We start from the raw sequence: 65,677 nt of genomic DNA, 5'->3' as shown, positions 1-65,677 counted from the left end.
GATACCATCGATCACCACATTCTTTTGGAGAGATTGGAAACCCAAATTGGTCTAAACCGACAAGTTCTGGCCTGGTTTAGGTCTTATCTGTCGAAAGATATCAGTTTGTCTCTGTGGATGGTTTGTCCTCTGACAAATCCACTGTAAATTTCGGTGTTCCTCAAGGTTCTGTTTTAGGACCACTATTGTTTTCACTATATATTTTACCTCTTGGTGATGTCATTCGGAAACATAATGTTAACTTTCACTGCTATGTGGATGACACACAGCTGTACATTTCAATGAAACATGGTGAAGCCCCAAAATTGCCCTCCCTGGAAGCCTGTGTTTCAGACATAAGGAAGTGGATGGCGGCAAATGTTCTACTTTTAAACTTGGACAAACAGAGATGCTTGTTCTAGGTCCCAAGAAACAAAGAGATCTTCTGTTGAATCTGACAATTAATCTTGATGGTTGTATAGTCATCCCAAATAATACTGTGAAGGACCTCGAAGTTACTCTGGACCCTGATCTCTCTTTTGACGAACATATCAAGACTGTTTCAAGGACAGCTTTTTTCCATCTACGTAACATTGCAAAAACCAGACACTTTCTGTCCAAAAATTATGCAGAAAAATTAATCCATGCTTTTGTCACTTCTATGTTAGACTATTGCAATGCTCTACTTTCCGGTTACCCGGATAAAGCACTAAATACACTTCAGCTAGTGCTAAACACGACTGCTAGAATCTTGACTAGAATCAAAAGATTTGATCATATTACTTCAGTGCTAGCCTCTCTACACTGGCTTTCTGTTAAGGCAAGGGCTGCTTTCAAGGTTTTACTGCTAACCTACAAAGCATTATATGGGCTTGCTCCTACTTGTCTTTCCGATTTGGTTCTGCCGTACATACCTACACGTCACAAGACGCAGGCCTCCTTATTGTCCCTAGAAATTCTAAGCAAACAGCTGGAGGCAAGGCTTTCTGCTATAGAACTCTGTTTTTATGGAATGGTCTGCCTATCCATGTGAGAGACACAGACTCGGTCTCGACCTTTAAGTCTTTATTGATGACTCATCTCTTCAGTAGGTCCTATGATTGAGTGTAGTCTGGCCCAGGGATGTGAAGGTGAACAGGAAGGCATTGGAGCAACAAACCGCCCTTGCCGTCTCCGCCTGGCCGGTTCTCCTCTCTCCACTGGGATTCTCTGCCTCTAACCCTATTATGGGGGCTGAGTCACTGGCGCTCTTCCATGCCGTCTCTAGGAGGGGTGCGTCACTTGAGTGGATTGGGGGGGGGGGGGGGGGGGCTATACTCAGCCTTGTCTCAGGGGAGTAGGTTGGTGGTTGAAGATTTCCCTCTAGTGGTGTGGGGGCTGTGCTTTGGCAAAGTGGGTGGGGTTATATCCTGCTATTTGGCCCTGTCTGTAGTAATCTGTCGGACAGGGCCACAGTGTCTCCCGACTAGAGGTCGACCGATTAATCGGAATGGCAGATTAATTAGGGCAGATTTCAAGTTTTCATAACAATCGGTAACAATCAGTAATGGACACCGATCATGGCCTATTACATTGCACTCCATGAGGAGACTGCGTGGCAGACTGACTACCTGTTATGCGAGTGCAGCAAGTAGCCGAGGTAAGGTGCTAGCTAGAATTAAACGTATCTTATAAAAAACAATGAATCTTAACATAATATCTAGTTAACTACACATGGTTGATGATATTACTAGTTTATCTAGCTTGTCCTGTGTTGCATATAATCGATGCGGTACCTGTTAATTTATCATAGAATCATAGCCTACTTCGCCAAACAGGTGACTTAACAAGCGCATTCGCAAAAAAAGCACAGTCGTTGCACCAATGCACCTAACCATCAACATCAATGCCTTTCTTAAAATCAATACACAAGTATATACACTGCTCAAAAAAATAAAGGGAACACTTAAACAACACAATGTAACTCCAAGTCAATCACACTTCTGTGAAATCAAACTGTCCACTTAGGAAGCAACACTGATTGACAATAAATGTCACATGCTGTTGTGCAAATGGAATAGACAACAGGTGGAAATTATAGGCAATTAGCAAGACACCCCCAAAAAAGGAGTGGTTCTGCAGATGGTGACCACAGACCACTTCTCAGTTCCTATGCTTCCTGGCTGATGTTTTGGTCACTTTTGAATGCTGGCGGTGCTTTCACTCTAGTGGTAGCATGAGACGAAGTCTACAACCCACACAAGTGGCTCAGGTAGTGCAGCTCATCCAGGATGGCACACCAATGCGAGCTGTGGCAAGAAGGTTTGCTGTGTCTGTCAGCGTAGTGTCCAGAGCATGGAGGCGCTACCAGGATACAGGCCAGTACATCAGGAGACATGGAGGAGGCCGTAGGAGGGCAACAACCCAGCAGCAGGACCGCTAACCTCCGCCTTTGTGCAAGGAGGAGCAAGAGGAGCACTGCCAGAGCCCTGCAAAATGACCTCCAGCGGGCCACAAATGTGCATGTGTCTGCTCAAACGGTCAGAAACAGACTCCATGAGGGTGGTATGAGGGCCCGATGTCCACAGGTGGGGGTTGTGCTTACAGCCCAACACCGTGCAGGACGTATGGCATTTGCCAGAGAACACCAAGATTGGCAAATTCGCCACTGGCGCCCTGGGCTCTTCACAGATGAAAGCAGGTTCACACTGAGCACATGTGACAGACTGGAGACGCCGTGGAGAACGTTCTGCTGCCTGCAACATCCTCCATCATGACTGGTTTGGCGGTGGGTCAGTCATGGTGTGGGGTGGCATTTCTTTGGGGGGCCGCACAGCCCTCCATGTGCTCGCCAGAGGTAGCCTGACTGCCATTAGGTACCGAGATGAGATCCTCAGACCCCTTGTGAGACCACATGCTGGTGCGGTTGACCCTGGGTTCCTCCTAATGCAAGACAATGCTAGACCTCATGTGGCTGGAGTGTGTCAGTAGTTGCTTCAAGAGGAAGGCGTTGATGCTATGGACTGGCCCGCCCGTTCCCCAGACCTGAATCCAATTGAGCACATCTGGGACATCATGTCTCGCTCTATCCACCAACAGTTGCACCATAAACTGTCCTGGAGTTGGCGGATGCTTTAGTCCAGGTGTGGGAGGAGATCCCTCTGGAGACCATCCGCCACCTCATCAGGAGCATGCCCAGGCATTGTAGGGAGGTCATACAGGCACGTGGAGGCCACACACACTACTTAGCCTCATTTGGACTTGTTTTAAGGACATTACATCAAAGCTGGATCAGCCTGTAGTGTGGTTTTCCACTTTAATTTTGAGTGTGACTCCAAATCCAGACCTCCATGGGTTGATATATTTGATTTCCATTGATAATTTTTGTGTGGTTTTGTTGTCAGCACATTCAACTATGTAAAGATAAAAGTATTTAATAAGAATATTTCATTCATTCAGATCTAGGATGTGTTATTTTAGTGGTCCTTTTATTTTTTTGAGCAGTGTATTTTTAAACCTGCATATTTAGTTAATATTGCCTGCTAACATTAATTTATTTTAACTAGGGAAATTGTGTCACTTCTCTTGCGTTCTGTGCAACAGAGTCAGGGTATATGCATCAGTTTGGGCCACCTGGCTCGTTGCGAACTGTGAAGACTATTTCTTCCTAACAAAGACAGCCAACTTCGCCAAACGGGGGATGATTTAATAAAAGCGCATTTGAGAAAAAAGCACAATCGTTGCACGAATGTACCTAACCATAAACATCAATGCCTTTCTTAAAATCAATACACAGAAGTATATATTTTTAAACCTGCATATTTAGTTAAAACAAATCCAGGTTAGCAGGCAATATTAAACTAGGGAAATTGTGTCACTTATGGATGCCACCCGTTAGATAAAATACGGAACGGTTCCGTATTCCACTGAAAGAATAAACGTTTTGTTTTCAAAATGATAGTTTCCAGATTTGACCATATTAATGACCTAAGGCTCATATTTCTGATTATATTATAATTAAGTCTATGATTTGATAGAGCAGTCTGACTAAGCGGTGGTAGGCAGCAGCAGGCTCGTAAGCATTCATTCAAACAGCACTTTCGTGCATTTGCCAGCAGCTCTTCGCTGTGCTTCAAGCATTGCGCTGTTTATGACTTCAAGCCTATCAACTCCCGAGATTAGGCTGGCAATACTAAAGTACCTATTAGAACATCCAATAGTCAAAGGTATATGAAATACAAATGGTATAGAGAGAAATAGTCCTATAACAACTACAACCTAAAACTTCTTACCTAGGAATATTGAAGACTCATGTTAAAAGGAACCACCAGCAATTCATATGTTCTCAAGTTCTAGGCAAGGAATTTACATTGGCTGATGTAAAAAGGGCTTTATAAATAAATTTGATTGATTTATGGGTGGTCCGGGGTGTGCATAGGACCGCCCACTCGAAAGCCATGCCTACCCATTGTGGGGCCAGGCCCAGCCAATCAGTATGAGTTTTTCCCTACAAAAGGACTTTATTACAGACAGAAATGTTGTTCCCAAGCACAAGGTGCATCTGTGTAATGACCATGCTGTTTAATTATCTTATTGATATACCACACCTGTCAGGTGTATGGGTTATCTTGACAAAGGATAAAATGCTCACTAACAGGGATGTAAACAAATTTCTGCCAAAATATTGAGAGAAATAAGCTTCTTGTGTCAATGGAACATTTCCGGGATCTTTTATTTCAGCTCATGAAACATGGGACCAACACTTTACATGTTGCGTTTATGACTTCAAAAATGAGACGGTTAATTTTCTTTATTTGAAGATGAGCTCTTTGGACATAAAGACAACTGAGCTGCTTCTTCTCTTTCCACATCAGACACTCAGCATAACATTCATAAATTAAGAAAATGAACTGCCATTGCCTGAGGTGACTTTGCCAGCTATTTAAATCTACAAATTCACAACATCTTCCCCATACTTAATCTAATTGAACTAACTGCAGGGTTGCTTTAATAAGAAAAAAATATAGTAATTTGTCCCAAATGGCACCCTATTCCTATAGTGCACCACTTTTGACTACGACCCTATAGGCACTGGTCAAAAGTAGTCCACTATCTAGGGAATAGGGTGCCATTTGGAACAGAGGCAGAATCAAGTCCTTGTGTTGGTTTTCACTACAGCAGAGGAAACCACATGCACAGCATCACCCTGGGGCAAAAACAAATGGAAGAGGAGGATTTAACACTGGAGTCTTAGTGTCAAACAGACATTGTGTGTATTGCTCTACAACCGATGAAAATAATGACTTTCATGTAAAAATTAACAAGGAAATGATCAAAGCAACGTCTTTTATGTCCATCCCATCCTCCTCACCCATACTGTAGCTTCATACGAGAGGGAAAGCATTGGGTAACGCTTGAAATGGTCCATAGTTAGGCTAGCCTATGTATATCTTTAAGGTACATTTTTGTAACAAACAGTATTTTGCTGTGTGTTCTCAATATAGTCTGTCTTGGATCCTTTGAGTACGACTAGTTGACAATCAATCTAAACATTGGGGCAATTGACAGAGTTGTGTAGGTAACTTTCTAAATGAAATCCATTACAGTTACTAGTTACCTGTTCAAAATTGTAATCAGTCATTTAACTTTTGGATTACCAAAACTCAGTAAAGTTATATTTTTACTATGTTACTGTTGGATTACTTTCCCCTTAAGAGGTATTAGAAGACAAAAAGGATCCATTAAAACACATCTGGTGTGTCATCATAGTGGTCTCTGACTTGTGGTCAGACTTGCTCAAGAGAAAAACTAAAACGTGCACCTTTTTTCAATTCTGAATTGAATGTCATTGAGAAAACAGAAAGGTGTCAATGTATTTTTTACCCAAAAATCTGAATTTAAAAGTAATCCAAGAAGTTATCTAGTTTTTCAAAAAGTATCTGTAATCTGATTACAACAGTGTTGCTGGTAAAGTAACAGATGACCGTTTGTAATCAGATTACATGTAACGGATGTAATCAGTTACTCCCCAACCCTGGCAATTAATGTCTAGAGCACTGGTGCAAAAATGGACATAACAGTTTTTTAAATCTTTCTGAGCAATGGAACGCAAATTGGTGACCATACGGATAGATCATGCACTGCAGTGACCAATTTTGATGGATTGCAACAGGCATATATTTTGATACCAATAGACTACCAAACTGAGCTAGTGTTTGAGGAGTAAAACGTATCTGCCTGCAAGCGCTCGGGGCAAGCATCTCCATCTACTAGAGCGCAATAACTGAAATGGCACATTTTGCCTAAGGCGGTTTTTGCAATGGCATAATGCATGACGATAGACGTAATTTGGCTTTAATGCCAGGGAGATGTTTAAATATAAAACTATTGGGGAGAAAGACGAGAACACTACAGAACTGAGAGGATCTGCGGGCGCCCTGAATATGCGACAGTTTTATTTAAGAGCCTATCATTTAATAGTTTTATGGACATTCACAGTATCCCTTTTATTAGACATTTTATCAAAACGTTTACATGTAAGTTTTTTTTTAGGACGAACGTAGCCAATTTTCACACTCCTACATCCGATGAGTGAGTTATGACAATTGGGAGCAAGATTAAACCGAACACTGCTACCCATGCAGCAGACCAGACTGCTCTCCGTTGGAATAAAACTGCGATGTTTTTTGGTCAAATCAAATTTACGTGTGAAATAAGAAACAGTGGATCTCATTTTCATCTTGAACTGAGATGTGGCGAGATAGAAAAGGCTGCTCTATTATAACATAATCCTTGCCCTGCAGGCGTTTGAATAGCCCAGAGCAAGAATTCTTCTAGCCCGCTTCTTATTTAGGGACCGACTGGCTTTCTTCTCATAAAACTCGACGGTTTCATCATATCAGAAAAGGAAAGACCCGGACAAAGACAGATATACAGCAAACGACGACCAAACTGGCATAAAACAGCGATACAATTGGAAGGGAGAAGAGATTACTATGTCTTCTCTATCCGTGTCCTCCCAGGTAAGGACGCAATTTGTTTTATTTGTAGTTTTTGGGGGGTAGGCTAGTCTGTCTGACAAATTGAATCTTAAAGACCGGGACGCTCTAAAATCCTTGCGTTGGTGTAGATTTCCAGGGACTACCCCCAAAGTTTTCAAACATTTGGACTCCAAACGCCAAGAAAAACTAGCCGCCAGTATTCGGATACTATTGGATTGTGTCAAATGTATTTGTAATATTCTAGTGGAACGGAAGCTTCAGTGACCTGATAGAATCATCACCGGAACGCATCTGATCTAAAAAAAAATGCTTGAAACGGTGGATTCAATTTATTGAGATACAGTAGTTTCTATTCGATTCTAGATGCGGTAAAGAGGTCGATGGGAACTCAAAACGTTCCATTGACCAGATTGGTGCACATTCAACAGATCGGATCTAGCAAAGTGGATAATTGTCATCCGTCATGATTTATGTATTGTAACAGACCCACAATGGGGTTACTTCAATCCAATTTGGATATATTTGGCTGTTTTCGCTGCATAACATTTAGAAGTAACTTAGTCCCTTTTCAGGTTTAGATGCTAAATGCTAACTCCCGTTCATATAATCTGGTTAGCATAGCTAGCATTCGTGGATGTAGTCTTCGTTTTTAAAGGTGCTACACATATAATTAAAATGTGCATTGTAATTTCAGAAAATGTCCATAATATATCTGCCTCTAATAGTGGAATAATACTGTTTTATAGTATTACTTACCCGCCAGTGTTGTGATTGGCTGTGATATTCGCCTATTGATTTCTCCAGCTGGAGCGGCACCTAGTTGTCAAACTGGGAAAACTGTTCTGATTTATTTCCTGGTTGCTAAAATTCTACACTGACATTTTCTGAAATTACAATGCAAAAAAAAATAAAAATTCTATAAATCCTACGTGTAGCACCTTTAACTGTAATGCAGTTGTGTTGGGGTTGACATGTGTTGGGGTTGACATCCATATTACAAACATTATATTCCGATTTTCACTTCAACATATTATGAAATACACATATGAACATTTGGCAATTTTTGCTAGGGGGCAATGAGGAGATTCACCCCCCTCATGGCAATTCCATTGTTTGGTCATTGACCTCTATACTGCATCTTGTTTGAATTAATGTCTGAAATAATATGCTGAAGAATGTTAAATTTCAAAATATGGGGGGAAAATATGCAAGTGTTAAGTAGAATCTCTGCAATATTTTATTTCTCCCACTTGGTTTTATGGCCAGAAATGTGTTTATTGGATTTAATAAAATACTGGTTTCTGACTATGCAGAGGAGACAACGCCCAGGAAATATAGTGAGAACTCTGTGTACTCTGCTCAGCAGCCCCGGGCATCTTGCCCCTGGCAAAACATTGAATGAAGTTCACCTCCTGTTCACCTTTTTATGGTTCAAAGAACCTCTTTACAATGGAGAGACTTGGTGGGGGATGGATGGTTTAATTAATCCAGAAGCTGCACTTGCCCAGTGCCCTGGGGTCATGAACACCCTCTGTTCACCCACTGTGGGCAACTTCAACAACTGTCTGCAGCTTATGAATATTGTATTCATGTTAATTGGGGAACGCTGAGGTTTATGTATCTCTCAAATAATTTGATTGGCTGCGAGCCAGAGTCTAAACCACTGTACAGTCATACACCTCATTTGCTATTGCTTCACGTCATTACACAATCAGTAGCCTAACTTGAATAAAAAGTAGACTTCTCTACTTCACTACTTTTCACTTTACTCAGCTCAGGGCAGATGCAGTACACACTTCTATAACAAATACTATCTACACTGCTCAAAAAATAAAGGGAACACTAAAATAACACATCCTAGATCTGAATGAATAAAATATTCTTATTAAATACTTTTTTCTTTACATAGTTGAATGTGCTGACAACAAAATCACACAAAAATTATCAATGGAAATCAAATGTATCAACCCATGGAGGTCTGGATTTGGAGTCACACTCAAAATTAAAGTGGAAAACCACACTACAGGCTGATCCAACTTTGATGTAATGTCCTGAAAACAAGTCAAAATGAGGCTCAGTAGTGTGTGTGGCCTCCACGTGCCTGTATGACCTCCCTACAATGCCTGGGCATGCTCCTGATGAGGTGGCGGATGGTCTCCAGAGGGATCTCCTCCCAGACCTGGACTAAAGCATCCGCCAACTCCTGGACAGTCTGTGGTGCAACGTGGCGTTGGTGGATGGAGCGAGACATGATGTCCCAGATGTGCTCAATTGGATTCAGGTCTGGGGAACGGGCGGGCCAGTCCATATCATCAATGCCTTCCTCTTGCAGGAACTGCTGACACACTCCAGCCACATGAGGTCTAGCATTGTCTTGCATTAGGAGGAACCCAGGGCCAACCGCACCAGCATATGGTCTAACAAGGGGTCTGAGGATTTCATCTCGGTACCTAATGGCAGTCAGGCTACCTCTGGCGAACACATGGAGGGCTGTGCGGCCCCCCAAAGAAATGCTACCCCACACCATGACTGACCCACTGCCAAACTGGTCATGCTGGAGGATGTTGCAGGAAGCAGAACGTTCTCCACGGCGTCTCCAGACTGTCACGTCTGTCACATGTGCTCAGTGTGAACCTGCTTTCATCTGTGAAGAGCCCAGGGCACCAGTGGCGAATTTGCCAATCTTGGTGTTCTCTGGCAAATGAAAAACGTCCTGCACGGTGTTGGGCTGTAAGCACAACCCCCACCTGTGGACGTCGGCCCTCATACCACCCTCATGGAGTCTGTTTCTGACCGTTTGACCAGACACATGCACATTTGTGGCCTGCTGGAGGTAATTTTGCAGGGCTCTGGCAGTGCTCCTCCTTGCACAAAGGTGGAGGTAGCGGTCCTGCTGCTGGGTTGTTGCCCTCCTACGGCCTCCTCCACGTATCCTGATGTACTGGCCTGTCTCCTGGTAGCGCCTCCATGCTCTGGACACTACGCTGACAGACACAGCAAACCTTCTTGCCACAGCTCGCATTGGTGTGCCATCCTGGATGAGCTGCACTACCTGAGCCACTTGTGTGGGTTGTAGACTCCGTCTCATGCTACCACTAGAGTGAAAGCACCGCCAGCATTCAAAAGTGACCAAAACATCAGCCAGGAAGCATAGGAACTGAGAAGTGGTCTGTGGGTCCCCACCTGCAGAACCACTCCTTTATTGGGGGTGTCTTGCTAATTGCCTATAATTTCCACCTGTTGTCTATTCCATTTGCACAACAGGATGTGAAATTTATTGTCAATCAGTGTTGCTTCCTAAGTGGACAGTTTGATTTCACAGAAGTGTGATTGACTTGGAGTTACATTGTGTTGTTTAAGTGTTCCCTTTATTTTTTTGAGCAGTGTATTTCCATGTGTTCCTGTAGGAGGGAAGAAGCATGTCCAGAATGTCTATGAGTCGTTCTCCAGTTTCTCCAATGAATGCCCAGGGCATCCCATCACCGGCCCAGCTGACTAAAGCCAACGCCCCGGTCCACATCGACGTGGGAGGACACATGTACACCAGCAGCCTGGGTACTCTCACCAAATACCCAGAGTCTAGGTAAGAGTATAAGGCCATGAAGCATAGCACCACCACCATGGCAATGTGAATAATTTCCTTGTGGAAAATAATGTATTATTGATTCAATACTAACTTTTTCCCCCCTATGGAATAAAATGTCAGGTTCATGAATAGGTCTATTGACTGTGCATTATGACTGATACGTTATTCAATTACTTCTAGAAATCCACATAGCATCGTGTTGAAACGCAAGCAGCTTGGTATCCATGATAATTGGTCTGAGAGTAAGCAAATACAGAGAGAGGGCAGAGAGAGAAAGGAAAAGAGTAGATTTTAATTGCTTTTTGGAAGACAAAGAGAGAGTGGAGAAGGCTGAGCTGTCTGGGGCTGTGAGGTGAGACTCCTGCTGGAAGAGGAGAGGACCACCTCAGGCATAGGGGAGAAGAAAGATGAGTACTGTGCAGTTGGCATCGATTTAGAGGGGGAGAGAGAGAAAGTGTTGTATTCAACCCAGTATGTGATTCCGAAGTCATAGTAGACCCAATTCATTTTCTGTACTAAAATAAACTTTGTAGCCCACTTCCTGCCTAAAATGTAGGCCTACATGACTTACATCACTCTCAAGGAATGATCAACTACACTAGAAACAAGTTTTACGCTTCACTAAACATACTTAAAGTACTACTTGATTCATAGTATTCATCTAGAGCTCTTAACCATTGTCTTTCTCTCCAGAATCAGTCGTCTGTTTAATGGAACAGAGCCCATTGTACTGGACAGCTTGAAGCAGCACTACTTCATCGACAGGGATGGAGATATATTCAGATACATCCTCAGCTTCCTCAGGACCTGCAAACTACTGCTCCCAGAGGACTTCAAGGTACAGTTCACAATGCAGGGGGACAACACTTGTCCAAAATAGCTCACATCTCACCAAAAGAGTAAAATGGGCCTAATACATTACTTTATTATCACCCGAGCATAGTTAAACCAAACCAACTTTGTTACTTATGCATAAACTTGCCTGAGGCGTGAATACTTGTTTTATTTCTGAGCTAATGCCTAGGCTAACACAGTCTATTAACCAGGTATTACTTAATTTCCCAACTTTTCTGTACACATACAAACACACATATAAACTTATACCAATTTCAGACCGCAAATGTGGTATGTTACCTGTAAAAATATAAGGCAATATTTATATGACCCCCCTTCAAACAGCTTGCTATTTACCACTTATTGGCAGCTATACCCCTTTTAATAATACAGTGTACATTCGGAAAGTATTCAGACCCCTTGCCTTGTTGCACAATTTGATACGTTACAGCCTTATCCTAAAATTGATTGATTTTTTTTTTTTATCTACACACAATACCCCATAATGACGAAGAAAAAAAATTTGTTGACATTTTTGCAAATGTATATTAAAAAAAAACCTGACAGTTAAATAAGTATTCAGACCCTTTACTCAGTACTTTGGTGAAGCATCTTTGGCAGCGATTAACAGCATTGAGTCTTCTTGGGTATGACGCTACAAGCTTGGCACACCTATGTATGAGGAATTTCTTCTATGCAGATCCTCTCAAGCTCTGTCAGGTTGGATGGGGAGCTTCGCTGCACAGCTATTTTCAAGTCTCTCCAGAGATGTTAGATCGACTTCAAGTCCGGGCTCTGGCTGGGCCACTGAAGGACATTCAGAGACTTGTCCCGAAGCCTCTTGTGTTGTCTTTGCTGTGTACTTAGGGTCGTTGTCCTGTTGGAGGGTGAACCTTCACCCCAGTTTGAGGTCCTGAGCGCTCTGGAGCAGGTTTTCATCAAGGATCCCTCTACTTTGCTCCATTCATCTTGCCCTAGATTCGGACTAGTCTCCCAGTACCTGCCCCTGAAAAACATTCCCACAGTTTGATGCTGTCACCATGCTTCACCGTAGGGATGGTGCCAGGTTTCCTCCAGACATGACGCTTGGCAGTTCAGTCTTAGTTTCATCAGACCAGAGAATCTTGTTTCTCATGGTCTGAGAGCCCTTTAGGTGCCTTTTGGTAAACTCCAGGTGGGATGTCATGTGCCTTTCACTGAGGAGTGGCTTCCGTCTGGCCACTCAACCATAAAGGCCTGATTGGTGGAGTGCTGCAGAGATTGTTGTGCTTCCGGAAGGTCAATTCCTTTGACCTCGTGGCTTTGGTTTTTGCTCTGACATGCACTGTCAACTGTAGGACCTTATTTATATAGGTATGTGCCTTTCCAAATGATATCCAATCAATTTAATTTACCACAGGTCGACATCTCAAGGACGATAAATGGAAACAGGATGCACCTGAACTCAATTTTGAGTCTCATAGCAAAAGTGTCTGAATACTTATGTAAATATTTTTCATAAATTAGCAAACATTTGTAGAAAAAAAATATATATTTTTTTAACTTTGATGACTTTGTCATTATCACACAGACCCAATACCTGTATTTTGGTTACAGGGTCTGGGAAAATGCAGGAATCATGACTAGGTCTTTAGGTGGCTTTTCATCCCCCCCCCCCCCCATGTTTTTTCTCTCTACCCATTCCAGATATACAAAAAAGCTGGTATGGAAAAGCAGGCTTGGTAAAAATTTGTGGGATTTTGTTCTGTGTATGAAATAGTGTCTCTCACAGTGATTTCAGGATGGTTATGCAAACATGACCGTAAAGTCATACAAATTATCCCGCAGTACCCAGAAACACATCGTTAGCTTAATTCTCAGTGTGCCACTATAGGCACTCTGTGTGTGTAAACTGCAGGTATTCGAACACTTTAATCAGTTATCCATTATGCCTTGGGCTTCTACAGGGGCCAGTTCTGCATGACTGGAAGTAGGGGCATTGTGTGTTCTGCTAAATTGATGTGTGAGGAGGGTGTGTGTGTGCATGTGACTGTGTGTGTGTGTGTGTGTGTGTGTCCTTCTCTGTAGTTAGTGTGGCTGTGTTATTCTGTCCTTTGCACAGGATGACTAAAGTGCCCTGCAGATAGAGCCCTCTTTTTTTTTATAAAACACATCTATCCCTCGCTTCAAGCCTATGAAGGGAGGGGGAGCTAAGGAGGCAGGCTTTGATACAGAGAGGAGCCTGCGGGGTTAGCAGCTCTGTGTACGCCTGTTGTCAGAAGCAGTATGGCGCAAAGGCAGATAGAGGCAGCTCCCTCTGTTTCACATGCAGTAATTCTCAGCAGAAGTTTCTGTGTTTGTGTGCATGTCCATGTGCCGCAGTGCTGTCATAATATAGGGCATGCAAGGGGACGATACAGGGGAGAGTCTTCCCTTTGTCTTCCCTTTCAAAAGGAGATTGCAGTTAGAGTGCAGTATGTTACACATACTGCTGCACCCCAAATAATATATATATAATATATATATATATATTTTTTACTGCAGTAATCTTGCAGTGTAACTGCAGTTCAACTGCTGTACACTGCGGTTATTCTGCTATCACTGAGCCCAAAATACCAGTCGGCTGCACTTTTACAGCCGTTTTAAAACCGCAATCTTTCATAAACATTTGGTATTAATAAATCCATCACATTCATTCAACAGAGGTAAATACTTACAGTTGATGTCGGAGGTTTACATACACTTAGATTGGAGTCAACCACCACAAATTTCTTGTTAACAAACTATCGTTTTGGCAAGTCGGTTAGGACATCTACGTTGTGCATGACACAAGTAATTTTTCTAACAATTGTTTACAGACAGATTATTTAATTTATAATTCACTGTATCACAATTCCAGTGGGTCAGAAGTTTACATACACTAAGTTGACTGTGCCTTTAAACAGCTTGGAAAATTCCAGAAAATTATGTCATGGCTTCAGAAGCTTTTGATAGGCTAATTGACATCATTTGTAGACCTCCACAAGTCTGGTTCATTCTTGGGAGCAATTTCCAAATGCCTGAAGGTACCACGTTCATCTGTACAAACAATAGTATGCAAGGATAAACACCATGGGACCATGCAGCCGTCATACCGCTCAGGAAGGAGATGCGTTCTATATCCTAGAGATGAACGTACTTTGGTGCGAAAAGTTCAAATCAATCCCAGAACAACTGCAAAGGACCTTGTGAAGATGCTGGAGGAAACGGGTACAAAAGGCCGCTCAGCAAGGAAGAAGCCACTGCTCCAAAACCGCCATAAAAAAGCCAGACTACGGTTTGCAACTGCACATGGGGGGGGACAAAGATCATACTTTTTGGAGAAATGTCCTCTGGTCTGATGAAACAAAAATAGAACTGTTTGGCCATAATGACCATTGTTATGTTTGGAGGAAAAAGGGGGAGGCTTGCAAGCTGAAGAATACCATCCCAACCGTGAAGCACCGCGGTGGCAGCATCATGTTGTGGGGGTTCTTTGCTGCAGGAGGGACTGGTGCACTTCACAAAATAGATGAGGGTGAAAAATGATGTGGCTATATTGAAGCAACATCTCAAGACATGGTCGCAAATGGGTTTTCCAAATGGACAATGACCCCAAGCATACTTCCAAAGTTGTGGCAAAATGGCTTAAGAACAACAAAGTCAAGGTATTGGAGTGGCCATTACAAAGCCCCGACCTCAATCAAATAGAAGATTTGTGGGCAGAACTGAAAAAGCGTGTGAGAGCAAGGAGGCCTACAAACCTGACTCAGTTGCACCAGCTCTGTCAGGAGGAAGGGGCCAAAATTCACCTAACTTATTGTGGGAAGCTTGTGGAAGGCTACCTGAGACGTTTGACCCAAGTTAAACAATTTAAAGGCAATGCTTTCAAATACTAATTGAGTGTATTCTGACCCACTGGGAATGTGATGAAAGAAATAAAAGCTAAAATAAATCACTCTACTATTATTCTGACATTTCACATTCTTAAAATAAAGTGGTGATCCTAACTGACCTAAAACGGACATTTTACTAGGATTATGTGTGTGTGTGTGTGTGTGTGTGTGTGTTCAAAGGACAATTGGGCTAGGGGGTACAATATCACATTACACAAGGACCTTAAGGGACATACACACACTTTAGAATTCTAACAGCTTTTTTTGTTGGTAGAGTATTTAATTGTATTCCCAAAAAATTGTAAGGTAAGAAAATGTCGTGTTTTGTTTGTAAATGTATTTGTTTAACTCGTAGGTAAATAATCCAAGCAGTACATCTCTCCCATAATGGTCTACAATCTGAAATGTGTTCAATTATAAGTCTGCTGATGTCTTGCCAGAGATTCCTTACATGAATACAATGCCAAAAAAAGATGCAACACCATTTCTGGGTTGTCATTACAAAATGTACAATTTGAACGCATGTTTTTTTTAAATGATTTTTTATATTTTTTATATCGTTGTTGGCAGGATAATATTTATTAATAATTTGAATAGAAACTTCCTTAATTTTGTTAAGTATGTATGTGGCAACATCCAACTTTTCCATCAACAGATAATAGATTTATTTCTAGAGCTCCAACTTCCCGATCTGAAGATCACTAATCTCATGAGTTCCCAGTTGTCTTGAAAGCAGCACAAGATGCTGTAGCAGCAATGCTTGCGCTGTCTGACAGATTTTCCGCTCACAGGCTCTGTATCTGTACACTGAACGCGTGTGATAAGATACTGTACATAACGAATATATTGTACACATGCAATTCCACTAAATGATGCTAATTAACCTATGGACCGATAAACATGACCAGTCAACTGTATTTCCATGAATAGATATTTCTTATTCTCCTGGACAATTGGTGGCACCAATTGTATTTATCAGACAAAAGCCAGCTATTACCAGCTAATGGAAACCCTGGTGTGTTCATGTGTTTTGTGTATGTTTTCTTGTGGGTGTGTATCCTTGCTTATGTGTTTCTACTATGACAGGACTTCCCCCAGCTATACGAGGAGGCTCGCTACTACCAACTGACACCCATGGTCCGCGAGCTGGAGCGCTGGCAGACGGAGCAGGAGGGCCAGAAGAGACCGCCCTGCGAGTGCCTGGTGGTCCGAGTGACCCCTGACCTGGGGGAGAGGATTGCCCTCAGCGGAGGGAAGGTGCTCATCGAAGAGATCTTCCCCGAGACTGGAGACGTCATGTGTAACTCTGTGAATGCCGGCTGGAACCACGACCCCACGCATGTAATCCGATTCCCTCTCAACGGCTACTGCAGGCTCAACTCAGTTCAGGTACGGACGGTGATCTAGTTGTAGTTCTATAGGTCAATTCTGTTCTGATGTGGATTGAGGTAAATGCCGCTGAGTGTACCAAACATTAGGATCAACTTCCTAATATTGAGTTGCACCCTCCCCTTTTGACTTAAGAACAGCCTCAATTCTCCGGGGCATGGACTCGTTCCACAGGGTCCAAGAATGGTCCACTGGCCCACGCTTCCCACAGTTGTGTCAAGTTGGCTGGATGTCCTTTGGGTGGTGGACCATTCTTGATACACACGGGAAAGTGTTGAGCGTGAAAAACCCAGCAATATTGAAGTTCTGGACACAAAACCGGTGTGTCTGGCACCTACTACAGGACCCCGTTTCACTTAGTGCCTTCGGAAAGTATTCAGCCCCCTTTGACCTTTCTCCACATCTTGTTACGTTACAGCCTTATTCTAAAATGGATTAGGTCTCCAAGAACAGTGGCCATTCATTCTTAAATGGAAGAGAAAAACAACAGCTATTTAATAGATTTTAGAATAAGGCTGTAACCATAACAATGTGGAAAAAGTCCAGTGGTTTAAATACTTCCCGAAGGCACTGTACATCTTTTTGTCTTGCCTATTCACCCTTGGAATGGCACACGTACACAATCCATGTCTCAATTGTCTCGAGGCTTACAAGTCCTTTTAACTGGTCTCCTCCAATTGGTCTACACTGATTTTTTAAGTGGATTTTACAAGGGACATCAATAAAGGATCATAGCTTTCCCCTGCATTCACCTGGTCAGTCTTAATGTTTTGTGTACACCGCGGATCGGGTCAGCAATGCCGAAGACTAAAAGTCAACTCTGTAACATGGCCGACTGACTTACTTCAGTTACTTTGCAAACCCAGTTTAAAATGTTTAAGTTCTTAATAGGCTCAACTCAGTTCGGGTGCAGTGATGTAGTTATAGGTCAACTCTGTTCTTATATGGCTCCTGGTCAACTCTATTATACATACTTTTGGTCACCTGCTCGTCGAACATCTCATTCCAAAATCATGGGAATTAATATGGACTTCGTCCCCCTTTTGCTGCTATAATAGCCTCCACTCTCCTGGGAAAGCTTTCCACTAGATGTTGGAACATTGCTGCGGGGACTTGCTTCCATTCAGCCACAAGAGCATTACTGTGGTCTGGCACGGATGTTGGGCGATAAGGCCTGGCTCGCAGTCAGCATTCCCAAAAAGTTTTCAATGGGGTTGAGGTCAGTTTTCAAAGGGGTTGAGGTCAGGTCTCTGTGCAGACCAGTCAAGTTCTTCCACACAGATCTCGACAAACCATTTCTGTATGGACCTCGCTATGTGCATGGGGGCATTGTCATTCTGAAGCAGGAAAGGGCCTTCCCCAAACTGTTGCCACGAAGTTGGAAGCACAGAGTCGTCTAGAATGTCATTGTATGCTTAATGCTGTAGCATTAAGATTTCCCTTCACTGGAACTAAGGCGCCTAACCTGACCATTATTCCTCCTCTACCACATTTTTCAGTTGGCACTATGCATTGGGTCAGGTAGCGTTCTCCTGGCATCCGCCAAACCCGGATTCGTCCGTCGGACCGCCAGATGGTGACCTGTGATTCATCACATTTCCACTGCTCCAGAGTCCAATGGTGGCTAGTTTTACACCACTCAGCCGACACTTGGCATTGCGCATGGTGATCTTAGGCTTGTGTGTGGCTGCTCGACCATAGAAACACATTTCATGAAGCTCCCGACGAACATTTCTTGGGCTGACGTTGCTTCCAGAGGCAGTTTGGAACTCGTAGTGAGTGTTGCGACCGAGGACAATCCGCACTCGGCGGTCCCGTTCTGAGCTTGTGTGACCTACCACTTCGCGTGTGAGCCGTTCCTAGACGTTTCCACTTCACAATTACAGCACTTACAGTTGATGGGGGCAGCTGTAGCAGGGCAGAAATTTGACAATTACTTGTTGGAACGGTGGAATCCTATGACGGTGCCATGTTGAAAGTCACTGAACTCTTCAGTAAGGCCGTTCTACTGCCAACGTTTGTCTATGGAGATTGCAGGGCTGTGTGCTCGATTTTTATCCGTCAGCAATGGGTGTGGCTGAAATAGCAGCATCCACTCATTTGAAGGGGTGTCCACATACTTTTGTGTATATACTGTATAGCGTACAAGGAAGAGGGTACTCGGCATTATAACTTATGTCTAAAAACCCTGTCGGACTCTCCTGTGCTCCCTGCAGGTTCTAGAGAGGTTGTTCCAGAAGGGCTTCAGCGTGACGGCGTCATGTGGCGGCGGAGTTGACTCCTCCCAGTTCAGCGAGTACGTCCTGTGTCGCGAGCTCCGCAGGGGTCAGCCCACCGACACCACCATCCACATCAAACAAGAGCCTCTGGACTAGGTTGGGAGGAACAGAGGGACCCGTGAGAGATCAACACGTCCGGTGCTGATTTTCGAGTCCTATTTACACAACTTTAAGTGGAAAAACACACAAGGACTCTTCATGCTTGGGAATATAATTTGCCAGTGGCAATGTAGACTGGACTAGCAAGATGTGAGAGGGTTGTGATTCTATGGAGACTCAAAGACACTAAAGGGATCCTCTGAGATGAGTCTGTCTGAGGTGAGCTCATTAGCTGTTTGTATAGAACTCTTACTGCTGCCATTTCCAACAGAGATACAGTATCTATCAGGATCCAAGTGAAACAGTCCGTGACTTCTGGGCTGTTGACAACTAGGAGGAAATAGCTCTAGTAATATGGTGCTCAATTCCAGCTTAGGTTTAACTGGGGACTCCTGTTCAAGCCTCAGGATGGGTCTACTGGTATGACCGATGACCTCCGCTTGAGAGCCATTATGGCTGCGTTTACACAGGCAGCCCAATTCTGATCTTTTGTCCAATGATTGGTAAACTGTATAAATGCAACCAAAAATGGCCATGCCCTACCGCAGGAAGAACAGAACATGTCTGTGTTTGCCTCATTTCTTGACGACTTCCTACCCAAGATCTGACTGTAACGTGTAGGTATTTGTTCAATTAAATGTCAAATGGACAATATGGGGTTTCCAATTTGTATATATAGTACCAATCAAAAGTTTGGACACCTACTCATTCAAGGGTTTTTCTTTTTTGTACTTTTTTTTGTTGCATTGTATAATAAGAGTGAAGACATCAACATTCTGAAATAACAAGTATGGAATCATGTAGTAACCAAAAAAATAAAGTGTGTGGGGTGTATATAGATAAAGGCCCTATTTGGTAAAAGACCAAGTCCATATTATGGCAAGAACAGCTCAAATAAGCAAAGAGAAACTACAATCCTTCATTAGAAACACGCGCAGTGGACATTAGACTGGTAGAAATCTGTATTTTGGTCAGATGGGTGCAAATGTGAGATTTTTGGTTCCAACCGTAGGTGAACGGATTATCTCTGCATGTGTAGTTCCCAAGTGAAGCATTGAGGTGGTGGTGCAGGGGTGCTTTGCTAGTGACACGGTCTGTGATTTATTTATAATTCAAGGCACACTTAACCAGCATGGTTACCACAGCATTCTGCAGCTATATGCCCACCCATCTGGTTTGCACTTAGTCCCACTATCATTTGTTTTTCAACAGGACAATGACCCAACACACCTTCAGGCTGTGTAAGGGCTATTTGACCAAGGAAAGTGATGGAGTACTGCATCAGATGACCTGGCCTCCAATCACCCGACCTCAACCCAATTGCTTGGGATGATTTAGAGCGCAGAGTTAAGGAAAAGCAGCCAACAAGTGGTCAGCATATGTGGGAACTCCTTGAAGCTGGTTGAGAGAATGCCAAGAGTGTGCAAAACTGTCAAAGGGTGACTACTTTTGAAGAATCTCAAATATTTGTGTAACACTTTTTTGGTTACTACATGATTCCATTGTTTTCACTATTCTACAAGTCCAAATAAAAACCTTTTGAATGAGTAGGTGTCAACTTTTGACTGGTACTAATGTAAAACTTTCCTGACAAATGTTCATGATGTGAAAACTGTATGTGTTAATATGGTGCACATTTCACAGATTTAACTGCAATTTCAGTTAATATTTAAGGTATGTTTGCTTAGTCATTTTAGTTTGTGCAGCTGTATTGATAACTGTTTTTGGCAGTTTTTTTAAAATTACTAATCTCTCGTGGACAGCCAAGTAGCTGGGAGATTTTGGTTCTGGGTTGCAGAGATTTGTAAGACTCCAGTAAGCCAAACTCAACCTGGCACAAAGTGCCTTCAGAAAGTATTCAGACCCCTGGACTTTTCCCAAATTTTGTTACGTTACAGCCTTATTCTAATATGGATAAACCCCCCCCCCCCCCCCCCTCAACACACAATACCCCACAATGAAATAACAAAAACAGGTTGTCTCATAGGAAAGGGGCTGAATACTAATGTAAATAAGGTATGCTTTTATTTTATACATTTGCATTTTTTTTTAACCTGTTTTCCCTTTGTCATTATGGTGTATTTTGTTAAGATTGAAGAAAAAATATTGTAACAATGTGGAAAAAGTCATGGGGTCTGAATACTTTCCGAATGTACTGTACCATCAAAGAAATCCGGCTATTTGTACTTTGTCACTTTCTTTATTCATTTTTTTTTTGCAAAGGTACAAACAATAGTAAAATTGCATCGCCTGAAATGCGTCAGGTTTGAATACACAGATAGTAGGAAATATAAATAGTCACAAAAATGTGTCCTTCAACAGATGGTACTGTAGCTAGGTGCTAAGACCCAGACTCTTAACACCACAGCTGTATCTCATTGATCAATTAGAACTATATAAACAAATGCCTGTTACAGTAAAAAAATACATTTAAAGCATTAAAAACCTTCAGTCATTCCAAAGTCAAACTGGGGGAAAAAAAGCACTTTCGTCCCCCCCCCCAAAAAATGAGCAGTTGTATACAATTAGCATTAGAAAAATACTTGCTCGATCGCTACGACAGATAATTTTGATGTTGATCAGCATTAACATAGCAAAGCACACTATAGATCTTGTTTGCGCGGTGCTGCAAGAGACTGACTTTCCAGGTGAAAAAAATTAAAATCCTGGATGGAGTTTTAAGGTCTTGAGAAGAAAATGATAGGAATGGTGCTCAATATGACAACAATGTTTGTTGACATCTTTATTTCATTAGCCTGAGTGAGTGTATAAGAGAGCCAGCTCCCTGTTCTGTGCTGAGCCTGAGTCTGAATAATAATATCTTAAAATGGCTACTGGTAATTTATCTAGATTCACGGTCTACAATAGGAGAGACGGGTCTTTTGTATGAACCATATATAAACCGAGTTGGCTCTTTACACACACACACACAAAAAAAATATATAATAATCTTATGTTTCACTATTCTGCCATATTACCTATCAGACATGCTGCGCAGTAATACCGTAATATGAACCCTAAACCACCATGTATACCAGCCAAACCTGGGTCAAATTAAGGTGCGCTTGATTTAGCTTGGCGTTTGCATTTAATGGGACTATTCCATTGGTTCTACTGTACCAGGCAAACTAAATCGAGCACAGCTCAATCATTTGAAAGTATTTGACCCAGGTCTAGAACTAGTAAGTACTGTATGTATTTGTTGTTTTAAAATGAGGCATCACAGTACTCTGTACATTTATCTGACAATAGATTTCTCTAACATTCACTATATGGTGTGATGAATTAAAACCTGTAGTTTCTAACGCCGTACTTACTTGTATGGTACATAAAATGCAAACATTATCTTTCAATTTGAAATGGTTCCTTTTCAATGTTTGGAAAAACGTAGATAACACAAGTGTTTGTAGGTTTTGATCTGGAGAGCACAGATCCTACCCAGGGTGACCAAACAATCCTCTTGAAAATCCAGTCAAAACTATCTGTGGTGTGATGTAACATCCTTAGTGAGTAGCCATTGGGCTAAAATAGCAAGGATCCTGACACAAATCTTACAACTGTAGGTTTTGTTTGAGAATTACGCAATGGATTGGGACAGACTCAAAAGGCACCTCGTCAGGTACATAGCAGGAGTCATTGTAAAAAATGTGTGTGCCCGCCTGCCAGCTTCGAGGCTCTCAGCATTGTAAAGCACACAGCTAGTGAATGAGACTAGACTTGATGTGAGAACAATGATGTGGCCAAGTGAAAGAGTAGAGCCAGCAGTGTACCTGTCCAAAGGGGCTGTATGATCAGGGGGCAACGTTGGGGTGGCGTGGGGTTGCTTAGTATCAGATTAGGGGGATAAAGGATAGTGTGGTACGGGAACGTGTGTATGTATATATGAGTTGGGGTAAAGGGGAAACTTGTCACAAATGTGTATTGGGTCAAGTCCAGAACCCTGGGGGACTCCACTACTTCAGGAGAGCCTTATAGAGCAGTAAGGACCGGGATGTGACCCTCTCCTGCTCCAGGCAGAAGATAAAGTCCCTGAGATTGACTCGCGTGATCCGCTGACGGAGCTGTTGGCGGGAGGAGGCGGCTGTGGAAGAGCCAGCCCCTGAACCCAAAGCAACCTGAGGAGAAAAAGGGACGGCATTACAAAAGTTAGATCTGCTAGTAAGTGATTTAGGGTCATTTCGATTGACTTAAAATATGTGTTGGCGATATTCAGCCTGTGTGCCAACATCAAGGCTCAAGCAATAGTAATGCAGACAGGGGGAACAAGCGATGTGGTCTAACCAGAGAAATGTCAATTCACTGTCACCTACAGTGCCTTGCGAAAGTATTCGGCCCCCTTGAACTTTGCGACCTTTTGCCACATTTCAGGCTTCAAACATAAAGATATAAAACTATTTTTTTGTGAAGAATCAACAACAAGTGGGACACAATCATAAAGTGGAACGACATTTATTGGATATTTCAAACTTTTTTAACAAATCAAAAACTGAAAAATTGGGCGTGCAAAATTATTCAGCCCCCTTAAGTTAATACTTTGTAGCGCCACCTTTTCCTGCGATTACAGCTGTAAGTCGCTTGGGGTATGTCTCTATCAGTTTTGCACATCGAGAGACTGACATTTTTTCCCATTCCTCCTTGCAAAACAGCTCGAGCTCAGTGAGGTTGGATGGAGAGCATTTGTGAACAGCAGTTTTCAGTTCTTTCCACAGATTCTCGATTGGATTCAGGTCTGGACTTTGACTTGGCCATTCTAACACCTGGATATGTTTATTTTTGAACCATTCCATTGTAGATTTTGCTTTATGTTTTGGATCATTGTCTTGTTGGAAGACAAATCTCCGTCCCAGTCTCAGGTCTTTTGCAGACTCCACCAGGTTTTCTTCCAGAATGGTCCTGTATTTGGCTCCATCCATCTTCCCATCAATTTTAACCATCTTCCCTGTCCCTGTTGAAGAAAAGCAGGCCCAAACCATGATGCTGCCACCACCATGTTTGACAGTGGGGATGGTGTGTTCAGGGTGATGAGCTGTGTTGCTTTTACGCCAAACATAACGTTTTGAATTGTTGCCAAAAAGTTCCATTTTGGTTTCATCTGACCAGAGCACCTTCTTCCACATGTTTGGTGTGTCTCCCAGGTGGCTTGTGGCAAACAACACTTTTTCTGGATATCTTTAAGAAATGGCTTTCTTCTTGCCACTCTTCCATAAAGGCCAGATTTGTGCAATATACGACTGATTGTTGTCCTATGGACAGAGTCTCCCACCTCAGCTGTAGATCTCTGCAGTTCATCCAGAGTGATCATGGGCCTCTTGGCTGCATCTCTGATCAGTCTTCTCCTTGTATGAGCTGAAAGTTTAGAGGGACGGCCAGGTCTTGGTAGATTTGCAGTGGTCTGATACTCCTTCCATTTCAATATTATCGCTTGCACAGTGCTCCTTGGGATGTTTAAAGCTTGGGAAATCTTTTTGTATCCAAATCCGGCTTTAAACTTCTTCACAACAGTATCTCGGACCTGCCTGGTGTGTTCCTTGTTCTTCATGATGCTCTCTGCACTTTTAACGGACCTCTGAGACTATCACAGTGCAGGTGCATTTATACGGAGACTTGATTACACACAGGTGGATTGTATTTATCATCATTAGTCATTTAGGTCAACATTGGATCATTCAGAGATCCTCACTGAACTTCTGGAGAGAGTTTGCTGCACTGAAAGTAAAGGGGCTGAATAATTTTGCACGCCCAATTTTATTTTTATTTGTTAAAAAGGTTTGAAATATCCAATAAATGTCGTTCCACTTAATGATTGTGTCCCACTTGTTGTTGATTCTTCACAAAAAAATACAGTTTTATATCTTTATGTTTGAAGCCTGAAATGTGGCAAAAGGTCGCAAAGTTCAAGGGGGCCGAATACTTTCGCAAGGCACTGTATCCTGTCACACTCACTAAGCTTTGACAGCCCAGGCTTGTGCGTACGTCACCACAGTTTCATACAAGGTGTGTGTACAGCTGGAGGGAAGCGGTCCCACCCTTACCGTGCACACTAAATGCCATGCTCTCTCCATTTTGGGACAACTCCAACAAACTCAAAAGAGCAGCAATTACCAATGTGATATCACACAGTGTGGGTTGAGTTGATGCTGCGTGGTGCACACTACTGAAATAACCTGAGGCTTGTTTGATGGGGTGACAAAATTGTACATGTCTTAGTGAACTCCGTGACATTGTGCCCAACTGAATAGCCCTGTAATGTATCCTGGAACGGATAGGCTACAAGCCAGTCAGCGGTTCCTTAACTGGGGCCTGGTGTTGACAATGGGTACATTTCATTATCGGGGCTCAAGGGGAAAAACATTTGGGAACTAGAAAATGTCTTTCATGAAATGGCCATTTTGTGAAACAATGGTGGTTCCTATTATGTAAAATGAGTTTAGTACCATATTCTACTTCTATGTGCAGAGAGCCTGAGGGGGGAGCTGACACTGGAGGATTGGAATAAGGCTCCAGGTTCATACAGGAACACAATCAGTGCATTATACAGCTTAACAGCCTGCAGGTGTGGTAACCTCCTGCACACACGCGCCACACACACACACACATGGGTGTGTACTCCATACTGGCACAATGAATGCCCAACATCACACACCCAGTGGAGACACTCCAATCAAGAGTGATGGGTTGCACGAGATCACCGTTCTGACTCAAATCAGTCAAAGATCCTCTTTTGATATAACTGACCGGTCTGATCACTCAGGAAACTTGTTCACATTAGGTATGATGGAAGTTGGCCGTGGATAAATAACTTCTCTCTATTGAGAAGAACGCATTACAAATGTTATTTAGTTCTCTGACTTAAAGGCCAAATTCATTCCGATCAGATCCGTCTTATAGCAGGATAACAAATATTTCTGATTTGAGCTCCTGAAAATCTCAATTAAAAAAATCTGACAGCTGACAAATGCAAACCTTTGTGAATACAGGAATTGCCTTCAAGGTGCATAGTTGAAAAGGGGCGATCGGATTGAATCCCGGCGTGAAATCTCGTCTCCAAGCTGCCTGCTTTGTTACTAATCTGTGCTGAGGTTGAAGCCCCAACAGGCCCCTTAGCACCCATCTGCAGGAGTGGTCAGGGTGAGACAGACACATCCGCCTGCCACGAACACCTCAGAACGTTTGGGTATGTACCGTGCGTTCGGAAAGTATTCAGACCCCTTGACCACAATTTGTTACGTTACAGCCTTATTCTAAAATGGATTAAATCGTTTTTCCCCTGAATCAATCTACACACAATGACAAAGCAAAAACATATTTTTTTGCACATTTATTAAAAATTTAAAACAAATCACATTTACAAGTATTTAGACCCTTTACTCAGTACTTTGTTGAAGCACTTGGCAGCGATTACAGCCTCGAGTCTTCTTGGGTATGACACTACAAGCTTGGCACACCTGTATTTAGGGAGTTTCTACCATTCATCTCTGCTAACCCTCTCAAGCTCTGTCAGGCTGGATGGGGAGAGTCCCTGCACAGGTATTTTCAGGTCTCTCCAGAGATGTTAGATCAGCTTCAAGTCCAGGCTCTGGCTGGGCTACTCAAGGACATTCAGAGACTTGTCCCGAAGTGACTCCAGCGTTGTTTTGGCTGTGTGCTTTAGGTCGTTGTCCTTCTGGAAGGTTATCTTATCTGCACAGAGGAACTCTGTCAGAGTGACCCTCGGGTTCTTGGTCACCTCCCTGACAAAAGTCCCCCCCCCTGAATGCTCAGTTTGGCCGGACGGCCAGCCCTAGGAAGAGTCTTGGTGGTTCCAAACGTCTTCCATTTAAGAATGATGGAGGCCACGGTGTTATTGGGGAACTTCAATGCTGCAGACATTTTTCGGTATTCCCCAGATCTGTGCCTCAACACAATCCTCTCGGAGCACTATGGACTAATTCCTAATTAGTCCATAGCGCTAATTCCTTCGACCTCATGGCTTGGTTTTTGCTCTGACATGCACTGTCAACTGTGGGACCTTATATAGACAGGTGTGTGCCTTTCCAAATCATGTCCAATCAATTGAATTTACCACAGGTGGACTCCAATCCAGTTGTAGAAACATCTCAAGTATGATCAATGGAAACAGGGTGCACCTCAATTGAGTCTCATAGCAAAGGGTCTGAATACTTATGTATAAAGTGTATAAATCAGTTTATTTTAAATTTTTTATAAATTTGTTTTCACTTTTTTTTTTAAATGTGGGAAAAGTCAAGGGGTCTGAATTACACTGTATGAGGAAATGCTAACAGAGGAGCCAGGAAACCTTTGTGCATTACTACTCATTACCTACGGTAGAAAATAAACATCCCATAGGGGACTACCTTGTTTACTTGCTAATTACCCAACTATCTAACTAACATACAGGTGACTTTCAAAATAAAGTAAACACTTGTGTAAATGAGAGACAAAGTATATTGAAAGCAGGTGCTTCCACACCGGCGTGGTTCCTTTAGTTAATTAAGCAATTAACATCCCATCATACTTAGGGCCATGTATAGAAATCCCCAGTTGCCCCTTATTTTGGCTACCTTGGCTAAAAGAAATCTCAGGGACTTTGAAGGAGAGGTCTTAAAAGGAGCATGGGATGTTTAAAAGGGTTTGTGTGTGTGTGTGTGTGTCAGTCACCAGATCTCAACCTAATTAAAACACTTATGGGAGATTCTAGAGCGGTGCCTGAAACAGCGTTTTCCATCACCATCAACAAAACACCAAATTATGGGAATGTCTTGTGGATGAATGGTGTTGCATCCCTCCAATAGAGTTCCAGACACTTATAAATCTGTGCCAAGGCACATTGAAGCTGTTCTGGCAGCTCGTGGTGGCCCAACGCCCTATTAAGACACTTTGTGTTGGCGTTTCCTTTATTTTTGGCAGTTACCTGTATATCTAACTGCCTGAAGTCCTATACAGTGGCTAGTGAGTTTACACACCCCTTGCACATGTTGCGGCCTTAAAATTTAATCAAACATTAGTATTTTTTTCCTACTCCACATTTTAAAATCAGGAATATTTTCTATAATTTCTTTACTACATTTTAATGCAGCCACTAGCAACTTTATATCCATTTTGCATAGTAGCTGATGAGGGACTAGCTGGGTAGTTCCACAAAATGAGTGCCTTTTGCGTCCCTTTGATATTTTAAGTAGAAATTGTGCACCAATATTGAATTTTAAAAACCTGTTATATTAAGAGAAGTGTCCTTTAATATAGACCACATGGAGAATTCAATTTTTAAAAATGTAACATGAATAATTAACTGCTAAAGTGCCATTTTGACATGTCCCTCTGTGTTTTCGCCATCATTGTAAAGCCCTAGTTATTGTGTTGCTTTGACAGTCATTTATGAAGATGATTATTTATTTACATCTGTCCCTCATTTTAAGGTCAACCCTGTTATGTGAACTGAACTTTCATTTTAATATGGTGAAACTTGCTAATTTAAATATTTTGTTTTCCCAAAAGAAGAAATTGGACATGTAATAGTCAAATCATAGTGTAACAGCAGGTGAACTGGTTCTTTTTGGCCATTAGTGTTTTGTGGTTGAAAACTGAGCGGGTTGAGCATTACAATTCAACCTTGATACGCATAGACAGGCTAGACACTTGAACAATTTCATTTTTTGGGAAGCTTGCATTCAATTGCCACTCCCTGTTGCACACAACAAGCTTCCACTCACCCTGTCACAAGGGGATTTATGTCTGAATAAAATGAGTCAACCCTGTTATAGTCAACCCTGTTATAGTCAACCCTGTTATAGTCAACCCTGTTATAGTCAACCCTGTTATAGTCAACCCTGTTACAGTCAACCCTGTTACAGTCAACCCTGTTACAGTCAACCCTGTTACAGTCAACCCTGTTACAGTCAACCCTGTTACTTTATTTGCCACTTAATAGGCACTTACTATAGTATTATTTATTTTTTAATCTCTTGAGATGGGAAAATATGTTTTTTATAAAGTTGAATGTGTGCTCTTTAGGACATTTGTTTTTACAGAGTTACACTTCTCAAAAGGCACCCAGTATTGTTGGAACGACCCAGCTAACTACCTGGCTAGCTCACCAACTGGCTAACCTACCAACTGACCAACAAGCTTGCTAGCCGTTCAGATGACCTCACCATGGCAACGTTCATTATTACACCTTCCCCTCCCTAAAATGTTCACTCTAAAGCTTGCATTCCCTCCCTCTCCTAATCCCGGGCTCTCACCCCGCACAGAGCCCTTTGTCTGGGAACGCTTTGGGGAGAACTCAGGGCTGGATGTGGGAGGGGGTGATGGGTGTGACCGAGGCATCCATACTGCAGCCGCCCCAGGCTGTCCCCCCCCCCGCCCCAGGCTCATTTCTGCAGGGCTGAAATCTATGGCTCCTCTCAGGGGGTGAGAGGAGGGGGTAGAGCGGTGCAGACACCCACAACAAGCCTAGAGGCCCATGCTGACCCCCTTCACTCAACTCTGGTCACATTTACTCTGCTCTCTGCTGGATAGGGAGAGTGCTGGGGGATGTGCATTGATGACACAGGTGTATGACTGTGAGCAAATTAATCCACACTTTCTTTTTTTGGCATTACTTAAAAAGCGAGTTCACATATCCCCCCCCCCCCCCCCCCCCCATAATGTGATGAAGAGTCAGAGGGTGAGAGTCATTGGAAAATTAGGATATCAAACTTAGGATATAAGCACCTTCATACTGCCACATTTTAGGGACCCTTACCTCTGTGCCCGATGTGGAGCTCCCTGGCGAGTCCATCTTGCGTTTCTTGCGGGGACCGATGGCAGCCAGGGCAGTGAGGTTGGCTTCGCGCTGCCGGATCTGGGCCTGCTCCGCCTGCTGCATCTAAGAGGGGAAAAGAGAGAGCCAATGACATTTACACCTCTCCTGTCTGATTTACATTCTGAAAAGGATCTATCAGTGGTGGCATAATAGCTGGAATGGAGACAGTTGTCATCTACAACAGAAAGATGTGATACAGAGCGAAGAAATACAGTAGCTTTATGAAACGGCATCTAGAAATTCATACGGGACAAACGCCTCCAATTCAATGACTACAACCATTTCATATTATTGAGCTATTATCATCTGCCATGAAAACAAATCCTTCTGCAGCAGGCTAGTGCTACAAACTAAAACAGCCGCCTGCTCCAATCCGCCTGGAATCGACAGAAGATATAATTCAAGGCAACGTTGACGTCCTCATTAATGTCAACGTTACTAATGCTAATTGAAAGGGAAGTGCTGCACACACACACACACTGGTGATGTGGTACAGTGAGCTGAGACCTGACCCTGGAGGTTAAGATGGAACAGCGGCCAGAAGCAGGCGAGCGCGTGCGTGTCTGTGTGTGTGTGACGGGGGCATTGTATCTTCAGATATTATGAGGACACAAGGCAGAGAGTGGTGCACTGTAAGCCAACATTGCCTCTGGTCAGGTCCCTGTCTGTCTGAGAAATTAAATTGGTAGAGGCAGAACCAGGTTACGCCTCTCTGCACATCCTAGAAACTAGTCTTGATCACATAGGCCAGAGGACTGGAGGGCCCAAGTAGTGCTGGTTTTATTTTCTACCTTGTAGTAGTAATGATTTATTTACAGTTGAAGTCGGAAGTTTACATACACCTTAGCCAAATACATTTAAACTCAGTTTCACTATTCCTGACATTTAATCCTAGTAAAAAAAATCCCTATCTTAGGTCAGTTAGGCTCACCACTTTATTTTAAGAATGTGAAATGTCAGAATAGTAGAGAGAATTATTTATTTCAGCTTTATTTGTATTTCTTTCATCACATTCCCAGTAGGTCAGAAGTTTACATACACTCAATTAGTATTTGGTAGCATTGCCTTTAAATTGTTTAACTTGGGTCAACATTTTGGGTAGCCTTCCACAAGCTTCCCACAATGAGTTGAGTGAAGTCTGGCCCATTCCTCCTGATATAGCTGGTGTAACTAAGTCATGTTTGTTGGCCTCCTTGCTCGCACACACTTTTTCAGTTCTGCCCACAAATTTTCTATAGGATTGAGGTCAGGGCTTTGTGCTGGCCACTCCAATACGTTGACTTTGTTGTTCTTAAGCCATTTTGCCACAACTTTGGAAGTATGCTTGGGGTCATTGTCCATTTGGAAGACCCATTTGCGACCATGTCTTGAGATTTTGCTTCAATAGATTCACAATTTTCCTGCCTCATGATACCATCGATTTTGTGAAGTGCACCAGTCCCTCCTGCAGCAAAGCACCCCCACAACATGATGCTGCCACCCCCGTGCTTCACGGTTGGGATGGTGTTCTTCAGTTTGCAAGCCTTCCCCTTTTTCCTCTAAACATAACAATGGTCATTATGGCCAAACACTTCTATTTTTGTTTAATCAGACCAGAGAACATTTCTCCAAAAAGTACAATCTTTGTCCCCATGTGCAGTTGCAAACCGTAGTCTGGCTTTTTTATGGCGGTTTTGGGGCAGTGGCTTCTTCCTTGCTGAGCGGCCTTTCAGGTCATGTCGATATAGGACTGTTTAACTGTGGATATAGATACTTTTCTACCCGTTTCCTCCAGCATCTTCACAAGGTCTTTTGCTGTGGCTGATTTGCACTTTTCGCACCAAAGTACATTCATCTCTAGGAGACAGAACGCGTATCCTTCCTGAGCGGTATGGCGGCTGCGTGGTCCCATGGTGTTTATACATGCGTACTATTGTTTGTACAGATGAACATGGTACCTTCAGGAGTTTGGAAATTGCTCCCAAGGATGAACCAGACTTGTGGATGTCTACAATTTCTTTCCTGAGGTCCTGGCTGATTTATTTTTATTTTCCCATTATGTCAAGCAAAGAGGCACTAAGTTTGAAGGTAGGCCTTGAAATACATCCACAGGTACACCTCCAATTGACTCAAATGTCAATTAGCCTATCAGAAGCTTCTAAAGCCATGATGACATTTTCTGTTATTTTCCAAGCTGTTTAAAGGCAGTCAACTTAGTATATATAAACTTTTGACCCACTGGAATTGTGATAGTGAAATAATCTCTGTCAACAATTGTTGGAAAAAGTACTTGTGTCATGCACAAAGTAGATGTCCTAACCGACTTGCCAAAACTATAGTTTTTAACAAGAAATGTGTGGAGTGGTTGAAAAACGAGTTTTAATGACTCCAACCTAAGTGTATGTAAACTTCCAACTTCAACTGTATGTCACAGATTGATTGGACAGAGGCCACCTGGTGTCTCAGGTCTGAGTCAGTCCCTGATTAGGAGAGAATGAAAACCAGTTTTCTATTCTTGACATAGGTGTTAAACTAGGTGTCACTTAGATAATTCATTTGATGATACAGCAGTAGCAATACAAGGATATAACATCTATAAAAGAGACAGAAATGCTTATGGGGAGGTGTTGCTATACACTTGACATGTCTTCTCTAAGCATTACAGCGATATGGCTCTGAATATATATATATATATATATATATATATATATATATATATATATATATATTCAGAGCCATATCGCTGTAATGCTTAGAGAAGACATGTCAAGTGTTATTGAAGTGTTGTGGTTGCAGATTCACTTGGCACATCTAAAGCCTTTTCTTTTGGGGTGTTGCTATAGGCCACCAAGTGCTAACAATCAGAATCTAAATAATGTGTGTGAAATGCTTGATAGCATACGTGATGTAAACAGAGAGGTCTATTTTCTTGGGGACTTGAACCGGTTTTCATCAAGCGGTCTGCTCAAAAGGAAACTTCTCACTGTAACCAGTGCCTGTTATCTGGTTCAGGTTATTAATCAACCTACCAGGGTGTTTACAAACACTACAGGAACAAGATCATCCACATGTATTGATCACATTTTTACTAATACTGTAGAACTTTGTTCTAAAGCTACCCATTGGATGCAGTGCTAACAATATACAGTAGTGGCTGTATCCAGGAAAGCCAAAGTCCTAACAGCTGGGCCTAAAAAGGTGTACAATAGATTTTGCTGTGACTCCTAAAAAACATTTGTTGGTCTGATGTGATTAATAAGGAGCATCCAGACGCTGCACTTCATGGATTTATGAAATTGCTTCTTCCAATTCTTAATAAACAAGCACCTGTTAAACTTCTTATGGCTGCAGGGGCAGTATTAAGTAGCTTGGATGAAAGGTGCCCAGAGTAAACGGCCTGTCCTCAGTCACAGTTGCTAATATATGCATATTATTATTAGTATTGGATAGAAGTTTCTAAAATTGTTTGAATGATGTCTGTGAGTATAAATAACTCATATGGCAGGCAAAAACCTGAGAAGAAATCCAAACAGGAAGTCGGAAATCTGAGGTTGGTCAATTTTCAACCCAGCCCCTATTGAATACATTGATATTGATATGTTGCACTTCCTAAGGCTTGCACTAGATGTCAACCGTCTTTAGAAACTTGAATGAGGCTTCTACTGTGAGTGGAGCCGGATGGGAGCTGTTTGAGTCAGTGGTCTGGCAGAGAGCCAGGTCCTGGTCACGCGCATTTCACATGAAAGCGACCTGCATTCCATGGCTTTTCTACAGACATAGGAATTCTCCGGTTGGAACGTTATTGAAGATTTATGATAACAACATCCTAAAGATTGATTCTATACTTAGTTTGACAAGTTTCTTCAACCTGTAATATAACTTAATATAATAATTCATAAGTTATAATATAAGTTTTCGTCCAACGTTCGGCTGGACCTACACGAGCGTTTGGATTTGTGTACTAAACGCGCTAACAAAAGTAGCTACTTGGACATAAATAATGGATATTATCGAACAAAACAAACATTTATTGTGGAACTAGGATTCCTGGGAGTGCATTCTGATGTAGATCATCAAAGGTAAGGGAATATTTATAATGGTATTTCTGATCTCTGTTGACTCCAACATGGCGGGTATATATATATATTTTTTTCTGAGCGCCGTCTCAGATTATTGCATGGTTTGCTTTCTCCGTAAAGTTTTTAAAAAATCTGACACATCGGTTGCATTAAGGAGAGGTATATCTATATTTCCATGTCTAACAATTGTATTTATCGACATTTATAATAAGTATTTCTGTAAAATGATCTCTCTGCAAAATCACAGGATGTTTTTGGAACTAGTGAACGTAACGCGCCAATGTATACTGAGATTTTTTTATTTAAATATGAGCTTCATCAAACAAAACATGAAGTCCTATGAGTGTCATCTGATGAAGATCACTAACCTTTGTTAGTGATTAATTTTCTCTATTTGTGCTTTTTGTGACTCCTCTCTTTGGCTGGAAAAATGGCTGAATCTTTCTGTGAGTTGGTGGTGACCTAACATAATCGTTTGTGGTGCTTTCGCTGTAAAGCCTATTTGAAATTGGACACTGTGGTGGGATTAACAACAAGATCACCTTTAAAACGGTATAAAATACATGTATGTTTGAGGAATTTAATTATGAGATTTCTGTTGTTTTGAATTTGGTGCCCTGCACTTTCACTGGCTGTTGTCATATCGATCCCGTTAATGGGATTGCAGCCCTAAGAAGTTATTAAAAAACTGACTGTTAGAACTGTTAAGGCTCCATGGATTGATGCAGAATTGAAAAACTGTATGGTTGAAAGAGATGGGGAAACATGTAAAGTGTTGTGTACCGCAGGGCAGCTCTCTAGGCCCTCTTTTCTATTTTTACCAATAACCTGCCATTGGCATAAAAAAAAGCATGTGTGTCCATGTATGCTGATGATTCAACCATATACGCATCAACAACCACAGCTAATGAAGTCACTGAAACCCTTAACAAAGAGTTGCAGTCTGTTTTGGAATGGGTGGCCAGTAATAAACTGGTCCTGAACATCTCTAAAATTAAGAACATAGTATTTGGTACAAATCATTCCCTAAGCTCTAGCCCTCAGCTGAATCTGGTAATGAATGGTGTGGCTGTTGAACAAGGTGAGGAGACTAAATTACTTTCTGTTACTTTAGATTGTAAACTGTCATGGTCAAAACATATAGATTCAATGGTTGTAAAGATGGGGAGAGGTCTGGCCGTAATAAAGAGATGCTCTGCTTTTTTGACACCACTACAAGAAGCAAGTTCTGCAGGCTCTAGTTTTGTCTACTCTTGATTATTGTCCAGTCATGTGGTCCAGTGTGGCAAGGAAAGACCTAGTTAAGCTGCAGCTGGCCCAGAACAGAGCGGCACGTTTTGCTCTTAATTGTAATCAGAGGGCTGATATAAATACTATGCATGCCAGTCTCTCTTGGCAAAGAGTTGAGGAGACTGACGGTGTCACTTCTTTTTTTAATAAGAAACACTAATGTGTTGAAAATCCCAAATTGATTGCATAGTCTACTTACACACAGCTCTGACACACACACTTATCCCACCAGACATGCCACCAGCAGTCTTTTCACAGTCCCCAAATCCAGAACAAATTCAAGAAAGCGTACAGTATTATATAGACCCCTAACTGCATGGAACTTCCTTCCATCTCATATTGCTCAAATAAATAGATAAAGCAACTCAACGCCTCTCCCCTATTTGACCTAGATAGTTTGTGTGTATGCATTGATATGTAGGCTGTGTTTGCCTTTAAAAATAATGTAGGTAGTTCTGTCTTTGAGCTGTTCTTGTCTAATGATGTTCTGTATTATGTTTCATGTTTTGTGTGGACCCCAGGAAGAGTTGCTGCTGCTTTTGCAACAGCTAATTGGGATCCTAATAAAATACCAAACATCAAACCAGGTGTGGCCAACCCTCCTCCTGGGGAGCAACTTGGCTTTACATGCCTTTGTTCAAGCCCATCACTAACAAAAATGATCAAGCTAAACAAAAGACTGATTAGGTGACTTCTACGGTACTACAGCAACATATCCTGACTTGGGCTCCCCTTTCCTGATCTTTATGGATAATGCCCCAAGGCACAGAGCCCCCTCTGGGTCGAAGTGGTGAAACACTGTCCAAACAGAGTGTGCCCCAAGGCAGAGCTATAATATGGGGAGAGCTAGCCTCAAATATGGGCATGGTTGGTGGTGGGGGGGTCTATATGGACTATATAGAAAATGTTTGTATTTTGGTGGAAAGTTCTTAGATGCCAGTCTGTAGCTGTCTGACAATGGACTATATATACCATTTGAGTATTTTGGGATATTGTACATCGATAATGATACTGAGTGTCAACTGCTTTGATGTGTTGGTATGTGTATGGAAACAAAATAAAGCACTAACCTCTTTAGCTTTCGCCTTCAACCGAGCTTGCTCTGGGTCCTCCTGCCTGGCGCGACTCTATATTTGAGAGAAACACGGGTTAGAAGGAGAGACAGAGGGGGAGAGAGGGGGATACCTTGTCATGAGAGGAAGAGCGTCAAGTTCCTCGGTGTCCGTATTACTAAGGACCTATAAAATGGTCCAAATACAACAAAGACAGTTGTGAAGAGGGCACGACAACCCCTCTTCCCCCTGAAAAAAAACGTACGGCCCAGGACCTCACTGGGGCAGAGCTCCCGGCCATCCAAATCCTCTATACCAGGCGGTGTCAGAAGAAGGCAGAATATTGTCAAAGACTCAAGCCACCCAAGTCAGAGACTGTTCTCTCTGGTACCGCACGGCAAGCGGTACCGGGGCACCAAGTCTGGGACCAAAAGGCTACTGAACAGCTTTGACCCCCAAGCCATAAGACTGCTGAAGAGTTAATCAAATTGCTACTCTGACTATTTGCATTGACCCCCCTTTTTAACTTGCACCGGCTCTTGCACCGGCTCTTGCACCGGCTCTATGCACACTCACACATACTACAACACACACACATATTGACGCCAAACACAGAGTGCTGCTATTCTGTATATTATCTATTCTGATTGCCGAGTCACTTTTACCACTACCTAGATGTACATATCTCATTACCTCGTACCCCTGCACATTGACTCGGTCCCAGTACTCCTTGTATATAGCTTGGTTATTGCTATATTGTGTTACTATTTTTATCTAGCACATTTTTCTCACTTTTAAAATGTTTTACTTTTTAACCCTGCATTGTTGGTTAGGGCTCGTAAGCAAAGCATTGCACTGTAAAGTCTACACCTGTTGTATTCGGCGCATGTGTCAAATAAGATTAGATTTGAATACATTTTTTTTGCTTGTAGGGCTGGGCCCAATAACTATATAACTGCGTAACCAATGGTTATGGACGAAGACCGACAAGAAGATAAAATATTGTCTTTAGGAACCAACAGCTGACCTAAGACAGGACGGCCACGGGCATTCTTTGCGGTTGAGTCCGTTTCTGCGGTAACATTAACAGCGTTAAGAAACGTTGTTGCGCCTTGCTGATACAAGCAAATGAGTCTCCGGTTCTCGGCAAGTGGTTCTCAAACATCTCCTCGGGGACCCCCAGCCGGTCCATGCATTTGATCTATTACAGAGCCGGCACACCTGATTCAACTTGTCAACTAAAATCACCAAGCCCTTGACTAGTTGAATCAGGTGAGCTAGTTCAGAGCAACAACAAACAATTGTGAAACGTCTGGGGCGTCCACGAGGAGAGGTTTGAGAACCACTGGCCGAGGCAAAACCCCCACAATGCAGAAGCAGCACACGTAGAAATAGAATGGGCTTGGAACCTCTAACCCTGGCAATTGGACTGGTAAACTCATGGGTACACTCGTAATAGATGCGGTAAAGAGGTCAATGGAAATGACATGGAAATGCGTGGGGGAAAGATCATGAATATCATTGCCCCCCCAGCAAAATGTTCCTACATTTAGGCTATTGTTGAAGTCGGAAGTTTACATACACTTAGGTTGGAGTCATTTAAACCTCGTTTTTCAACCACTCCACAAATTTCTTGTTAACAAACTATAGTTTTGGCAAGTCGGTTAGGACATCTACTTTGTGCATGACAAGTAGTTTTTCCAACAATTGTTGACAGACAGATTATTTCACTTATAATTCACTGCATCAGAATTCCAGTGGGTCAAAAGTTTACATAAACTAAGTTGAATGTGCCTTTAAACAGCTTGGAAAATTCCAGAAAATGTCATGGCTTCAGAAGCTTCTGATAGGCTAATTGACATCATTTGAGTCAATTGGAGGTATTTCAAGGCATACCTTCAAACTCAGTGCCTCTTTGCTTGACATCATGGGAAAATAGAAAGAAATCAGCCAAGACCTCAGAAGAAAAATGGTTTACCTCCACAAGTCTGGTTCATCCTTGGGAGCAATTTCCAAACACCTGAAGGTATCACATTCATCTGTACAAACAATAGTACGCAAGTACAAACGCCATGGGACCACGCAACACTCATACCGCTCAGGAAATAAAAACGCGAAGGACCTTGTGAAGATGCTGGAGGAAACAGGTACAAAAGTATCTATATCCACAGTAAAACCAGGCCAATATCGACATAACCTGAAAGGCCGCTCAGCAAGGAAGAACCCACTGCTCCAAAACCGCCATAAAAAAGCCAGACTACAGTTTGCAACTGCACATGGGGACAAAGATCAGAGGATATTTCTCCAAAAAGTATGGTCTGATGAAACAAAAATAGAACTGTTTGGCCATAATGACCATCGTTATGTTGGGAGGAAAAAGGGAGAGGCTTGCTAGCCGAAGAACACCATCCCAACCGTGAAGCACAGGGGTGGCAGCATCATGTTGTGCGGGTGCTATGCTACAGGAGGAACTGGTGCACTTCACAAAATAGATGGCATCATGAGGGAGGAAAATTACGTGAATATATTGAAGCAACATCTCGAAACGTCAGTCAGGAAGTTAAAGCTTGGTCGCAAATGGGTCTTGCAAATGGACAATGATCCCAAGCATACTTCCAAAGTTGTGGCAAAATGGCTTAAGGACAACCAAGTCAAGGTATTGGAGTGGCCATCACAAAGCCCTTACCTCAATCCTATAGAAAATACGTGGGCAGAACTGAAAAAATATGTGCGAGCAAGGAGGCCTACAAACCTGACTCAGTTACACCAGCTCTGTCAGGAGGAATGGGCCAAACTTCACCCAACTTATTGTGGGAAGCTTGTGGAAGGCTACCCTAAACGTTTTACCCAAGTTAAACAATTTAAAGGCAATGCTTTCAAATACTAATTGAGTGGATGTAAACTTCTGACCCATTGGGAATGTGATGAAAGAAATAAAAGCTGAAATAAATCACTCTCTCTACTATTATTCTGACATTTCACATTCTTAAAATAAAGTGGTGATCCTAACTGACCTAAGGCAATGAATTTTTATTTGGATTAAATGTCAGGAATGGTGAAAAACTGAGTTTAAATGTATTTGGCTAAGGTGTATGTGAACTTCCGACTTCCATTTCACACTATGTTGAGTTCGGAGTAGAAAATGCTTGTATGGATGTCAACCCCAATATATGTTCATGCCATAGTCACCAATCAACAGTTAACAACGACTGACTACAAGCACCAATTTCTGTGTGCTAGCTATGCATACAGAAATGGCTTATAAGATCGGGAGTTAGCATTTAGCAGTCACTTCTTCTAAACTTGGAAATGTACAACTTCAGCGTCAGGAAAATAACCGGGGGGCGCAAAATTATTATAATAAATTGTACTCTGCAAATTGAACACAACTAAGCCCAAAAAGAGATTGTGTCTGAAAATAATAATTTCATACCTTGATGATTACATTGAGAAGCGATCACATCTTTTTTTTTGTGTGGCAATACAGATTTCCTAAATAAAAATACATTTTTTGCTTTTTTACCAAAAGTCTATTGCTATTTGAACGGTTATTAATGAGACGGCGTCATTTAGCTAGCCAATTACCGTCATCCAAAATTCCATTAGTCACAGCCGCAGATCATAGCACCAATGTGGGCTGTAGAACACTGTTATAGTATATTACAGTTATTGTTCTGAACTACTGATAAAGATTATGCATCTGGTGTGGGAAGAGAAGTATTGGTTTTTCACTTTTAGTCAATTATATACTGAACAAAAATGTTTTTAAAAAACAATGTTGGTCCCATGTTTCAATAGCTGAAATAAAATTGAAATTGTGTGCACAAATTTCTTTACATCCCTGTTAATGCGCATTTCCAAGATAATCCATCCACCTTACAGGTGTGGCACAGAACCTGATTAAACAGCATGATCAATGTCTCAAGTTGAGGGAGCGTGCAATTGGCATTCTGACTACAGGAATGTCCACCAGATGCTGTTGGCAGAGAATTGAATGTTCATTTCTCTACTATAAGCCGCCTCCAACATAATTGTATTAATTTTGGCAGTACGTCCAACCAGCCTCACAATCGCAGACCACGTTTTTATTTTCCCCTGCGGGATCGTCTGAAACCATTTAGCTGGATAGCTGATGAAACTGTTGGTTTGCACAACCGAATATTTTCTGCACAAACCATCCCAGGGAAGCTCATCTCTGCGTGCTCGTCGTCCTCACCAGGGTCTTGACCTTACTGCAGATGGGCGTTGTAACCGACTTCAATGGGTAAATTCCCACTGTCGATGGCCACTTGCACTTTGGAGAAGTGTGCTCGTAATGGATGAATCCAGGTTTCAACTGTACCGGTCAGATGGCAAGCAGCGTGTACGGCGTCGTGTGGGCGAGTGGTCTGCTGATGTCAAAGTTGTGAACAGAGAGCTCCATGTTGGTGGTGGGGTTATGGTATGGGCAGGCATAAGCTACAGACAACAAACACAATTGCATTTTACCGCTGGCAATTTGAATGCACAGAGATAGCGTGGCGAGATCCTGAGGCCCGTTGTCGTGCCAATCATCCGCCGTTTTCAGCGTGATAATGTACGACCCACATGTCATAAGGATCTGTACAAAATTCCTGGAAGCTGAAAGTGTCCCAGTTCTTCCATGGCTTGCGTTACTCACCAGCAGAGTATGTGAGTGGAGTTGAGCGGTCGGAAATCCCGCTCACCGCTCATGGAGCGGTGCTTGTGCACCTCTCCGGAGCTCTGCGTCCTTTCCAAGTGCTCTGCTAAAAACCGCTACCTGCTCACATGAAAAAAATAAAAATAAAACCCAGCTCCAAATTCACTCCATTCATCAAAATCACAATTTCACCAACACCCATCTATTTTTGGACCTACCATTTGGTTTGAAGCGTTGAAACCAAACCATATGATTTGAATGAAAAGTATTTGAATAAAACATGAAAAGATGTAAGAAGTGCTCGTCATTTCAAATATTCTACATGTCGTATTAAAACAGCATATAAACACTCTAAATAGGGTCAAGAGCTAGACAGGGAGCCAATTATTTCAAGGTTATAGCCTACAAAGAAATACATTGTGAAGCATTTGCGAGTGCAACACACTCTGAGACATTAAGTCGGAGACATTAAGCGCTCAGCATTTAAACATCTAATTGAAATCAAATCATTATTAGTCTATAAATTGCACATATAGGCTGTGATTTACTTAGAATTAAATACAAATTAAACAAAAAAAAAGCCTTATTAGGCTCAGTCTGCAGTGCCTTTGAATTCATTTCTAGAAAGACGAGTTTGGCCAGAGTCTGTGGCTTCAGGCTCATGTGATTGTTCCTAGAGAGCAGGTCAGCAGCGGAGAATATCCTCTCTGCTCTTGCAGAGCCACTGGGGACCCTAAACACCCCTTCTGGCCACTCTTGACAGGCATGCAGAGTTGTAAGCATAAAAGGTTTTTAAGCAAAATAACACAATGAAAACAGAAAGCTCCTTGAAAGATGGTCTATTGGGCCAAAATCAATTGTATAAATAGAAATAAAAAAATAAAAGGAAACTTAAGTGATCAGATTTTGTTTATAAATACTTTGCTACAATGACAATTAGCTACACACCTCGTTCCTTTCTTTTAGCATACGCGTCTTTTCAGATTCCACAATATGATTCTTTAGTTATGGACCTTATGGCACTCACTATACTACTCTTAGTAGCATCTTTGTAAGTCACCTTGATTTGGCACCTGTGCATTTGATCAGTTTCTTTACGAAAATATTTAGCAAACTCCATGAGAGTGGCCATAGCAGCACACAAGTAGTCGACAGAGTACACGTGAGTGCTGGGCCTGGCATGCCCTGAACTCGTGAAGTGAGCACTACTGGAGCGGGCGAGAAGGCAGCTGATGCTCCAGCCTTCGGGAATCTTGCTCCGCACTCCAGTCAAATTTGGCACGCTCTGCTCCTTGCGCCGCTCACCAGACGTCACCCATTGAGCATGTTTGGGATGCTCTGGGTCGACGTGTACGACAGCCTGTTCCAGTTCCCGAACAATATCCCGCAGCTTCACACAGCCAAAAGAGGGGGACAACATTCTACAGGCCACAATCAACATGGTCAACTCTATGCGAAAGGAGATGTGTCGCGCTGCATGATGCAAATGGTCATCACACCAGATCCTGACTGGTTTTCTGATCCACACCCCTACATTTCTTTAAGGTATCTGTATTCCTAGTTATGTGAAATCCATAGATTATGACCTAATTCGTTAATTTAAATTGGCTGATTTCCTTGTATGAACTGTAACTCAGTAAAATCTTTACAATTGTTGCGTTTATATTTTTGTCCAGTGTATGTGTTGTCTAATGTCAATTACAAGCAGGGCAATGCATAGTAACTAGGCCGACTCCCACATGACAGTGTTAATATGGTTGGTGAGATCCCATCTACACAGCACCACAGAGCTAATTATCTCCTGGATGACATCTCTATCCCACATTAAGTTAATTAGTGTGTGTGTGTACACTCCCGTGGAGGTCTAATGATGTCTGTAGAGGGAGTTGTGGTTTCTGTTCAAACTCCACTAATTACCTCCGTTTTCATGTGTCACATCGTTCCCATGGGGTGGACACGCGTGCGCACACGCACCGACAAACACACTGCAACTATTAACAGGCCACTCCTCTCCTGGAGTTAAACAAATTATTGCCGGTGATGCGGTAATGTGGTAGTAGCACAGTCCCGGTGGGCATGTAGTCCGGTGGTGCGTGTCTCTACCTTGGCAGCTTTGAGTAGGACCTCCCTCTCCTGCTCGTCCTTCCTCTGTTTCTCCATCCTGTCCAGCTGCTCAAAGAAGCGGAGCTGGGCCCTGACGTCTGTCGACGGCTCATACCACTCCTCATCCTGCATAGAGAGGGAAGGGACAGGAGAACTGAAAAAAATAAAATAAAAAAGGGACACGTAGGATGCTATTGTTCATGTACTGTTCATGATGTTGTTCATGTACTGTCCATGATGCTGTTCATGTACAGTCGTGGCCAAATGTTGAGAATGACAAATATACATTTTCAGTCTGTTGCCTCAGTTTGTATGATGGCAATTTGCATATACTCCAGTTTGTTATGAAGAGTGATCAGATGAATTGCAATTAATTGCAAAGTCCCTCTTTGCCATGCAAATGAACTGAATCCCCCAAAAACATTTCCACTGCATTTCAGCCCTGCCACAAAAGGACCAGCTGACATCATGTCAGTGATTCTGTCGTTAACACAGGTGTGAGTGTTGACGAGGACAAGGCTGGAGATCACTCTGTCAATGCTGATTGAGTTCGAATAACAGACTGGAAGCTTCAAAAGGAGGGTGGTGCTTGGAATCATTGTTCTTCCTCTGTCAACCATGGTTACCTGCAAGGAAACACGTGCCATCATCATTGCTTTGCACAAAAAGGGCTTCACAGGCAATGATATTGCTGTCAGTAAGATTGCACCTAAATCAATCATTTATCGGATCATCAAGAACTTCAAGGAGAGCGGTTCAATTGTTGTGAAGAAGGCTTCAGGGCGCCCAAGAAAGTCCAGCAAACACCAGGACCGTCTCCTAAAGTTGATTCAGCTGCGGGATCGGGGCACCACCAGTACAGAGCTTGCTCAGGAATGGCAGCAGGCAGGTGTGAGTGCATCTGCACGCACAGTGAGGCAAAGACTTTTGGAGGATGGCCTGGTGTCAAGAAGGGCAGCAAAGAAGCCACTTCTCTCCAGGAAAAACATCAGGGACAGACTGATATTCTGCAAAAGGTACAGCGATTGGACTGCTGAGGACTGTGGTAAAGTCATTTTCTCTAATGAATCCCCTTTCCGATTGTTTGGGGCATCCGGAAAAAAGCTTGTCCCGAGAAGACAAGGTGAGCGCTACCATCAGTCAGTCCTGTGTCATGCCAACAGTAAAGCATCCTAAGACCATTCATGTGTGGGGTTGCTTCTCAGCCAAGGGAGTGGGCTCACTCACAATTATGCCTAAAAACACAGCCATGAATAAAGAATGGTACCAATACATCCTCCGAGAGCAACTTCTCCCAACCACCCAGGAACAGTTTGGTGACAAACAATGCCTTTTCTAGCATGATGGAGCACCTTGCCATAAGGCAAAAGTGATAACTAAGTGGCTCGGGGAACAAAACATCGATATTTTGGGTCCATGGCCAGGAAACTCCCCAGACCTTAATCCTATTCAGAACGTGTGGTCAATCCTCAAGAGGCAGGTTGGCAAACAAAACCCCACAAATTCTGACAAACTCCAAGTATTGATTATGCAAGAATGGGCTGCCATCAGTCAGGATGTGGCCCAGAAGTTCGTTGACAGCATGCCAGGTCGGATTGCAGAGGTCTTGAAAAAGAAGGGTCAACACTGCAAATATTGACTCTGCATCAACTTCATGTAAAAGCCTTTGACACTTATGAAATGCTTGTAATTATACTTCAGTATTCCATAGTTAACATCTGACAAAAATATCTAAAGACACTGAAGCAGCAAACTTTGTGGAAATTAATATTTGTGTCATTCAAAACTTTTGTCCACGACTGTACTGTTCTTGATGTTGTTGATGTAGTTTGTTTACTGTTCATATAGTTTGTGTACCGTTCATGTAGTTTGTGTACCGTTCATGTAGTTTGTGTACCGTTCATGTAGTTTGTGTACCGTTCATGTAGTTTGTGTACTGTTCATGTAGTTTGTGTACCGTTCATGTAGTTTGTGTACCGTTCATGCTGTTGTTCATGTAGTTTGTGTACTGTTCATGTAGTTTGTGTAGCGTTCATGTAGTTTGTGTACCGTTCATGTAGTTTGTGTACCGTTCATGCTGTTGTTCATGTAGTTTGTGTACTGTTCATGAAGTCGTTCATGTAGTTTGTGTACTGTTCATGATGTTGTTCATTTGGTTTGTCCCCTGTTCATGTTGTTGTTTATGTAGTTTGTGTATTGTTCATGCTGTTGTTGATGTAGTTTGTGTACGGTTCATGATGTTGGTCATGTGTTATTTTTGTGTTATTCATGTACTGTTGCGCTTGTACTGTTCACCTGCTTCTGTTCATGATAACCTCGACTCTTCCTGTTCTTACCTTGCCCCCGTCAGTGCGGTGCTGGGCGATAGTTGACACTTTCTCTAGCACGGATCTCAGCCTGGCCTGGGTGGCATGGGAGATGTAGTTCACTGCCTCAGCTGGGACCTCTGTCACCCCAAACCTCTTGGCTTTAACAGAAGAAAGAGAGAGAAAGGCATTAGCAGCCAATCAGTGCCGTTATCTGTGGTAGGATGGCAAGGTGCGGTCAGTCATTTATTGATGATCGACAGACATCAGGGCCCAGCTCCACTTCTTTCAAATGCGTATTTCTGACACTAGTCATTTCCCTTCATGTCCAACATATAAGTAAGTGAACAAGTGCACACTTCGGGGTTTTATAGCTGGTTCAGGAGAAAGGACAGGTTATTGCACATACCGGTCTCCATGATGCGTCTGTGCAGCAGGCCTGGCGGGAGGAAGGCCTCGTCCTTACAGGAGCGGATCTTGGTGCCCACCAGCTCAGAGTTGGTGGCCATGATGCGGGCGTTCTCCTCGTTCAGGTTCACCCCCGCCATGGACGCCACGTCGTTGATGTCATCATCATCCCTAAAGAGATGCCGTATACACAGATCAGTGGGGCGCTCCAGAAAGCAAGTTCATTAAGTTGGCCAGCTAACTTTGTTAATCAGTCAGTTAGGTCTTGATTTTCTGGTTTATTAAAGAAAGTTACACATGAATATACATTTGGTGGTTGCCTAGACAATTACACCATGTGGATTTCATGTCAATTTCTCAAAAGAACATGAAGTAATTTACACACAGATCAAGGACAGGAGTTGGTGTTTCTCGAACCCCACCATTGTGTCAAAACGTGTGAAATTCTGCCATCCTGTGGTGGATCTGTTTCTGTGCGTCATGGAAAAGTATCACAGTATAACTAAGCCAAACTGTGCCAGAAGCCTCAAACACTGTAGGTTTACATGGGGTCAGATACCCAAAGTAGCTAGGTTTCCATTCAATCGGTGAGAGATTTTTCATGTGAATATTTTAAAATCTGCATAAAAACTATGCACATTTTCCCACAAGAGATGTTTCCATCAAATTGACTTGTTACAGATAAAAGGCTGTGAGTGATGACATTTACACATAAAAATACCCTGTGTGGTTTAATTCCCCATGTACCAAGTACAAGTTAAGTGTTTCCATCACATTTTCAAATCCCACATAAAATTTTGCGTTATATAGCGAGTGTGCCCACTCTGGTATTGCCAACAGGCCTAGTGGCTAGAGTGTTGGGCCAGAAACCTGAAGGTCGTTGGTTCAAATCCCAGAGCTGACATGGTAAAAATCGGTCATTCTGCCCGAGCAAGCAAGTTAACCCACTGTTCCCCAAGGGCACCAAAGACATGGATGTCAATTAAGGCAGCCCCCCCCCCCACTTCTCTGATTCAGAGATGTTGGGTTAAATGTGGAAGAGACATTTCAGTTGAATGCGTTCAGTTGTCCCTTTCCAGATACAGTGCGGGTATAGCCGACATACATGAGATAGATTATTTGTATTTGTCAAATGGAAGCCAAGCATCGATGATAATGTAACCTGTATAAGACCCTGGATATTTATTGGAAAGGAGCATCAAGCTCACCTTGCACTTTCATCACCCTTTGAAGTTCATTATAACTTATTTCTTCTGTAGCCTAATGAACTTCATGCTTTCCCAACGAGTCGTAGTGGGAGGGTCACACAACAAGTCATCTCGCGTGACTCCAAGTTTACTTCGATATAACGGTTATTAGATCAATATTTGTGCATAAAAGCATTTCCACGGCATTTGTCAAATTTGTTGTTAAACATCGTTTCCGTCAGGCCTGTCACTAAACGTTTTTATCCCACATGTACTTTACCTGCATAAAAAGGTTGGAAGGAAACCTGGTTACAGAGAGTATAGTTTCCCCCTGCCAACCTGGATATTCTGTACCTGAACGTCCCGCCTCCAGGCTCATTCAGCTTCTTCTGATTGGCAGAGGCCTGGGCACCAATGCCCACAGGGGATCTGCCTGCAATAATAGTGAGTCCTCTTGCAACTGTGCCTGACAAAGAAACAAAACATATCATTACAAAGCTGTTCAATAGCATGGTGAGAAAATGGGCCTCGGTGCATTGCTCTTAACAAGGGGTTTTCAAATCCGGTCCTGGGGCCTCCCCTGCTGGTCCATTTCTGTTAGAGCTCAACACTTTTAACACCCGAGACACTTAATAATCATCCAGGCCTTGAATAATTGAACGATGTGGGTAAAACAAGTGTCCACTGGGGATAACCTCTTCCCTTCAACAATAGCACAGGTCGAGAGCGCCGGGATCGCCTATTGAGGTTGTCCGTTGTCTGCATGGAGAGAGAGGGTGCTGTGCGGTGCCAGTACCTTGTGGCCGGATGGTCTGAGGGATGACCATCGGCATGCGAGTCTGGACCCCCTGAACCCCTGGTCTTCTCACACCCTGGAAGAGAGGAACCATGAGAACATGAACAGTATCCCTGCACATTGGACATTTGGTACTGGCACTGTCCCTGTATATAGCTTCCTCCCTTATTTATTGTGTTTTTTAAATTATTTTTATTATTAGTTATACTACTTTGATATTGAATACTGCACTGTTGGGTAGAGCTAGCAAGTTAAGCATTTCACTGTACTTGTGCATGTGACACATAAAGCCTGGAACAGAAAACGGAACTCACAATAGTTTGAGCCAAGTGGTGAATAACAGACAGAACACAACCAACTGAATAGAACAGACCACAACACTGAATGGTTGTGTGTATTATAGAGAGACAACCTAGAACGGCCTCAAAAGGAATTCTGCCTGGCCTACTATGGAAAGAAGAACCCTAAAAAACGACAGCGCATCTTTCCAGTCTCCAGTGTCTAAGTTCGAGAGGGTCGTACCAGAGAAGTGGTGGGTGTCCTGACAATGCCTGTGGCGGGGCTGATGGTGGTGGGGAGCCGGGCCCTGATAGCGCTCGTGGTAGTAGTGGAGGCAGCGGCCAGGGCAGAAGCGTTGGTGGAGGCCAGCAGAGTCTGCTGGTTGTTGAGCAGGGACAGCCGCAGGGCAGGAAGGCTTTTCTGAACGGAAGGAAACAAATACGGGTTACGTGGTAATGTCGTCAACAATTTACTATGTCAGGGTAACAATTTACTATGTCAGGGAAACAATTTACTATGTCAGGGAAACAATTTACTATGTCAGGGAAACAATTTACTATGTCAGGGAAACAATTTACTATGTCAGGGAAACAATTTACTATGTCAGGGAAACAATTTACTATGTCAGGGAAACAATTTACTATGTCAGGGAAACAATTTACTATGTCAGGGAAACAATTTACTATGTCAGGGAAACAATTTACTATGTCAGGGAAACAATTGACTTTGTTAGGGTAACAATTTACTATGTTAGGGTAACAATTTACACAAATTTGCTCTTATACCCGGGTAGTGACACTAATTACACTAGTAACATTGTAGTAACATGTTACATGGTACTTTAGTAATTGCATAGCAATGAGCTCAGAAAAAGGTCCGGCTGACGGTTAAGGGTAACAAACAAACCTTGAGGAAGGGGATGAGGTACGGCTGGGGAGAGGACTTCAGCTCAGCCTGCAGACGTGTGGTGAACTCCTCAGGCTCGATTTTAGCATCCTGATCACAGAAAGAAGACATTAAGTGTGAAAATCAGACAATAAATAAATAAATAAAATAAAATAAAAGGAAATGTCATAATTCCACGCTGACAATTGACTCCTTATAAAAACTGTCACATATAAGCCACTCGTTGATCATTTATAAGGCGCGAGTTAACGACAAACGCCACAAGGACGTCATCTACTCATCATATTCTTAACCTAGTGTTCTATAGGAGTCTTGACTCACCAGAAGATCCTGCACCAGGCCCTTGACGTTCTTGGATGTGTCTGGAGATGGGGAGTTGTGGGACGCCAGCTTGATCAGGGTGGACAGGAAGTTCTTGCACTTCTTCACATTTTCTTGCATTTCCTGCAAGAGAGGAGAATGGGTCATTGAGTAGGATTAGACTTTCTATGAAGATGATTGATAAGTCTTGCACAAACTTTGCTTCTCATGTCACCACCACTTCTGGTATTAGAAAACATTACTAAATCAACTCAAAACATTATTTTAAAGGGGTATTTAAAATAGCAAAACACTTTACAGTAAATAACACCCCCCCCAGTGGGAAACTGGCCAATAAAAAAAAAATGTCAATCAACTCACCACATGGTAAACCACACACTGTTTGGGTCTAGCAAAGTGTCACAATTGACAAACCTGGGAGACTGGTGCAGTTACCATTGTAGGGGTTGTGGAGGCACTGGCTGCTGCTGCAGTGTTAAGGGTTATAGAGGGCCGTACAGCACCAGGCTTGGCCAGAGCTTGACCCCCTGTGATCACTGTCTGGGCTTTCTGAGGGGTGGTCATCTTCATCGACACAGACGCACCTGCAGGAGCCATGGTTATCGCCTTCTGGAGAGAATGGCAACAGGCATAAATATGACTAGAACTTTATACAGTTGAAGAGAAAAAAACGGTTAACACGACGCACATAGTTCAGCTGAGAGAGTAAACAACCATTTACCACAACATAACACAGTGCCTACGGAAAGTAATTCAGACGCCTTCACTTTTTCCACATTTTGTTACGTTACAGCCTTATTCTAAACTTGATTAGATCTTTTTTTTTTCAAAATCTACACACAATACCAAAGCAAGAACAGGTTTTTAGAAATGTTCACTTATTTATAAAAAAAAAAAATAACTGAAATATCACATTTACATAATTATTCAGACCCTTTATTCAGTACTTTGTTGAAGCACCTTTGGCAGCGACAACAGCCTCGAGTCTTCTTGGGTACGACTCTACAAGCTTGGCACACCTGTATTTGGGGAGTTTCTCCCATTCTTCTCTGCAGACTAGAGATCGACCGATTAATCGGCATGGTCGATTAATTAGGGCCGATTTCAAGTTTTCATAAAACCGGTTGTTTTTGTGTGTTTTTCTTACACCTTTATTTAATCTTTATTTAACTAGACAAGTCAGTTTAGAACACATTCTTATTTTCAATTACGGCCTAGTGGGCCGTAATTGACGGTGGGTTAACTGCCTCGTTCAGGGGCAGGACGACAGATTTTTACCTTGTCAGCTCGGGGGATTCAATCTTGCAACCTTACAGTTAACTAGTCCAATGCTCTAACCACCTGCCTCTCATTGCACTCCACGAGGAGCCTGCCTGTTGCGCGAATGCAGTAAGCCAAGGTAAGTTGCTAGCTAGCATTAAACTTATCTTATAAAAAACAATCAAAATCACTAGTTAACTACACATGGTTGATGATATTACTTGTTTATCTAGCGTGTCCTGCGTTGCATATAATCGATGCGGTGCTTATCGTTGCAACAGTTTAGGCTGCCTAATTTGCCAGAATTTGACTTAATTATGACGTAACATTGACGGTTGTGCAATGTAACAGGAATATTTAGACTAATGGATGCCACCCCTTAGATAAAATACGGAACGGTTCCGTATTTCACTGAAAGAATAAACGTCTTGTTCGAGATGATAGTTTCCGGATTCGACCATATTAATGACCCAAGGCTCGTATTTCTGTGTGTTATTATGTTATAACTAAGTCTATGATTTGATAGAGCAGTCTGACTGAGCGGTGGTAGGCAACAGCAGGCACGTAAGCATTCATTCAAACAGCACTTTTGTGCGTTTTGCCAGCAGCTGTTCGTTGTGCGTCAAGCATTGCACTGTTTATAACTTCAAGCCTATCAACTCCCGAGATTAGGCTGGTGTAACCGATGTGAAATGGCTAGCTAGTTAGCGGGGTGCGCGCTAATAGCGTTTCAAACGTCACTCGCTCTGAGACTTGGAGTGGTTGTTCCCCTTGCTCTGCATGGGTAACACTGCTTCGGGGGTGGCTGTTGTTGTTGTGTTCCTGGTTCGAGCGAGGAGAGGGACGGAAGCTATACTGTTACACTGGTAATACCAAAGTGCCTATAAGAACATCCAATAGTCAAAGGTTAATGAAATACAAATGGTATAGAGAGAAATAGTCCTATAATTCCTATAATAACTACAACCTAAAACATCTTACCTGGGAATATTGAAGACTCATGTTAAAAGGAACCACCAGCTTTCATATGTTCTCATGTTCTGAGCAAGGAATTTAAACGTTAGCTTTTTTACATGGCACATATTGCACTTTTATTTTCTTCTCCAACACGTTGTTTTTGCATTATTTAAACCAAATTTAACATTTAATTATTTATTTGAGACTAAATTGATTTTATTGATGTATTATATATTAAGTTAAAATAAGTGTTCATTCAGTATTGTTGCAATTGTCATTATACCAATAAATGTTTTATTTTATTTTTAAAATCGGCCGATTAATCGGTATCTGATTTTTTGGGGTCCACCAATAATCGGTATCGGCGTTGAAAAATCATAATCGGTCGACCTCTACTGCAGACCCTCTCAAGTGCTGTCAGGTTGGATGGGGAGTGTCGCTGCACAGCTATTTTCAGGTCTCTTCAGAGATGTTCGATCAGGTTCAAGTCCGGGCTCTGGCTGGGCCACTCAAGGACAGTCAGAGACTTGTTCCAAAGCTACTCCTGCTTTGTCTTGGCTGTGAATTAGGGTCATTGTCCTGTTGGAAGGTAAACCTTCACCCAAGTCTGAGGTCCTGAGCAGGTTTTCATCAAGGATCTCTCTGTACATTGCTCTGTTCATCTTTGCTTCAATCCAGTCCCAACTGCTGAAAAACACCCCCCACAGCATGATGCTGCCACCACCATGCTTCCCTGTAGGGATGGTGCCAATGTTGGTTTCATCAGAGCATCATGTTTCTCATGGTCTGATACTCTTTAGGTGCCTTTTGACAAACTCCCAAGCGGGCTGTCATGTGCCTTTTACTGAGGAGTGGCTTCTGTCTGGCCGCTCTAACATAAAGGCCTGATTGGTGGAGTGCTGCAGAGATGGTTGTCCTTCTGGAAGGTTCTCCCATCTCCACAGAGGAACTATAGAGCTCTGTCAGAGTGACCATCGGGTTCTTGGTCACCTCCCTGACCAAGGCCCTTCTCCCCCGATTGATCAGTGTGTCTGGTAGGCCAGCTCTTGGAAGAGTATTGGTGGTTCCAAACTTCCTCCATTTAAGAATGATGGAGGCCACTGTGATCATGGGGACCTTCAATGCTGCAGACATTTTTTGGTACCATTCCCCAGATCTGTGCCTCGACACAATCCTGTCTCGGAGCTCTACAGACAATTCCTTCGACCTCATGGCTTGGTTTTTGCTGAGACATGCACTGTCACATGTGGGACCTTATATAGACAGGTGTGTGTGCCTTTTCAAATCATGTCCAATCAATTGAAGTTAACACAGGTGGACTCCAATCAAGTTGTAGAAACAGCTCAAGGATGATCAATGGAAACAGGATGCACCTGACCTCAATTTCGAGTCTCACAGCAAAAAGTCTGAATATTTATGTAAATAAAGTATTTCTGTTTTTTATTTTAATAAATGTGCAAAAATGTCTAAACACCTATTTTTGCTTCGTCATTATGGGGTATTGTGTGTAGATTGCTGAGAAAATGTTAGATTAAGGCTGTAACGTATCAAAACGTAGAAAAATTTCAAGAGGTCTGATTACTTTCCGAAGGCACTGTAAGTCAAACAACTAAAACCACAACAAAAATAGAAACAGGGCTGGAATATGTGAAATGTATTTAATACAAATTCATTTCAAATCTACGGAGAGGCTCTAGTAGCTAACTATAATTAGGTGTGTGTTTTTTCTGACAGAGGGCTGCATGGAGACAGTAAGTGCACACCTGTATAGCAGAGCTGGTGGGAGAGGGGGACTGCAACATTCTGGCCTGGACAGGGGAGGCCAGACGAACAGCCTGGGTTGTACAAGGGGCCTGCAGAGGACAGGGGGAGCAAGGGGGTCAGAGGTGCACTGGACATTAGTACCGGTATAGATGGTCAACTTATGACTTACTTGAAAGTGAAACCCACACTGGCACAACTTGAGAGGGAAATTAAAAGGGTGAAGAGGAAGAAAAAGCAGGAGATCCCTACAACGTAAGGGCTGACCTTCGGTTATGCCCAGTGGCAGAGTATACCGCTCACAAATGGGACTCTACAGCCACAGCAGATAACCATGACCGGACCCGAACGAGAATCTATGTTCTCGTGAGACTGATGTTGACCATGACCATGAGCAGTCATATACTACATCATCCCCAATAATATTCCTGACATGGGCAGCATCGATCTTATGCAAAATCCACATGATCTAGCAGTGCCATTCTTTTTTTTTTTGTCAGGAGGAACTAGGTCTATACTTGGGCCACTAAAGAGGATTGGGCACTACATGGCAGACAGACGTCGTTCAGATCGACAAACACGTTTGATATGACATAATACAGTTCAGTCCCCCTCTAGATAACTTCAGCCTGATTCCCCCATCTATACCTGGCTGGGAGTACCGACTCTGATGGTGGTCCCAGCGGTAGGTGTAGCAGGCCGGGGGCAGATGTTAGAGACAGCAGCCTGGCCTTGTTGGGTCTTAGCCTGAGCCTGGGCTAGAACCTGCTGAGGAACCATTACCAGCTGGCCTGTGTCTGTACGCACCAGCACCATACCTGGGGGAGAAACAGTCAGGTCACACATCTTTCTCTATTTGCCATTTTCAATGGTTTACTGTTTGGGTTTTTTGGGGCCTAGGCATTGGGTTAATAAATGCATTAATGAATAGCACAGACTAGGTTATTGACTATATGCATGTTAATTGATTGACTAATGGGTCAACACATTGAAAGGTGCACATTTCTGTTCAGAATGGAGCTTGGGGAGCCAGAACCTAGGTTTTAGAATCAGGATAACATCAGTAGGGTTCCTTACCGGGAGGTATGGTAAATCCAGGGGGTAACTGAATGGTGGTCTGCTGTGGTGGTCTGACGACCATCTGTGGTGCCACAGTCCTCGTGGGACTCGCTACCAGCCCAGGTCTCTGCTGCTGCACGGAGGTGGCCATCACAGGAGCACCGGGGGGCCTCACGATGGTCACAGTGGGCTGACCAACTCCGTTAACCGTTGGTTTCACCCCGGCTGCGAGAGTGGGACTCGCCACACTCTGTGCCTGGCTTATGGGCGAGTTCACAACAACAGGAGAGGGAGACCCTCCGAGAATGATTGATTGGCCAGCAGAGACTGGCTGGTTGGGTGCCACCATTGTAGTGTTAATAAGAGTGTTATTGCGGTTCATGACCTGAGAGGTGGTGGCCCCTGGAGAACCTGCACCCTGTGTGACCACTGCAGAAACCTTAGGGTCTATTACTCCGTTCTGTGAGGCACTGGCCATGGGGTTGGGATGCCTTTGCAATGCAACAGTGGGAGTAACAAATGCCACAGCAGATTGAGATACAGGATAGTTTGGTAGAGAAGGAGGCTGTGAAGCCATAGACACAATGATATTTGAGTTGCCCGCACTGGCAGTACTTATAACAGTGTTGCCGCCTAACCCGATTTGGGGAGCAGCAGCTGGCGAGTTGACCAACTTCACAGCTCCGGGGCTACCGTTAAAACTCTGTAATCCAGGTGAAGGAGTCCTGATAGCCGTTGTTGTTGTGAGGTTTGAGTTCGGAGCAGTCACCACCGATGTTTCAGCTGGACCCAAAACAGTCCCTCTGTTGTAGCTAGTCGTCTGAGCAGGCAAAGTTACCGATCCTGGTGGTGCTGGGGAAATGATGCGAGATGCGGCTCCATGTGTTTGTAAATTGGTACCAGCGTTTATAATGCCCCCAGTAGTGATGGAAGAGGTAGAAGCGGTGATACTCTTGTTCGAAATCGCCTGATTCGCACAGGGTTCCGCGTTTAACACCGCTTTTGGGTGTCCTTGTTGTGGCGGCTCCAGAGACCCCACTTGATCACGCACTTTCCCTGAGAACTGGCTGACAGTGCCCGTAGATCCTTCTCGCTTGATATCGGAAAATGTGGCGGGCGAAGTCTTCTGGCTGACAAGTTGCGATTCCAAAGAGCCAACTAAGTCACTTACTGCTTTTTCGTCTACCTCATTGAAGAGCATGTCCTCCAGTGGGTCGGAGGCTCCCGCCATCTTTGATGATAGACCGTTGTGCAAATCGTATTTTAGAATGTACGCATGCGCGTGGGCTTCGAATGTAGAAATATAATTTCAAGAAAGGACCACTGTTCTACTATAATGCATATTTGCGCTGGTTGTACCTCAAAGTTTCTCATTCCACAAGATACCCTACAGTAGTGCTTCAAGACAAGTATAATAAAGAAGGAAACAAATAGACCTACTAATGTATAAATCAAAGCTATATACTGCTTCTATTTAGTAAACACATAAGCTATATACTGCTGCTATTTAATAAACCCATTCCAGACGTGTTAGAGTGTGTAAGTTTGTTTTGCATGCCCCGGTTCCCCGTTTGAGTGGAGATTTCGCTTAAGCACCAATCGAATGGTCTAAAATCCAAACTCCCCATATACGGGCACCGAGCCATGCAAAACGAACTCCACCATTGGTTCCAGACGATGTCGAAAACGCGCGAGATGTTGATTTCCCGTCAGCACCAAATTTAGAAAAACGATATTACCATTTTCCATGTAGCAGGATGCTGGCGTCACGATCGCGGATTCTCTTTTTCAAAATAAGAGCCGCATGCAAAGATATGCAAAATTGTGGAATCTCGATACACGTACAACTGTTTCTCACAGCATTGCAACCACCTTGGACAAGATACATTGATGATTTTATGTACTTTTATTATAATGTATTATTTATACTAGCATTAGGTTTGAAAGTTTAAACAAATACTGGTATTGTATGTTGAAAGCTGTTGTGTAGGCTATAATGAAAGAATACACTTTTAATAAAATACATGTTATTGGATTTGCGCAATATAATGTGTAATACTTGAGTCTCTTGTGCTGGGCCACTGGTTTAATACAGAGTGCTGGTGACGCCCTACTCCACCTATTCCATTGACCACAATGCAAATCCCTGTATATGAATTTCATATTGGCATAATATATAGTGAAATAACGATTATTTGCGCAGAAGTAAAAGTCGGATTGGGAGTACTCAGTAGGGTCTGTAGAATCTATATATGGTGTTATTTAACCGGGGACTGAATAATACAACGTTCCCTTTCACGTGATCAAATCAATTAAATCGAATTGTATTTGTCACATGCTTCGTAAACAGGTGTAGACTAACGGTGAACAACTCACGTGGGGCTCTTCCCAACAATGCAGAGAAAAAAAGAGAGAAATAATAACACGAGGAATAAATACACAATGAGTAACGATAACTTGGCAATATACAAGGGGTTACCAATACAGAGTTGACGTGCATGGGTATGAGGTCGATATGTACATATAGGTAGGAATAAAGTGACTAGGCAACAGGATAGATAATAAGCATTAGCAGCAGCATATGTGATGAGACAAAAAGGGTCAATGCAGATAGTCCGGGTAGCAAGATATTGGTTAACTATTAGCAGTCTTATGTCTTGGGGGTAGAATCCGTTCAGGGTCCTGTTGGTTCCAGACTTGGTGCATCGGTACCGCTTGCTGTGCGGTAGCAGAGACAACAGTCTATGCCTTTGCTGGCTGGAGTCTGGCTAATTTTAGGACCTTCCTCTGACACTGACACTGCCACATGTGATCACCATCATGTGATAACATGTGACAACATGTAAAAGAAACGTGATAAAGTAACTACACATGTGAAAACGTTTGAGTACTTAAGAAAACATGATCTCATGGTAAATAAATAGGTATAACATTTCAAAATGTGATCCCATGAAACTACATGTATCAACATTTGAAAATGTTTCACGTGATAGTGCAAATTCAATTTCCACATGTGAAACTCCACATTTCAAGTTTTTATTATTGTAAGGGAAGTAGTGGAATAGTATGGGGGGTTTTAAGGTAAGCGGTAATGCTGTTCAGATAAAAGAGTGTAAACATCTTTATTTAATGTTTACACTCCAATTGATCAATTGGAGCTTACTTTTCAGTAAATCCCACAGGATTTGAACTCATGACCTCTGCATCTAGAATATGATGATCTCTCTGTTTGCACCACCAAATCTGTTAAATCTTGAAAGTCCACTACACATTCATTACCTAAAATATGTCTCTGCGCTGAGTAAAAGAGCCCCATCTGCATTGCTGTTTTAGTTATAAATTAATATGACTATTCTCTCATTGATTTAATTTACTTATTTCAGCAATTTGAGTGTGGGTTTTCAGTATAGCTGTCTAATGTTGATGGTGCATATAATTCTGTTTGAATATTACTCCTGAATCACTAGTCTATGATACATTTATTTTCTTCCATGTATTTTTAACAAAGCTGAGATCTACTTTGTAGTGCAAAGCATTGGAATAAGCCTATAAGTGAACTCCTTCATTGACACAGACATGGTGGCGTTTTTTTTGTTTTTTTTTATTTAAAAAAAGTTAAATGAGTGAATATAAACCGGGCTTTTAGTGTATTCACACTTTCAGAAAGGCAATAAATGTAGACAATTATTTACAAATTATAGTCCTACAGTATATCTGTTGCTAATCTAACAAGGTTAGCAGTACACAGTAAAGGTATAGGACTTGTACTTTTACATATGAGTCATTTAGCAGACACTCTTATCCAGAGTGACTTACTGTAGAGGAACAATTAGGGTTAAGTGCCTTGCTCAACGGCATAAACAGATGTTTGACCTAGTCGGCTCGGGGATTCAAATCAGCGACCTTTCAGTTACGAGCAGTATTAACCACTAGGCTACCTGCCAGTATTAACTAGTTTTTAAAAAGAATAACAGAGACAACATTATTTATATGTTATATTGTGATGAGTATCTATCAAGGTCTGCAAAGGCATTTTCTGTACAGTTTAAAATGCATTACAAGAGACAATCAACAATAACAGTTTAAATAAATGTTCTGAGAAGCACTGCAGATCATTTCATAAAATGTGTCTCTTAATTCATGCTCAAAAAACTATAATTGATCAGGCTATAATTGTCGGTTCCAGCTGCCTCATTTATAAACGTTGCGTATGCACACAAAAACAAATATGCTCCAAAACATGCATGTGCCAGATTTCACATAAAAGTTGGCAAACATAAAACTGAACATGAGAATGTGCTTATACTCCCGCAAACTTGTTTAGACCATGCATATGCACAGGTTCTAGTGGCTGAAGTGTTGCAATGCGAGAGGGCAAAAGTAGTAGCCTTGTGCAGATGGTTAATACGGTGCCTTCGGAAAGTATTCAGACGCCTTGACTTATTCTACATTTTGTTAAAGCCTTATTCTAAAATGTATTAAATCGTCCCCCCCCCCCTCATCAATCTACACACTACCCCATAATGACAAAACAAAAACAGGTTTGTAGAAATTTTAGCAAATGTAAAAAAATAAAAAGGAAATATGATTTAAGTATTCATAATACGTATGAAGTATTCAGACCCTTTACTCAGTACTTCGTTGAAGCACCTTTGGCAATGATTACAGTCTAAAGTTTTCTTTGGTATGACGCTACAAGCTTGGGAGTTTCTCCCATTCTTCTCTGCAGATCCTCTCAACCTCTGTCAGGTTGGATGGGGAGTGTCGCTGCACAGCTATTTTCAGGTATCTCCAGAGATGTTTGATTGGGTTCAAGTCCGGGCTCTGATATTCAGAGACTTGTCCCGAAGCCACTCTCGCATTGTTTTGGCTGTGTGCTTAAGGTTGTTGTCCTGTTGGAAGGTAAACCTTCACCCAAGTCTGAGGTCCTGATCGCTCTGGAGCAGGTTTTCATCAAGGATCTCTCTCTGTACTTTGCTCCGTTCATCTTTCCCTCAACCCTGACAATGGGGAGCGGCAAGGACTTGGACATCCCCACAGCATGATGCTGCCACCACCATTCTTCACTGTAGGGATGGTGCCAGGTTTCCTCCAGACGTGTCACTTGGCTTTCAGGCCAAAGAGTTCAATCTTGGTTTCAGACCAGAGAATCTTGTTGCTCACGGTCTGAGTGTCCTTTAGCTGCCTTTTGGCAAACTTGCTCAGTTTGGCCAGGCAGCCAGCTCTAGGAAGAGTTTTGGTGGTTCTAAACTTCTTCCATTTAAGAATGATGGAGGCCATTGTGTTCTTGGGGGTCTTCAATGCTGCAGACATTTTTTGGTACTCTTCCCTGGATCTGTGCCTCGACACAATCTTGTTTCGGAGCTCTTCGGACAATTCATTTGACCTCATGGCTTGGTTTTTGCTCTGACATACACTGTCAACTGTGGGACCTTCTATAGACAGGTGTGTGTCTTTCCAAATCATGTCCAATCAATTGAATTGACCACAGGATTATCAATGGAAACAGGATACACCTGAGCTCAATGCAGAGTCTCATAGCAAAGGGTCGGAATATTTACGTAAATAAGGTATTTCTGTTTTTATAGTGGCTTGTGAAATTTGGCATTTTTCCTATTTTGTTGCCTTACAACCTGGAATTAAAATAGATGTTTTGGGGGTTTGTATCATTTGATTTGCACAACATGCCTTCCACATTGAAGATGCAAAATATGTTTTATTGTGAAACAAACAAGAAATAAGACAAAAAACTTGAGCGTGAATAACTATTCACCACCCCCCCCCCAAACTGCCCCGTTCAAGTTGGATGGGTTCCTCTGGTGTACAAAAATCTTTAAATCATACCAAAGATTCTCAATTGGATTGAGGTCTGGGCTTTGACTAGGCTATTCCACGCGGCCTATTGGACCTCGCCAAGGAGGTATGGGAAGCCCAACCGGCCACCTTACGCAGCGTGCTAGAACACATGGAGACTATGAGGGAGCGGATGACAGCCATATGACCAGTGGTAAGGAAACATATGGAGAAGGCCCAATGTGCCCAAGCCCAGGTCTACAATCGAGGAACCCAGACAAAGAATTCCAGGTGGGAGACAAGGAGTTGGTCTTAATCCCCACAGCAGAAAGTAAGTTCCTGGATACATGGCACGGGCTGGGCCATATGATGTGATAGAGAAGCTGGGACCCGTCAATTACATCGTGCGGCAGCCGGGGAGACAGAAACGGCAACAGATTTACCACGTGAACCTACTGAAGAAGTGGCACGAGAGGACAGCCTTGGCCGTGTTATGGTCGGGACCCAGGACTCCAACGGTAACGGTGGTGGTCCCGAGCAATGAGGACCTCGAACCGGCCAGAAGCAAGCACTCCGGGAGCTTGTAGATCGGGAAAAAAATGGCGGTGTTCTCAGAGAAGCCAGGCTGCACGACCCTCATTGAGCACCACGTCCGCACCTGGCCCAGGGAAATGGTACGAAAGAGGCCATATCGGATTCCCAAGGCCCGAAGGAAGGCCGCGAAGCAGGAAGTGGAGGCTATGCTGAGGATGGGGGTCATCAAAGAGTCCCACAGCACACCGTGCAGCCCCATCAGCTTGTTCGACGCCTCCCCCATGGCGAGGGTGGACGAGCTCATGGACCGGTTGGGAATTGCCCGGTACATCAGCACCCTCGACCTGACCAAAGGATATTGGCAGGTTCCGTTGGCAGCCACCTCCCGGGAGAAGATGGCATTTTCGACACCGGATGGATTATATCAGTCCCCTTCGGTCTCCATGGAGCCAAATCCACATTCCAGCGCCTGATGGACAAAGTACTTCGACCCCACTAACAGTATGTAGTGGCCTATTTGGATAATATCATCATCCACAGTCAAGGTTGGGAAGAGCACCTGACGCACCTCCTGACGCACCTGGACGCACTCAGGCAAGCTGGGTTGACAGCGAACCCCAAGAAATGCAAACGAGTGTCCGAGGAGGTGGAGTACCTTGGGTATTTGATCGGACAGGGGAACGTCAAGCCCCAGGAGAGGAAGGTCCACGCGGTACGTGACTGGCTTGTTCTATGCATCAAGACACAGGTCAAGTCCTTCCTGGGACTGGCAGGATACTACAGCTGCTTTATCCCCAACTTTGCGTCTATTGCCTCCCCCCTTAGCAATCTAACCAGGGCCCGCCTCCCAAAAACAGTGAAATGGACGGGCGAGACCGAAGCAGCGTTCAGGCGCCTGAAGGAAGCACTGTGCTCCCATATGATTCTCGTATTGCCCGATTTCTGGGTGCCGATGTTGGTCCAGATGGACGCATGCAACACGGAACTAGGGGCGGTCCTGTCCCAGGCACTCAATGGGCACTCAAGAGCATCTCATCATGTAAATAAGCTGAAAGCTGATACCCAGAGAGAAAAAGTACTCTATTGTCAAGATAACTGATAACTGATGAGCCATTCTGCACTTTCTGCAAAAAAAGTCCCACCCTTTTCTAAAAACAATAATAAAAAATTCAGCATGTGTCAAAAAGCTAAAGCCATCACATCATTTTCTGGAATTTCGAGTTTTAATGACTCCAACCTAAGTGTATGTAAACTTCCGACTTCAACTGTAGGTTTGACTCTGGACACATGAAAGGTGGGATGTATACGAAGGGTACGGGGCAACAGAAGACGAACAGCAGAGGGGCTGGAGAGGGGCTGGAGATGGGAAATGGGCCAATAAACTGGGGGTAGAGTTTGCGGGATTCCACCCGGAGGGGCAGAACCCGGGTGGATAGCCATACCTTCTCCCCGATACCAGAGATCTGCTTGTCGTAGATACCTGGAGGGGGTCTTGAGCAGGGCCAACCGGGCTCTCCAGGAACGACGAGAGCGGCAGACAAACATCTAGGCAGAAGATACGCCGACCTCTTCCTCCTGCTCAGGGAAGAGCAGGGAACACTCAAACAGAGATAGGCCTGTGGCAGAGCAGGGAAGGGTGTTGCGGGCATATTCGACCCACACCATCTGCTGGCTCCAGGCGGTGGGGTTGGCGGAGACCAGGCAGTGCAGAGTAGTCTCCGACTGGCCCTTGGACTGGGGATGGAACCCAGAGGACAGGCTTGCGACCCAATGAGGGTGCAGAACACCTTCCAGAACTGGGACGAGAACTGGGGCCCCCGGTCGGAGACCATGTCCACGGCGTGCTGTACCATGAGCTGGGCCGTTTCCTTGGCCGAGTGTTGTTTCGGGAGAGGAATGAAGAGAGCAGCCTTGGAAAACCAGTCGACCACAGTCAGGATGGTAGTGTTGCCCTCAGACAGGGAGAGACCGGTGACTAAATCCAGGAATATGTGGGACCAGCGATGGTGAGGGACAGGCAGTGGGTTCATTCCCAGGGCTATGTCGTGCTAGGGAGAAAGTCAATCCTGCAGTCATAAGGTCAGTACGGTGGGAGCGAAGTGGACCTTGCTGAACACCTCCCGGAAGTCATGGTACTCCGCGGGAATGGCGGAGAGGTCCGGGGCACCTTCCGGGCCCCAGGAAGACATCCCGGGGCAGGTTGTGCTGATTTCAGGCAATGGGCATGGCAGAGCGGGCTCCAGGAGAATTCCAATCTTACGGTAATCTGAGGGGACTTATGAGCAGGAACTGGATAGCCTCCCTGACACACGTAGGTTGATGGAAGAGATGTTGTGGGTGACTTGGCCTATAGAGAGCCCGTCCAGCGCTCTAACATCTAAGGTAATGGAGAGGGGCTGAGTGGGGATTTTCAGCTCGGACGCCAGGGTAGCGTCCAAAAAGCTCTTGTTGGCCCCAGTCAATGAGAACCCGGGAAGCAGGAACGTTCTCCATATGGCCCACCAGAGTACTCGCTCTTACCGGTGAGCCTGATTTTTTAAAGTACAAGAGGACATAAAATTACCAAGAATCCCGCAGTACAGACAACTCTTCGTGTCGATCCTGTATTGCCATTCGCTGGCGACAACCCAGCTCTGCCTAGTGGCATAGGCTCAGGAAGCGGTGACTCGGCCGTCTTCGGCAGCCCTCGTGGCAGGTCGGGAAGCCAGGTTCTCTTGGCAACGTGACCGCCGGGAGCTTCCGGGATGACTCGGAGGCAAGGTGCTGATCCCTGGGTGTGCAAGCGCCTTGGTCCACTCATTTCAACAAGCGTGACACACTGTGTCCCGGTGTTGTTGATGTTCATGGTTTAACATTGACTAGTAGACTATATCATAGTGACATCTAGTTTACTATCAATATTAATGATTTATTGTGTAGGCTGCCATCATACTTGAAATATAATCTTGGGAGGGAAAAAAATTGGCCATGTTACTAGCTACTGCCGGTGACACTGTGATAGGCAATAGCTGCCCACTGCACCATAGGTCAGCAGGCAGCTCGATGCGACACTCTCCATTCACATCGGATTTAGTGGCTCACGAGTATGGCCCACGACTTGGTTTACCGGTAGAGTATGTGTAAAATGCAGCCCGTCAATCCGAGAGAAAACAAAATGTTGTGCCAGTAATATATTGGTCATATCTAACATTAGCCAGCTATCTAGCTAGGTTAGCCAATAAAACATGCGGTAATTAAACGTTGGCTAGCATTAAAGATATTTATAATGAAGTTAAGGTACTGTACCTAGCTAGCAGCTAATGAAAATATTCTTCCACTTCACAGCCACTTCAAGAAGATATTTACTAAAATAGTCTGAGCTTCATGTGTCTAACCCGACAGCATGAGGTTGGCCTCTGAAACGGATCATTTGAACCTACAGTATACAATATATTACTGCAAGTAAATACAGTATGTTAGAGTCATTTGTACAGGAGGCTTTCAATTAAGTGTATTTTTCAGCATTTTACTCATAATGCAGGGCAATCTACAGCAATAATGCTGTAAAACACTTGTATGTTATTTTATTATGAATTCTAGTGGTTTACTGTTGAAATTACACAAGTCTTACAGTGAACCACCACTGCACTGAATACAAGTGGTGGGTTGTCATCTTCTAATAATCGAGAGAGAGGATCGGGGCAGACAGACAGACAGTGTGATCCGTGCGCATAGGCTATATCTTGGTCATCTGTATTTTGGTAATCTGTAGCTCTCAATGTCTTGTTTTGCAATGCTTGTAAATTCACCAACAGTATATTAAAGTAAACAGTATATTAGGCTAGCAATGAATATGGCTGTTCTTCATAGTGAATGTGCTTCTATGTGCTTCATAGTGCCACATAGTGCCAGTGAATTGAAGTTGAACATCGCCAAATGTATGTTTAATTAGGCCCAAATGTGCAATAAAAATAATTGTGCCCATATCTTATGTAATTAAACCCTTGCTGGCTATTGATATCCTAGGTCAGGTCTCTCCAACCCTGTTCCTGGAGAGCTACTTTCCTGTTGGTTTTCGCTCCAACCTCAGTTGTAACTAATCTGATTTATCAACCAGCTAGTTTTTGAATCAGATGCATTAGATTATGATTGGTGTAAGGTTCTGCTTTTCTTTTCTTAGTCAACCTTGTGTTCCTTGTCTAGCCCTGTTTCTTCATGTTCTGGAACGTAGCCCTGTCTTTCATTTTTGTTCATTGATTTCAACTGTGTTCGTTTCTCACCTGGTCTCATCAGCTCCCTATTTAGTTCAGTTCTTTCTGTTTGTATGGTTGTGAGGTATTGTTTGTTTTTGACTGTCTACCTGTGTTTGACCATTGCCTGCCTGTAACCACGATTCCTGCCTTCTGTGAAGGCTTAATAAACATCTGCCGTGCTCTGCACGTGAATCTACACCTGTTTCTCCCTGAGTACTCATTACAATTGGAGTGAAAACCTACAGGTTGGTAGCTTTTGGCGAACAGGGTTGGAGAGTCCTGTCCTAGGCAATCAGCCCAGCAGGCAATAGATTGCAAAGCAGGGCATCCCCATTAACTTTTTGGAAATGGCAAGTCCACTTTCTCATCCATAAATGCATCGCAAGTGCAAATACGGTTCAGCAGCTCAAATCAGCAGGATGGGGGCCATTGTTATTGTCACGACTTCTTCCGAAGGCAGCCCCTCTCCTTTTTTATTTTTTTTATTTTTATTTTACCTTTATTTAACCAGGTAGGCAAGTTGAGAACAAGTTCTCATTTACAATTGCGACCTGGCCAAGATAAAGCAAACCAGTTCGACAGATAAAACGACACAGAGTTACACATGGAGTAAAAACAAACATACAGTCAATAATGCAGTATAAACAAGTCTATATACAATGTGAGCAAATGAGGTGAGAAGGGAGGTAAAGGCAAAAAAGGCCATGATGGCAAAGTAAATACAATATAGCAAGTAAAATACTGGAATGGTAGTTTTGCAATGGAAGAATGTGCAAAGTAGAAATAAAAAAATAATGGGGTGCAAAGGAGCAAAATAAATAAATAAATTAAAATTAAATACAGTTGGGAAAGAGGTAGTTGTTTGGGCTAAA

At 43.1% G+C, this 65,677-nt stretch overlaps 2 protein-coding genes across 5 annotated transcripts; one reads left to right on the top strand and one right to left on the bottom strand.

Annotated features, from left to right (window-relative positions):
• The first annotated feature begins 6,163 nt into the window (after positions 1-6,163).
• On the top strand, positions 6,164-21,089 carry LOC109888712 (BTB/POZ domain-containing protein kctd15). Its single transcript, XM_020479886.2, has 5 exons — positions 6,164-6,980; positions 10,367-10,542; positions 11,239-11,383; positions 16,359-16,661; positions 18,878-21,089. Exons 1-5 carry the CDS (start codon positions 6,954-6,956, stop codon positions 19,034-19,036), a joined length of 810 nt encoding a protein of 269 aa, XP_020335475.1. The 5' UTR covers positions 6,164-6,953; the 3' UTR covers positions 19,037-21,089.
• Positions 21,090-21,223: 134 nt separating this feature from the next.
• Positions 21,224-55,520, bottom strand: LOC109889614 (transcription initiation factor TFIID subunit 4). 4 transcript variants are annotated; one of them, XM_020481180.2, is made up of 15 exons: positions 54,265-55,520; positions 53,836-54,005; positions 53,190-53,279; positions 49,645-49,818; positions 49,210-49,332; positions 48,889-48,978; positions 48,226-48,402; positions 47,704-47,779; positions 47,262-47,373; positions 45,722-45,891; positions 45,343-45,473; positions 43,007-43,132; positions 36,262-36,318; positions 29,784-29,906; positions 21,224-23,154 (listed from the first exon to the last, which is right to left on the bottom strand). In XM_020481180.2, the coding sequence occupies exons 1-15, from the start codon at positions 55,475-55,477 to the stop codon at positions 22,993-22,995; spliced, it is 2,994 nt and encodes a 997-aa protein (XP_020336769.1). In that variant the 5' UTR covers positions 55,478-55,520; the 3' UTR covers positions 21,224-22,992. The 4 variants fall into 4 exon arrangements, 3 of the variants coding, with proteins under 3 accessions (XP_020336769.1, XP_020336767.1, XP_020336768.1); XM_020481178.2 differs by having other exon boundaries at positions 49,624-49,818; positions 54,265-55,504; XM_020481179.2 differs by having other exon boundaries at positions 49,624-49,815; positions 54,265-55,504.
• Between the last annotated feature and the right edge of the window lie 10,157 nt (positions 55,521-65,677).

This window comes from Oncorhynchus kisutch, linkage group LG4 (genome assembly GCF_002021735.2).
Source record: "Oncorhynchus kisutch isolate 150728-3 linkage group LG4, Okis_V2, whole genome shotgun sequence".
NCBI lineage: Eukaryota > Metazoa > Chordata > Actinopteri > Salmoniformes > Salmonidae > Oncorhynchus > Oncorhynchus kisutch.
This window is presented reverse-complemented; position numbering and strand designations above follow the sequence as displayed.

Bases quoted from the DNA above. Each gene is read 5' to 3' on its own strand.
- LOC109889614 (XM_020481178.2), bottom strand. From the start codon at position 55,477: ATGGCGGGAGCCTCCGACCCACTGGAGGACATGCTCTTCAATGAGGTA. The intron at 47,780-48,225 runs GTACGACCCTCT...CCTCTCTTCCAG, and splicing joins GGACACCCACCACTTCTCTG to GGTGTGAGAAGACCAGGGGT. The intron at 36,319-43,006 runs GTAGAGACACGC...TCTCAAATATAG, and splicing joins TCCTACTCAAAGCTGCCAAG to AGTCGCGCCAGGCAGGAGGA.
- LOC109888712 (XM_020479886.2), top strand. From the start codon at position 6,954: ATGTCTTCTCTATCCGTGTCCTCCCAG. The intron at 6,981-10,366 runs GTAAGGACGCAA...GTGTTCCTGTAG, and splicing joins CTCTATCCGTGTCCTCCCAG to GAGGGAAGAAGCATGTCCAG. The intron at 11,384-16,358 runs GTACAGTTCACA...CTACTATGACAG, and splicing joins TGCTCCCAGAGGACTTCAAG to GACTTCCCCCAGCTATACGA.